At 52.7% G+C, this 70,399-nt stretch overlaps 1 protein-coding gene across 1 annotated transcript; it reads right to left on the bottom strand.

Moving 5' to 3' along the window:
* Positions 1–30,995: 30,995 nt before the first annotated feature.
* On the bottom strand, positions 30,996–69,365 carry ANGPT4 (angiopoietin 4). Its single transcript, XM_039499550.1, has 9 exons — positions 68,733–69,365; positions 43,574–43,729; positions 42,559–42,680; positions 40,534–40,766; positions 38,121–38,236; positions 37,641–37,742; positions 36,534–36,700; positions 33,743–33,873; positions 30,996–31,445 (listed from the first exon to the last, which is right to left on the bottom strand). Exons 1-9 carry the CDS (start codon positions 69,045–69,047, stop codon positions 31,285–31,287), a joined length of 1,503 nt encoding a protein of 500 aa, XP_039355484.1. The 5' UTR covers positions 69,048–69,365; the 3' UTR covers positions 30,996–31,284.
* Positions 69,366–70,399: the final 1,034 nt, after the last annotated feature.

Below are 70,399 nucleotides of genomic sequence, written 5' to 3'. Positions count from 1 at the left end.
CATCTGTGGTTAACATGGGACGTGCTCTGCTCTCTCTCACATCTCTGCCCCCAAAAAAGAGGAATCAGATTTACTATTGCTACAGTGCAGGGTGCTGTACAGACAAGTCTGTCCTGAAGGGGAAGGCATGATGTGTTATGGGACTGTAATGACCACGGGCCTGACCCCATAACGCCCTGTCGGGGGAGTTGAGGTGAAGGCTGTGCCCCAAAGGGCCGGGGTAAGAGTGAGCTGAGTGGCCGCTGTGCTCTTAGAAGCAATAGCAGCCAGAGGATCTGACATTGGTTCCTTAGCCAAGCACTTGCCGTTCAGATCAGGCCATCACGTCTGCTTCTGAGGGGCAGGGTGTCCAGGAGGCTGTGGGGCGCAGCTGCATTCGAGGGTGGGTTCCTTCTCAAGTCCTTGCTGCAAAGGGTTAAGTGTGTCCACACAGCAGCACCATCCCTGGGAGAACCGTGTGAGTGCGTCCAAACAACATGCCTTCCAGCCGCCAGCGCGTTGTGGGGTGCAGGGGGCCTAGCCCATAGGCTCGGCCCAGTGCATTACTGGAAGCAGGAACTCTTCGGTAATGTGCACGTGCAAAGGTTGTGCATAGTGGGATACGGACAGGCGGATCCGCTGAGCCAAGGCAGGTGCAAAACTTCTGGCTCCCCGTCCACACTGGACTCTCAGGTGGCGCACCCAGTGCTTGGGAGGTGCCTGGGAGGCGGGCGTGTGGACACATGGTTGTTGCAAAGCTCCAGGCCTTCCAGTCCATGGCATCTTTCGACACTTTTTTGCTTACTTTAAACAGGGCCCAGCTGGGTCCAACCCCTGAGGATTGAAAGGAAGATAACCCCCAGCTCACCCCCTAAAGCACCATGCTCTGTGGGGGGGAGGGAGAGGGGAATTCTGCCCTGAGCTCTGCGATCATCTTCCAGTTTGGAGCAAGGGATTGGATGGCCCTTATTTTAGCCCAGGACTGCCACATTGCTCATGACGTGTGCCCAAGCTCCTGGTGAATTCCACAGGCCGACTGCACGGGAGGTGGGGGGAGGGAGGGAGAGGAGGAATACTGCCTAGGCGTGGGCTAAATTTACCTGTCAGTCCAGCCATTGAGAGGCCTGCACTGATACTAGGCTTGGGGGATAAATGGGCAAATTAATCTCAGCGGCATCTTGCGAGTAAAGGTGCTGTCACAAGTACATGGGGGACTGGAATGGTGTGGGGGATTTTCCCCACACTGGCCCAGGCAGATCTGATGGAGGGAAACAGGCCAGAGTCCTGTACACCTCTGCATCCTTCCTGGCTATTGTCACTTGCACTCTGAAATCTGGGGCCCTGTACCAGATCCAGAGCATCCCGCACACCTGCAGCTTTGGCTGGTGCTTGGAGCGCGCCCTGCTTAGCCGCCAGGCACCTGTGGCTCAGCTCCCTGATGGCTCGTCCACTCGGATGTGTGTTTATAACCGAGACAGATGCAAGCGGGAGCTGGGCACACGTGCCAGGTATCTGGCGGTGAGTTGCTGGTGCACCAGTGGGCAGATGGGAGGGAGAGCAGCACCAGACATGTCCCCAAGTTGCACTAGGAATGGGGAGAGCTTTGCAGTGGGAGGGAGCATCCATGCTTGTAGCTGTCGTGTCACCATTTGGCCCGGGAAGGCCTGGACCTACAGCCCAGTGCCAGAGCCACCCTGCCACGTTCCACACCCCGTCCCCAGGGCCTGCACCAGGGAGACTGAAAACCTTTCCATCCGGCAAGTCCGAACGTTTGACTGTAATAAACAGAATTCCTCCTCCTCCCCGGCAGCCTGCCCTCCCTGCCCCGGTGGAAGTAATGGGCTCGCACTCTCTCTTTCCTTGGCACCTGTCTTTCCTCAGGGTTGGGTTTCGGTTTGGAGTCGCAGCTGAGCAAGCCTGTTATTTATAGTGCAGGGAAGTGGCAGAATGTCTCTTTCCTTGCAATCCTTAATTTAAATGGGTGGAAGCCTGTTTGTTTGACTGCATCTTTTAAAGGTCATTTCTTCCCACCCTTGGGGAGATACGGCCCAAACTCTGCGGAAGTTCACCTCCAGAGCTGGACCTGAGCTTTGTGGTTGGACACTGGGTCACTTTCGGCCGGGTCCAGGATCCAGCAGGGCCAGGGACCAGCCCTCCAAACAGGAGCTAGGAGAAGAGAACAGCTCTCTTGAAGTTGTGGGAAACTTGTGGCACTGTACAGGTCACCGCTCCAGAAAGGCCTACTGGTGCAAAGAGCACTGAGCTACAGGAGAGGTGGATTCGACTCCTGGCTCTGCCTTGCATGGCCATGAGCTAGTCACGTCACTGCTCCATGACTCAGTTTCCCCTCTCACCCATTGCCTGTCTTGTATATTTAGACCACAAGCTTTTGGGGGCGGGGACTGTCTCTTGCCATATGTTTGTACAGCACCTGGCACACTGGGGCCCAGATCTCAAATGGGACATTAGGCCGACAGTATTAATACAATAATAATAATAATAATTAATGGCATTAAACAGCAAGGGAAAGGGAAAGGTAAGAAGAGACCCAGAGCATCTCCTAGCTGAGGTGTGGAAAAGGAGGCTAAGGGCCATTGCCTGCAGTGCTCTCTTTACGAGAACACCCTTCCCCAGATATTCTTCCCAACAAGGGTGGTGCTAAGGGCCCTGCCTTTAATGTTGATTCCATTTGCTAAGTATGTGTGAATTTACTGATGAGCCTGGTTCCTGGCATGCCAAGTACTTCATGTGCTTTGCTCACTGTTAATTAGCTAATGTCTTTAGGGTGCTTTGAAGGTTTAAAGTGTAAATGCAAAGTATTATTATTACTGGGTGTGTGTAGCCAGGTTTGCATACTTTGTGAGGGCCCCCCAGGGGACTGGAATATTTCCTAGCATAGCTATGGACTTGTTATATTTTCGAGGGGTTCCTTCCCAACCCAACCTTAATTAAAAAGAACCTGCTTTAGCAGTCGAATTCTGCTAGGGTGACCAGACAGCAAATGTGAAAAATCGGGACAGGCGGTGGTAGGACCCTATATAAGAAAAAGACCCATAATCGGGACATCTAGTCACCCTAAATTCTGCCCATATTTGTCTAATTTGCACATGCAATTACCCCAATTGCATGTGGAATCAGAGACAATGTAAATGTCTCTGAACCAGATCTGCAAATCCACTCCAACTGCTTCTGAAATGGTTACTATGTGATATGTGAATTTGGTTAATAAGGTGTATGGTTTTTATCACTCTCCTTTGTATCTGGCCTATGTTCTGAATTAGCAAAAAAAGCTAAGCATGACTTCCCCTTTACAACCCTGACTCCTCGTGAGGAAGAACTACCCTGGATGTGTGCTAGCTACTGAACAGAGGCAACTGCTGGAGGATTCTCTGCACCTTGAAGTCTTTAATCCACGATTTGAGGTCTTCAGCAGCTCAGACATAGGTTAGGGGTTTGATACAGGAGTGGGTGGGTGAGATTCTGTGGCCTGCGTTGTGCAGGAGGTCAGAGTAGACCATCATAATGGTCCCTTCTGACCTTAAAGTCTACGACTCTATGACATTGAGAGTAAGTGCCCCATCAGACATCCAACCAGCCACTTTCTGCAACTGCAAATGGGGCATGCAAATGTGCACCAGCACATACTTTTTGCATAAGTAATTGTGAAGCTCTGGGACGTGCTGTGTTCTAAGGCTGGATCCCTATGGCAGGGGGGAGGAACACAGTTGAATATTTACAGGTATCTGCCACACAGGTGAATAAAGCCTGTCAGCAAACAGCTAGAGATCTGTGCGGGGACACTGGTCGTGACAGAGACTATGTACACAGCACACAGGACCATACGGAGCCTGGCTCTGCATATTATCCCTGGGTGCCAGTTCACTGGCATCTGCCTGTCCCTCCATTCTCCCTCAGCGCCCATGCCATGTTGCATCTCCATACATCCTGTCATGGGTCTACCCTCACTTGAAGCTGGGGGGTTTCAAAGTGAGGACCAGCATGTCTTCCCCCGCCCCAAAATCCTTAGGGTAGGTCTCCTTCAGGCTGCCACCACTATATTCCTTTCCAGAGACGTTCCTGGGGAAATACAGATCCACTCATCGGAGAAACCTCCCCCTCTCTCTCTCCTAGCCACTGGAAAGAGATACCTGATTCAACTGTTTGAATCAAACCCAGGAGGAACCCTCTCCCCCCTCCCTTCTCTGCCCGGAGATAAGCCTGTCTCACCACCGAGAGAGTGTCTTCTCCCCTCCCCCTATCCACAGTGGAAGGGATTTAATCAAGTCTTTATAGAAAGAATTTATTAAAAGAAAAACAAGAAAATACAGAATCTCTATGAGCCCAAGCTGGACACTCATAGGGTATAACCTTGCTAAGTTCTGGAGAGAATCCTCTCTCTTTCTCAGTACAACAACACAGCAGAATAAGAATAATCAATAACAAACACACAGAATTGCAAGCATAGGATTATTAGGTGAGGACACAACGTATCTTTCTAATACTCACTATCTTGACTAGAAGAACTTAGTTCAGAAAGGTGGAAACTTGTAGACTTGATTAAAACATCTGGACTCTTGTAACTCCAGACGGCTAAAGACAAAGACCCCCCCAAACAGAGGGAAAAGTTCCTCCTAGGAGTTTCAAATTCTCTTCCTGATTGGTCCTCAGGTCAGGTGCCCACCAGGTATTATACTTTAACCCTTTACTAACTATTCATGACACGCCCCAAATCGTCACAGTGGGATCCACTGATTTCCTCCTAGAACTGTAAAACAACCAGAGTAATAAAACACATGCACTATTACATCGACTACTAAGCATGAAAACATTTTAAGAAAAGTTTTTAGCCACTTGATTCTGGGAAACTTTCACGAGAGAGTGCATCAGCAACTTTGTTGGAAGCTCCTGAAATGTGTTGAATGTCAAAGTCAAAGTCTTGGAGAGCTAAGCTCCAGTTTCTTGTTGTTTCCCTTGTTGGTGTGAAGCCACTTTAGCGCAGCATGGTCAGTTTGTAGCTGGAACTGAGGGCATATACAATGGCGTAACATTCTTTTTCACTGATGGACCAGTGGCTTTCCCTCTCAGACAGTTTCTTGCTGAGAAATACGACAGGATGGAAGTTGTGATCCGGTCCTTCCTGCATGAGTCCCGCTCCTACCCCACGTTCAGATGCATCGGTGGTAACTAGGAAGGGTTTGTCAAAGTCTGGGGCCCTTAAGACAGGGTCCGACATGAGCTGGGTAAAGGCTTTCTGACACTCATCAGTCCACTTAACTGCATTTGGCTGGGTTTTCCTGGTCAGATCAGTTAGTGGGGCAGCGATTTGGCTGTAGTGTGGTACAAATCGCCTGTAATATCCGGCCAAACCTAAGAAGGATTGGACCTGCTTCTTTGACCTTGGGACAGGCCACTGTTGGATAGCCTCAACCTTGGCCTGTAGGGGGTTGATGGTTCCTTGACCCACCTGGTGTCCTAGGTAAGTCACTCTGTTTTGGCCTATTTGACACTTTTTGGCCTTGACAGTAAGTCCTGCCTGCTTGATGTGCTCAAAAACCATTTTCAAATGTTCTAGGTGTTCGTGCCATGAATCAGAAAAATGGCCACATCATCGAGGTATGCAACTGCACAGTCTCCCAATCCCGCTAGTAGACCATCCACCAGCCTTTGAAGGTGGCAGGTGCATTCCGAATGGAAGCACATTAAACTCATACACCCCTGCATGGGTGATGAAGGCAGATTTTTCCTGGCGGGTTCATCTAGTGGTACTTGCCAGTACCGTTAAGTCAATGGTAGAGATGAACTGGGCACGCCCCAACTTTTCCAATAGCTCATCAGTGCGTGGCATTGGATAGTTGTCTGGACGAGTTACAGCATTTAGCTTACGGTAGTCAAAGCGTATTTCCCATCTGGTTTGGGAACCAGAACCACTGGAGATGCCCATGCACTGGTAGAAGGGCGGATGATACCCATCTCCAACATGTTGTCAATCTCCTGTTTAATAGCAACTTTGGCATGAGGTGACACCCGGTAGGGTGGGGTCCTAATCGGGTGAGCATTACCTGTGTCAATGGAGTGGCAGGTTTGCTCAGTCCGTCCTGGGTTGGCTGAGAACAAGGGCGCGAAGAGAGTGCACAGCTCCTTGATCTGTTGCCGCTGCAGACGTTGCAGGGTTGAGGAGAGGGTCACCTCTTCCACACCACCATTTCTTTTACCTTCGTAGTAGACACCTTCAGGCCACTCGGTGTCATCTCCTTCCTGAACTGTAAAGTGACAGACCTGTAATTCTCTGGGATAAAAGGGCTTTAGAGAGTTAACATGAAACACTTTAGGCTTTAAAGAGGAATCAGGGAATGTTATGAGGTAGTTAACAGCTCCCAGGCGCTCCTGGACCACGATGGTCCTTCCCAGGATGCTTCCATCTTATGGGCCTGTTGCGCCTTCAAGACCATGACCTGGTCTCCTACCTTGAAGGAACGCTCTCTGGTGTGTCTATCATACCAGACCTTTGCATCCTTTAAGCTCTCTCGAGCAAGGGCCCAAGAGTCTCGGAGGGTGTTTTGAAGGTTGTTTACAAAGTCCAGAATGTTAGTCCCTGGGGAAGGTGTAAACCCCTCCCATTGCTGCTTTACCAGCTGTAATGGCCCCTTAACCTCATGGCCATACACCAGCTCGAATGGTGAGAATCCTAAACTGGGATGTGGAACAGCCCTGTAGGCAAACAGCAACTGTTGTAACACTAGATCCCAATTATTGGAGTGTTCATTGAGATCATGGCCCCCAATGTTCCATTAAACCTTTCCACTAGGCCATTAGTTTGGTGATGTGGCAACCAAGTGATGCACCCCATGAGTTTCCCACAGGTCTTTCATGGTCCCTGATAGGAAATTTGTTCCCGAATCTGTAAGAATTTCAGAGGGCCAACCCACCCTGGTAAAAATGTCAGTTAAGGCCTGGCACACAGTGTTAGCCCTGGTGTTGCCTAGAGCTACTGCTTCCGGCCATCTGGTAGCAAAGTCCACAAAAGTCAGTATGTACTGCTTTCCTCTGGGGTCTTTTTGGGAAAGGACCCATAATATCCACAGCTACTCGCTGAAATGGGACCTCAATTATGGGAAGTGGCTGGAGAGGGCCTTGACCTGGTCTTGAGGTTTCCCTACCTTTTGGCATACCTCACAAGACCGGACATACTTGGCAATGTCCTTGCCCATCCCCTCCCAGTCGAAGGACCTTCCCAACCTGTCTTTGCTTCGGTTCACCCCAGCATGGCCACTGGGATGATCATGGGCTAAGCAGAGCTTTGGAACTAGCTTTTGAGGATGCCAGCCCTCCTGGTGTCCACCATAAAGACTTTCCTTGTATAAAAGTCCTTGGTCCACCACAAACCGGGATCGGTTAGTGGAGCTGAGAGGCGGTGGGTTGCTGCGTGCCGCCCATGCTTTCTTGAGGCTGTCATCGGCTTCCTGCTCTGCTTGGAACTGTTCCCTTGAGGCGGAGACACCAGTTCCTGTGGCGATGTAGGTGATGAGGTTGTTTCCGTTGACTGTGAACCGCGCCCCGCTGGTGCACAAAGTGTCATTTCAGGCTCCGGCTGAGCCTCTTGGGTAGGGTTGTCTGCTGCTTCTGCCAGTTTTGGCCGGTGCTGGCGCTGGTACTGCCGCTGGTTGCTCTTCCAGTTCCGGTTCTGGGACTGGATGTAGTATGGCTGCTGTAGGTGTTGTCATGGGATCCGGTTCCACCACCTCTGTCTGGGTCCCTGTTAACACAGACGGGGTCTTGGTGGATGGCTCAGGGACAGGGATGGCTGCAGCAGCTCGTCTGGCTTGGCTGCGTGTAACCACTCCCTCTGTTTCTGGCGGCTCAACGTGATGGGCTAAGTGGTTGCCCAGAATCATGGGGACAGAATAATTGTCATAGACAGCAAAGTCCACGTCCTGACCAGCCCTTGTACTGGACAGGTAACTGCGCGGAAGGTAATGTCACAGGTTTTGACATGAAGGGTCGAACAGTCACTGTGCTTTTCGGGTTGATGAATTTGGGGTCCACGAAGGTTCGGTGGATAGCTGACATATGTGCTGCAGTGTCTCTCCATGCGATAACTTCCTTTCCGTCCACTCTCAAAGTTTCCCTAAAGCATACGGGTATTTGAGATATATCTAATTCCGGGTTTCCTTGGTGTGCAGGTGCAAGGAGTTGGACCCGGTTCAGGTTCTTCGGGCATTTGGCTTTGATATGCCCCAGTTCATTGCATCCAAAACATCGCCCACTTGATGGGTCACGGGGTTGTGTTGGTTTACTGGAAACTGGTGAGGTAGAAGAAGAAGTAGGGTGTGACTGTGCTTGGGTTGTAGGTGTGGGCTTGATTGGCCCTCGATGGTAAGGTTTAGTCTCGGTGGCTACCTTGTGTGATGTTGTCTACCGATGCCATCCATCTGGCTCCAATCTCCCTGCCTCAGTGAGAGATTTTGGTTTACCATCTTGTATGTAGCGCCTAATGTTCTCCGAACACCATCCAAGAACTGCTCCATCATCATCAGGAGGGTTAGCTCGTCCATGGTTTGAACATTGGCTCCTGCTAACCAGGAAGAAAAATGCTTTTCAATGTAGGAGGCGTGTTTTGGAAATGACTCTCCGGTGTCCATTTCTGGTTTCTGGCGTGATCAGGGTGATGCCCATTCTGAGTCTGGCCTTGGTTAGGAATAGTTGAAAGTCGTTCATTTGGCCCAGAGGCATTTCAGCTGCCACCAGGGATAATTGTCCGCTGAGCTGTGACCTCAGCTCCAGCATGTATTGATCTTTAGGAAGATGGTATCCAATACAGGCCCTCTCAAAGTTTTCTAAAAAGGCCTCAACATCATCCCCTGCCCTGTAGGCGGGAAATTTTCTCCGAGAAGGTTGATCAGTAGGTTGAAGAGGGATTGGATTGGGTGGAGTTTGCTGTTTAGCTTTTTCTAATTCCAAAGCCTGTGTCTGGATTCGTAGCTCTAACTCTTTGGTTGCCCGGTCAGCCTCTTTGGCTGCCATTGCCCGCCTGTGTTCTGCCTCTTTGGCTTTCTGGTTAGCTTCTAGTTTTTCCATCTCTCTCTGATGGGCAGCTTCCTCCTTCTCTTTTTGTGCCTGTAGGATTTTTAAATTTACTTGAGCAATTTCCAGTTCGGTCTTTGAGTCAGTCATGTCTGTGCCTTCAGGTGCTTCTGCAGTCAGTGAACTGTTTGTGTTGCTTGACAGTCCCTACCCCTGCCTATGATAACTTGAGTAAAGAAAGAGAAATCAATCCTTTGTATAGCAAATTGTGGTTTGTGTAATGTTACTGGTTTGTACTGAGAAAGAGGGAAAGAGTAAAAAAAAATTCTCTGTCCCACTCTGCTCTGAGTAGCTGTACTCAGCAGCCCAGCTGAAAGGCTGCTGCTAACAATACCCCTGAGAAAAATCTGGTCTATTTCCTCAGAGATCTGTGTTCTCAACACAGGGAGAAAAAAAAACCTGGCTGGAGGGTTTATCTCTCCCCCCCCCCAAACCTGTTTTTCCTGTTGGATGGGAATGTACTTTGTTGAGCACTTCCCCCCACCTCAGGAATCCTGAGTGATATCTCCTCTCACAATGGACGAAAACAGCACTCCACAGGGGCTTTGTAACAGAAAGCCCTGGAAGAAACTGAAAATCTTCTAACCCTGAACCTGCTTCAAAACCACCTTTTCCTCAAGCTGCCTGTCCAAGCAACAAGAAAGAAAAGAGCTCCCTTCAGCGTAGCCCAGCTGAAAAAACTCCTTCTAACAATGGGTTCGAACTCCGCTGCCACCATGTCATGGGTCTACCCTCACTTGAAGCTGGGGGGTTTCAAAGTGAGGACCAGCATGTCTTCCCCCACCCCAAAATCCTTAGGGTAGGTCTCCTTCAGGCTGCCACCACTGGTCGATTACGTGGGCCGAGACACTATATTCCCCTCCCCTTTCCAGAGACGGTCCTGGGGAAATACAGATCCACTCATCGGAGGGAAACCTCCCCCCCTCTCTCTCTCCTAGCCACTGGAAAGAGATACCTGATTCAACTGTTTGAATCAAACCCAGGAGGAACCCTCTCCCCCCTCCCTTCTCTGCCCGGAGATAAGCCTGTCTCACCACCGAGAGTGTCTTCGCCCCTCCCCCTATCCACAGTGGAAGGGATTTAATCAAGTCTTTATAGAAAGAATTTATTAAAAGAAAAACAAGAAAATACAGAATCTCTATGAGCCCAAGCTGGACACTCATAGGGTATAACCTTGCTAAGTTCTGGAGAGAATCCTCTCTCTTTCTCAGTACAACAACACAGCAGAATAAGAATAATCAATAACAAACACACAGAATTGCAAGCATAGGATTATTAGGTGAGGACACAACGTATCTTTCTAATACTCACTATCTTGACTAGAAGAACTTAGTTCAGAAAGGTGGAAACTTGTAGACTTGATTAAAACATCTGGACTCTTGTAACTCCAGACGGCTAAAGACAAAAACAGAGGGAAAAGTTCCCTCCTAGGAGTTTCAAATTCTCTTCCCTGATTGGTCCTCAGGTCAGGTGCCCACCAGGTATTATACTTTAACCCTTTACTAACTATTCATGACACATCCCCTATAATGTCCATCCACCAGATCTACCCCCTCTCTCCTCTAACCAGACCAACCTGCGGTGAGCCAGGAATTGGCGGCTGCACTGCTTGCAGGAGTTTGCTAGTTCCCTTATTATAGATCTCAAGCTGAATCCACATGTTCTCCTGCCATTCTCGAATGTTCGCTCCCTGCCTCCCCAGGGCTGCGGGCTCCCCACTTTGTCTGAGCATGTGTCTGCCCCAGTCCCTTCCATCCCTGCCAGCCCACCGCTCCTGGATCTCTGTCTTGAACATCTACTCACCCTGCTTCTGACTCAGTGGCGGGCGCAGCAGGACGATGGACTGGAGTGAATGTAAATATGATCCACATGCCTTACAGACTCATAATAGCCACAGCCCAGCTGTTGGGGTTAGCAACCCCTTTGCTCCGCTCGCTTGCTCGCCTGGGGCGTGTTCATGTGTGCATGCAAAATGTGTTGGGACTGACGGGAGGGACGGACCATAGCAACCCTCTCAGGAGTGTTATCAGTCCAGGGCCTGGACACCATCCCTGCCGGTGTCTAGAGAGCATCTAGATGCTTAAGGCTTAACAGGCAGCCGAGCTCTGAATCAGACTCCACGAAGGTGTCGGGGGAAGCACAGCTGCTAGGTGGCTCTCAGAGAATCAGAGGCCAGAGGGGACCAACTCGGCTGACTTCCTGCACAGCACAGGCCATTCAGCTTCACCCGCCACCCTGTACGGAGTTTGGCTGAAGCATCGCCCAGGAAAGGCCTCCGGCTCCGGCCCAGATCAGAAGCCAGCAAGAGATGGAGAAGCCACCACTGCCCTGGGGAAGTTGTGCCAATGATTAACCACCCGCTCGGGGCCCGGCCTGGGCCTTATTTCTACCTGGACCATTCCTGGCTTCAGCTTCCAGCCATTGGCTCTTGTTCTGCCTGTCTCGGCAGGGAAGATTTTCTCGGGTGGAGATTCTCACCTCTCAGTCCTTCCGAGCAGCTAAGGCGAGGGAGCTCGGGCAGTCTCACTGTTGGGCTTTTTCTCCAGCTCCCGGATAATGTTTGTGGTTCTTTTCTGTGTCCTGTCTCCCTGGGACCAGGGATGGGGTGGGGGGTGGTGGGGGCTGCTGCCCCCACAATGGAAATGTTACAGGGGCTGATCAGTGTTTCCACCCTCACATCTTTGCTTCTGGCCCCGCTCGGCTTCCCTCCCCCTCGGATTCTGCCCCAAGCCAGCCCCACTTGCTGCCCCCGTTGGCTGGTTGTTGGGAGCTGAGAGCCAAGCAGGTTCTGGCCAGGCACCCCCACCAGTGGGAGGGGGCAGGGCACACCTCTGCCGATGGGGAGGCAGTAACTGCACTCACATGGCTAGAGCGGGACCCAGAGGGGCTGGAGCAGCTGCCGTGGCGTCTCGGATCCGCCCGGGGAACAGATAGGGGCTGGGGTGACTGCTGTCTGCCCTCCCCCTCCCCCACTCAAAGTCCACTTCCGCCACCTCTGCCTTCTGCCGTTTGCTAACACCCTTTAAAAATGCACCCACCAGAGCTGGTCGCAGCGTTCCAGTATTGGTCTTACCAGGGCTGTCCACACAGGGAAAATCTCCCCCTGCTCCTACTCACCTGTCCAAGGATCACTTTCACCCTTTTCGCCACTGCATTGCCCTGGGAGCTCTGTTCAGCTGCTGCCAGCTCTGGCCCCTACATCCTCCTGGCCCGCGTCACTGCTGCCCAGGACACAGTCCCGCAGGCTGCAGGCATGGCCTGTGTTCCTTTCTTGTGAGTATGGGGGGCGCAAGGATGGATTAAGGCAGAATCACTACATCACAGGCCTGTATGCCCCAAAGTTTAGCACAAGGCTCTGGGGTGGATCAGGGTTCGGCCAGAGAGCTGCTGGGTTTGCTTGGGGGCTGGAGGAGGGACATCAGATGAGACAGTGCTTTTTGCAGAGGGTGGTGGGAGGGGGACTTTCAGTGCATTGGCTTTGGAGGAGCGATGCCTGCCCTCTGGTGGCAGCCGGCTCGTGGGTCTGGGTTCCCGTGGAGCAGGAAGCTCTCTCAACGCCCTGCTGTAAGTGGGCGAGGAAGGAGTTAACAGGAGGAAGAAGCTGTACATCACTCCCGCCATGCTGAGGCATGTCGTGTTCTGGGCCTGAGCCTGGCACAGAATGCGAATGCCGTGGCCTCCCCGGCCCACGTGACATCGCGTGGTGCATGAGGCCATGTGCGCCCCAGGCACGGGGCTAGCGGAAGGGCAGGGTGTCTCATTGCTACCCAGCCATTTATCCGGGAGTCTCACGCCTCTTGGCATTTGGGCATCGCCAGTAAACAGGTGACGATTTCCTCACCACCCCGGAGCATTCGCGGGTGCCCTCCGCCGCTCCTCCCCAGGGCTCACCATTCCGAACGTGGCCATTCTGCTTGGGCACAAGCCACGTGCTCTGTGTGTGCCGTGATTGGCTGAGCACAGCTCTGACACAGCTTTTGGGCACGAGTATCTGTGATGATGAATTTGAAATTGGCGTGAGGGGAATATTCGACAACAGTGGCCTGGCCCCAGGAGCCTGCTGGCCACCCGCGAAAGCCCTGGTGAGACGCGCCCACAACGGGGGCTCAGAGACTGGCTGGTGCAGCCAATTGGTTCGAGCATTCGAAGCACAGTTCCCGGGACCGTTCTGCACTAGCCCCCCAGCTCTAGCCAGCAGTCCAGTGCTGAGAACCGGTTCCCAGAGGGAATCACCCCTTCTCATCCCACGTCATGGCCCCAGCCCGCGTGACTCTTCCTCACTACACAAGACGGACCTAATCCTGGAGGCCCCTGTCTGCGAGCCAAGAATACAGAGGCTATCCCAGCCCGCCCAGGCAGAGAACAGATGCTTTTATTTCCCAGATGAGACGTTGCCGGGCAGGGTGCTGGCACCGTGGGCTGCAGGGAGCGCCTGCTGAATGCTGGAGATGCTTGGACTCCCTAATAGCAATCGTTACAATTTTAGCCCGTTTTTCGGTTAGTGTCTCACTGCCCAGCCTTCTAAAAGCCAAGTGGCCTCTTCAGGAGAATGGAACCAGCCATGCCCCTGCCCATCTTTAAAGGCCAACCCATCTTAATGTAAACAGCTTCCCTGCCCCCAGTCTGCACCCCACATTTTGGGGACAAATGATGCAGCTTTTCAGAGTCTAGAGCCTCCATGTCCTTTCCTACAATGTTGACATTAAAAGTATCAGCATTGGCACCTGAGTTAGCCCCCACTGAAAAGATGGGGGCAGTTTGCTCCTCAGAGAGTATTTTTATAGGCTCTCTTCAAACTCAGGCAGCCATTGGTTACACCCGTCTCATATTTTGAAGGGTTCTTGGCAACCCAAGCAGCTAGAGCCTTCCTAAAAAAAGAAGCTGAGACTCTGCAGAAGAATTCAGATGTCTGTCTGTGCCCCCGGTTATTTTGCACCCCTATGGGGCATGTCCCACTTTGGGAAACACCGGGCTAGAGACTCAATCCTGAATCCCTATCAGTGGATTTGTTACTCCTAAGTATTCAGCAGGGAGCCTGAACGAATAGTTTTCAGCTACAGGTTGTAATGCAATCGCTTTGGCTATTCGCTAGTAATGGTGTGTGATTTGGCCACATGGTGTGGGCTGCTGCTTCCTGTCTGGATGACTGAGCCATTTGAAATGGGAAGAGGATGGAAAATCCAGCAAAGGGCTTCTGTGATGAACCTTCTGGAGAATAATCCTCAGGATCAAATTGGGGAAACTTTCAGGATTCACAGAGTTGAAATTTTCCGAATTTTGACAGATTTCAAACGCCAGCGAAAGGCAAAGCAAACCCTGCTGGAAGCCGTGTGCCTGGGATGTTCCCTGTTCTCCATCAAGCTAGAACCCTTCACAGTTAGAACTTTTCTGTGACCAATACAGCCGAATCTGGACTCCTGCTAATAGCAGCATGGCCGTGTGAGCAGTTCTACACACTTGGCTTGGGGCGGGCCCCAGGGTTCTAGCAAGCGCACATGCTGAGGAGCAGCCGGGAAGGACCCAGCTGTCCTGTGCTTGGTGTTCTGCCATGGCCCCGTGGAGACATCACGTTGGGCCCAGGGGGGGCTGGACCAGCCTGGGAGGGGGGGCTTTATGCGCTGCATAAGGATGGGTAGCCTGATCCCAGCCCTGCATCCCAGCTCCAACTGCAGAGCCCGTCAGACCACATTGCTGAGGTCACAGGAGCTGCCTGGAGGGCCCCAGTTTATCAGCTAATCTGCAATTGGCAGAACAAGGGACAAGGGGAAATCCCAAGGCTCCTGGCTCCCTGGCTCATTTTGTTGACTTGCAACTTCTGTGCTCTCCCAGGCCTGTGTTGTTCCCCCCCGCACCAAGCTCAGCTATCACACCCACCCCTGCTAGGTCCCTGCCATTCCAGACCCAGCCCACAGTGCCCCTCTGGGTGGACGTAACCCAGGAGGTTTCATCACATGCCAGTCTTTAATTAAAGCTTAATCGTTAATCCCTGGAGACTCCTGGGTGGGCAGCAACTTCACACAGTGCTGCCCACGCTCCTCTGGCCTGGCTGCACCCTCCAGGCCTGTCCTGGTGCTCTCTCCTCCGTCGTACGCACCCCTGTGCTCAATACACGTCACTTCCGGCTGGCAGTGTCCCGGGCCACTGTGTTCCCCTGGGCCTCTGCCAGGCTGCACGAGAACTCGGCGGTGAGAGTTGCAGGCCTGTGGGTGCCCAGTGCAGGGAAGGGGCGGGGAATGGCAGAGATCCAGACTGAGCCCGTGTCTGTCTCTGATCCTCCCCGTGCATCACTCCAATGAGATGGGGCAGTAGCGTTATTACGTGCAGCATGGGAGGCACAGAACCCCCTGCTCCCAGCTGGGTCCCAGCAGCCCACAGACCCTACAGCGAGTTCTCAGGGTTGTTACGTTTCAGTCCCAAGGGCTGACAGCAGGGAGATGAACTGGTAAAACTCGATCGCTGGAGAGATGGCTTCCCACTGCAGCAGCGCCGTTTCTCACAGGGTGTTGGGCATTGCCACAAGGGGTCAGACCAGTGGGGCCACCTCGCCCGCCCTGCTGTCCTGTCTCCAGCAGTGGCCAGCACCAGCTGCTTCAGAGGAAGGCGTAAAACACTTGTAATGGGCAATTATGCGATAGCATGTGCCCGAGGGCACGCGGTTCCTGCCCCCAGACAGCCAGTGCTTGGCGTAGGGCCTGCAGGGAGAGCTGTGGCCCTCATGGATTTTTATCAGCTCCCCTGGCTTTTCAGGCCTTATTGAGACCTGATCATGAACGAAGCCACCCAGCCGTAGTGATGCAGACACGTCTGCTGGGGTGGGAGTCCACACTGCACTTTGCAGCTAGAGGTGGCCTGAGAGCTGCATCCATTCATCCAAATGTCCCTAAACTACGGATCAAACGGGACACAGGTCAGGATCATCCTGGGGGCTTGGGTGGGTCTTTTTTTCTTTTTGCAAAACTGACACACCAGCAATGAGATTTCCAGAGCCCCAAACCAGCCCATGTTGCCATTTCCTGAATGTCGAGGTGATGATGAGCCTCAGATTCCCAAATCCTCAGCCGGTGGATCCCAACCTCCTGCAGGCTGAGATTTAGCCCTGCCCCGTGAGTCTCATGGAACTCAGAGCCCAAAGAGAGAGAAATCCCCTTCTGATTTCACCCCGCGATGCAACCACTGCTCATCATGCTGTTCACAACAGCGACAGTGTTACCTTGTGCTCCCCTGTGTCTGGCTAGCTACACTTGTTCCCTCTTGTCTTAACTTAGGTGTAAACCCTTCCGGGCAGAGGCTGGTGTATGGGTGTGGATAGCACCTAGCACAACAGGGCGCTGATCCCTGCATGGTGCCCCCAGGTGCTCCCACAATGCAAACAACAATAATACAGATTTAAAAATGTTATTAAAGTGAATGTTAAAATGATATAATACACAGGTTGAGAAAAGCGTGTCTGTACATCGGGGTAGAGTGCTTAGATTATTCACAAATACAGGGTTTGTTTTTAAAAGTCATATGATACATATAGTGCATAATCAGCAATAACCCAGATTTAGGTCAATACATTTAAGAATACAGTTTAGATATTAGCATCCAAGTATTCGAGTCCATGACTCATGAGAAGTTGTACAGAGATTTGGTTGTGGAAAGTGAAATATATCAGTGAGTGAAGATTGTCCCTCAGTAACTGAGAATTTCGGGTAGGTTGGCCATTTGGAAAATACAGTCTATCAAGGAAGTATTTCAGTTAAATTATCTGTAAGTCCCACAGGCATCACAACGCTGAAACTTTCTGCTGGGCCTCTGGGGGCCTCTAGTGGCAAGAGTTCAACCTTCCCGTTTATAACAATGGTCTGAACATAACCCAGTGTGAAACCCTGCGATCCAGTGCTCAGACAGGTTCATTGCATCTGCTCAAGTATGTTCTTTAGCACTAACGTTTCAACGCATGTCAAAGGTGGCACACGAGCCGATTTTCAGTGGCACTCACCCTGCCTGGGTCCTGGCCACCGGTCCGGGGGGCTCTGCATTTTAATTTAATTTTAAATGAAGCTTCTTCAACATTTAAAAAACCTATTTACTTTACATACAATAGTTTAGTTAGATATTATAGACTTATAGAAAGAGACCTTCTACAAACGTTAAAATGTATTACTGGCACGCGAAACCTTAAATTAGAGTGAATAAATGAAGACGGCACAGCACTGCTGAAAAGTTGCCGACCCCTGTATTATTATATTGTTCTTTTGTAGGGTTACCCATTGTTTTGGCATGGCATTAATCCATGAACCTACAGATGGACAGGTGTGCGCGCGCACACACACACACACACACTCTTAAAACCCACAGCAACTCAGATTACTTTTTAATCTTTTAAGGGAGTAAAACCAACGTATGGCAGCAGAGGGCATCTTGGTCTATTCACTGTAGGCAGCAAAAGCTCCACCACTGAGATTGTGCCTGGTTAACATAATGTGTAGGCTCCTGTGGTTTCTGAGCACCTCCCAGGTATTAGGAACAAAAATAGCAATCTCTCCCCCTTCTTTCCTTCCCAGCCTGCAGGACAGCATTTCAGTCATTTCAGTCATAGGCTGGTTAGTTGCTGTATGGGGGGGGGGGGAGTGGGTGTGGAGGTGAAGGGATTATTGATGGAAGCTAATGAGTTTTGTCCTGAGTTCTAAGTTCAGTGAGGCTGTGATCTCTTATATCCAGTAGCAGTGAGTTCCAGAGTCTAGACCATGTTGAAATTTTGTCTCCCACACTCAAGATCCTCCCCTATCATGGGAGGTTGTGTTCACAGAGGGAGAGGAGTCTCAGGTACTGGGGCTGATCCTGAGGAGGGATATCAGGACACAGCTCTTGAACAGGACTCTTTTCTTTGGGAATCCAGTGCAGAGAGTGGCGCACCAGAAGATGAGCTCCCAGCTGTCTGTGTTGCTAAGCAGCTGGGCAGCTGCTTTTTGCATCAGCTAGAGCTTGTTCAGGTCCCGTGGCTTCGTTCCTACATACAATGAGTTGCAGTGAGGAAGTGTGGGACTCACGTACGTGTGATCACCGTGGCCAGGCCTGTACTGATGGCACAAGGCAGAGCCGACTGGCCAGGTCCAGCTGGAAGTGGTGCATTTTGCTACTGTGGCTCCTTGGCAGCGAGGAGTCTGAAAAGGGCCCCAGACGGCAGGTCAACATTGCAGTTCCGGGGATGAGAAGCAACAAAGAGTCCTGTGGCACCTTATAGACTAGCAGATGTACTGGAGCATGAGCTTTCGTGGGTGAATACCCACTTCGTCAGACGCATGCGTATTCACCCACGAAAGCTCATGCTCCAATAGGTCTGTTAGTCTATAAGGTGCCACAGGACTCTTTGCTGCTTTTACAGATCCAGACTAACACGGCTCCCCCTCTGGTACATTACAGAGAGAGTGAGTTTTGCAAAGAGGGAGGGGGACTGATTGCCAGGGCACAACCAGCAACGGGCGTGGGTAAGGGATCAGCACAAGCGTCCCCACCCCCATCCCCGCCCCTGAGAGTGAAGCCCTTGGAAGCCCCTGGGTCAGAGAATGATTAACAGGCAACTCCCTGTATCTGCTGTGCTGATCTCCAGCCATTCTGGGAGCGGCTGGGGCCTGGCTGCCGTTAGAGACAGGCTGTGTGGGCCGTGCAGGGCGTTCTCTTTTCCTTGGGCAAAGGGCCGTAGGAATTGTCAGCCCCTCTTTGCACCCTGGCCTGGCTCCCTCTTCTCAATGGTATCAAACATAAACATCACTCGCCAGGCCCTCTCCCCATCTCCCTCTCATTCAGTACAAAGGTCGACTCCCATCTCCGGTCGGCCCATGATGCCGGGCTCCCTCACCCACTTCTTCCACTTTCAAAGTAGCCCCTTCGTGCTTTCTCCCTGGCTGCCTCCCACCCTTGGGAGGTGCTTCCCACAAACACCCACAAAGCCTCCTCCTCCACCCTCAAATCACCCCCTTAAAACTCTCCTTCGCTGGGATGCCTACAAACATCTCGACACTGGCCAGGCTGCTGGTACGTTAAGCACACTGCCCAGCACGCTGTCCAACATTGTGTCCTCCTCCTCCCACCGCCATCTGTTTTACACTTCGCCTGTAAGCTCCTGGAGGCAGGGGCTGGCTGGCTGTTCTGGCTGTGCAGTGCCCAGCACAAAGGGGCCTTGGTCTGTGACTGGGGCGCCAAGGTGCCATGATCATGCTGACTGCTTAGAATATTGCTGAGCTGAGCTCCGTTGGGGCCCTGTTTGATTTTCTGTGCAGCTGTCCTCGAGAACGACTCCCTGGAAAGAGCTGGCAAGAGACGTGACTGCCCGAGAGCATTCAGGACAGGAAGTCATTCGGCAGTGGACTTAGTTAGCCTCTGTTCAGGCAAACTCGAGGGGGGACAATCCCTTTTCGCTATCACCCCCCAGCGCACACAGAAATATGCTGAGTAATGATCATTCTGGGGATCAGGGTCACACCCACAGGAGCGTGATGCGTGGCTCAGCGGAAACGGAGTGAAAATGCACCTGAAACAGGCTGGCTCGTGCAGATGCCCTGTATTGCTGGTGCGTGGAATAGCCAGTGGTTTGCTTCTTTAGTCTAGACAGCTCAGAAGAGGAGACAAATGCTGCAGAGTCCTTGGTGTCAGACTGTTTCTGTAGTGTGGCTGTGTTACCGCTGGAAGACCCGCAGGGAGTCTCTCTCCCAGCAAACTTACTGGCAGAATAAGGGGCCAGCAGTCAAAAGAAATTTACTACCTGAAATTTACAACCGACTGGAAGAGGCCAGAGGGACCAAAGTCGGGAGTGCTCTGTGCTGAGACGGGGTGTGCATGGGAGACAGCTTAATCTTGGACCCCAGCCTCTGGAATGAGTCAAGAGTGAATTTATGTTTCCTGGGAAGTTCCTGGATGCTTCCCCCTGTGGACGTCTGGCTACTTTTCTTCCCCTAAAAGGATGGGGAACCCTGCAAGCCCAGGAGATGAGTTCAACACATGGTGGCTCTTCCGCTGGCACCTTCCTGCTGAGAATCTCTCTGAGCCGGATCCTGGCTTTGGAAATGAAGCATTTGGCTGAGCAGGAGCAGCAGCGCACCTGTACAGCGGCCTCCCCTTCCGGCTTTAGATCCTGTTGAGCAGCAGGACGGGTGGGAGACGCTTGCTCCCCTTTCTGGCAATAACTCTGTTTGGGGTGCAAGTGAGCTACATCCCCATGGTCACACTGCGCTCAAATGCCTGGCTGAAGCCGCACAGGGCGTTCTGAGATCAAGCCGCCTGGGCCTGCACCAGTGGGAGAAGATCACTATCCAGCACCCTTAGCCGTCTGGGGGAGTGGAAATGGGGGTAAATTGGGACCTGTCATTTCTGTAACGCATTAAAAAGCACTAGCTGGCAAATCAAAACTTTTGCAAGCAACAGCAGCCAAAAGAGGCAGCGGGGGCTAGTGGTTGGAGCAGACAGTTAGGCGCCAGACCTACGGGCTGTCCCCAGCTCTGCTACGGATTCACTCTGGGGTCTTGAAGTGAGTCACTGAACCTGTCCAGTTTCCCCATCGGTGCAGCAGGGACGATAGAACCCATCTCTTCCCACTCCCAAGTGCTTTGAGATCAAAAACTGCTGGACAAGTGAAACTATGACTGCCAGTAAGGGTGACGTAGTCTCTTGCTCAATCCCTTTTCTTACTGACGGAGCATCACTCAGCCTTACACTGGGTGTTGTGCATCTGGAGGCCTGAGCCTGCACTGGGCTGTCTGTGGCCGAGAAACAGTTACTTGGTCCTTTTGCTATTTCTGGCAGAATCTGCCTTTGTTTTTTGTCCTGGAGCAATGCCAAACCGCACAAGTCTTCTGTGTCAGGGAGTCTTGGGGAGCGGGGATGCGTCCACAGCTCTGGACCTTCACAAGGATTTTGGCTCTTAGGAGAAGAGCTTTGTTCAGACATGGAGAATGAAAAACTAAAAGGCTGATTATATAATCCACGTAGCCCATGGGACTGGGCTAGGCTGAAACGAGTTACAGACCGCTAACGACCCCTGCGCTTTTTGTAATGCTGTGTGGTTCCTTATGCAACAGCAAGGCTAGCGAGACACCAGGAAGGCAGATCCCTGCAGGGTGCAGAAACGGGCAGCATCCTTTTAGCTTGTTTGTGGTGCTCGCTGTGTTGTGTCTTTGCGACACCACCAGAACCTAATGGGGTGCACACAGCTAGGCTCTGGGGGGGTGCGTCGTTGGCTGTTTGAAACCCAGTGTGCTCATGGGGTTGCTTCACATTATTGTTGGTGCGTAAGGAGCAAAAGACACAAATTACCCCCTTGCAGTTCAATATTATCCCCTTGGCAACGCCAAGCTAGACACAAGGTGTAAGGAGGACAGCCCCTCGGCTCCCTGTCAGAGGGAGAGACCATTACCGCAGGTATCCGAGCAACCAGGGGTGGGGCTGCCCGGGGGTTAGCCCCATCTTAAGGCATTATTTACTCTTACTCCTTCCCCCTCAAACTTGGATGTCACAAACACTCCCAGGCAGCCTATAGATTTAAGCTCTTTGGAACCAACTGGCTAGTAGTGTATGTCTGTACAGCACCTAGCACATGGGGCCAGGGCCCAGGCCCAGTTGGGGTCTCTAGGCCCTACTGTAACACAAATTGTAAGAAGCACGCGGGGACTGACTGGTACATGGACTGGTGCTGTGTCTGCTCTCTCCTCCCTTTCTGCTAAAGTCAGGCACAGATTTGCCTCCTTGCAAGGCTCTGTTTTCGTTCCTGGTAACGTGAGGAAATCTTTCTCCTCGCTCTCTGAACTCGGGAGGGGGGCACGTCCCTCCATTTCAGCATTTCCCCTGTCCTACTGTTGCACAGTCGTTCCTCTCCGACTGTGTCTCTACCACAGTCCATCTCGGGTTTACAGGCACTGACTCAGAATGCAGCATACTGTGGTTTTACACAGCTCCGCTATTTGTCCACACAGCTCTTCCCATGCCCTAGTGAGCGCCGTGGTACCATGTCTGTAAGGCAATAGCCTTCTAGGCACAGAGCAATAGCAATCTCCCCTACTATTGTTCTGATTACATTGGTGTGTGTATGTGGGTAGTGGTGTGGGTCTCTTTAAGGGAAGCATAGGTAGAAGCTGCAGCTTTTTATACTTAGGTGGCTACTATGACCTTTGCCCTTAGGCTTGTGGCCTTCTGGGAGATGTAGTTTGGTAGGTGGGTAGCCTTTTTGTTGCAGGCATTGTTGTGACTGGCTAAATTAACAAGCGAAGTTTTCCTAAGTGAATTTTTGTATCAAAGACGGGGAAGCGACTGGGTCTGTCCGCAGCATGAACCAGTTCAATGGATTTTTTATTGTTAATTGAGAAGGCGATTTTAATTCTTGGGGGTGGGGCATTATGGGCAATTTCCTCCTCTTAAAAGGGCTGACCAGCCGGGGCGGGCCCCTGGGAACACAGCTGAGGTTCTGTTAGCAGTAGTGGGGGTTGCATTGGGATGTAGCAGTAGCCTTTACCATAGAGGGGGGGATTGTCCGTGATCTTCTTGTCGCTTATACTAGTGCAAAGGGGGAGGTAAAGTGCTCCCAGGGTGAGCACTGGGGCTTGGCACACTTTGTGCTAGTGTTGCTGGGGTAAATGACTACATGAGGTACAGGCTAATGGAGAGTTAGCCGTGAGGAGGGCCATTGTTTCCTGGGATGGTACATTAGAAAAGAACCCTATAGGTCTTGTCTTGGGTTATTTAGTCTCAGGCTTTGGTCACTCGCTCTCTTTTTATTTATTAAACAAAGAAAGTTGCTCTGCAGCTCTCACCTGCACTGGCTGGGTGATCTCCCCAGGGGCTGACGCCTGGGTAGCAATTGACTAGGCTGCCTGAATGCAGCTCAGATCCACTTTCCCAGCTATCTGGAAGTCTGAGTTCTTGGGGTAATTACGAGAGCTAAGCCTGCAGCCAGGTGTGTGGCTTTGCATGTTGTGTTCTGGGGGCCTTGCAGGAACCCCGCTGGGGTGCTGAGCAAACCTGGGCTGTTTTTCAGGTGCTGGGAAAGGATTGATGGTTTTGAATGGAAACCTGGTGACTTCATCCTGAAGCCAGGTTTTTCTTGTCCTAAGGGTTTTGCAAACAAGGCACCCAGCTGGGAATCAGGAGACCTGGGGTTTATTTCTGACTCTGCAACAGACTCGCTGTATGACCTTGAGCAGATCACTTGATCCCTCAGTGGCTCTGTTTCCCTAAATGTAAAACTGAAAAAATACCCACCTCCGAGGGGTCTGTGATTTTAAACTAAAATGCGTGTGGCACATATTGGCATCCTCCAGTGAAAGGTGCTTCAATGCGGAGTCACAATTCCTGCTAAGGCAGAACTCAGGCTGTGCACACTCAGTTGAACCAAAAGAAGAAGAAGTTTGTATCAGCCTCCTGCTAACTCAAACCATTATCTGGATGGGCTCATTATAACTTTATAAATTGCGAGAGTGCGAAGAGGTGAGACTGTCACTGACGGGTCTCAGGAAATAGCCTGGCTGGGGCTGGAGGGCAGAGGTTATGGGACTAACGTTTTTAATACAGAAGAAATAGAAAGTGCTGTTTATTGTGGGAAAGAGAACTGTACATCTGTGATAAATACATTTTAGCAAGACAATGAGATTGGGGTTAGGGGAGGCCCCAGGCGGGGGAAGGGGTGATCCTGGGGATGTTTTGGGTTTCATGGAACCTCAATTTAAATTTTTTTTTTTAATTTCACAAAACTTTTTCAGGTTTCACCAAACTCATTTTCCTTTAATTTCATCCATTGCTTTTCCCGGAAGGTGTAATTAACGAGTGTCCAGTCTGAACCCCCATGCCTGACCTTTGGGGAAGTTCTGGGTCTGTTCTGGATCCATACTACACAGCTTGGGCTTATTGTGTCTCTGATCCCAAACACGTGTGTGTTTCTACCGCCTGTGTTGTGCAAACGAGCAAGATGCTAGTTGGACAGTGATTCTGGCCCTGCTTCTAGAGGGACATGGGGAATTCAAATAACAATGGGAAAAGCTCAGCAGGTGGGTTTTGCTGGAGCTGAATGGACTTGAACCTCAGAAAGCACGTTTGCTTCTAAATCTAGAACCCACGTGGCTTTTGACTCTATATTTGGCAAAGCAAGTTCTCTAAAGATCATTTTTATATGCAGATCTGAAGGGCGGCGGGGGCAATATTTGACCACACCCCTAAACATGATGGACTAGCAGCCACTGTGTCAGCTGGGTTAGCATGTCTGAACTCGGCATTGCATTTGCATGGCTTCATTTCTGACAATTGGGCCCTCTCTTACCGGCCATTCATAAATATCCCCCTGCCCCGTCAGTCGGCCATGTCCCCGGTAACTGTCCCACCTCAATCAGCTAGGCCGAGTGTCCGGCTCCCACTGCTCCTTCCCGCGGGTGAGTGAGCTTCGACTTCAGTGCTGCTGCGAGTCTGACGAGAGGGGTTCAAACGGGTCTCGGGGCTGGAACAGCTGCCTGCCGTCTCCTGTCTCTGCGCTCTGACACAGCCCGTGTGGGACTCTACCTGGGGGGGGGGGCGCAGCCCGGGGGAGGGAGGAGGAATCAAAGGGCGCTGTGTGAGGGCCCAAGGAACTGTCTGCAGTAGGGGGCAGAGAGCAGAAATGCAAGGAGGGAAGAGAGATTTGGAGGTAGAACGAGAGCAAGAATCCCGTACGCTGCTTTCTCCAAAGCCTTCCGTTGCCCACTGTCTATTTCTCTTGCTTGGCTGCTGCAGGCCTGGGCTGGGGGGTCTGTCCGAGGAGAAAGTCACCGAGGGAAACCTCCCTGGTTCATGGATCGTGATGAAGTGCTGCAAAGCCCTGTGCTCTGGTCCCCTGGATTCTCCCCTCCCCACGTTCAGATTCTGATTTGTACGATATTGTGTTTGGCCCTTTCCATCCAGGCTCTGCCCCTCTCTTGCCTGGGGCGCTTGGCAGGAATGAACAAAATAACTGGCTTTGGCGTATTGTCAATGACTGTCCATCTCTGGCAGAACTTCCCTCTGCCTCCCCTGCCCGGGCGCCCTCCATCCCTGGCTCCTCCAGCCAAGTGCCTGGAGCCACAGTTTCAATGGTTTATTTTGCAAACTCCTAGTTAGATCTCCAGGTCTCATCTGGGCTGTTGTACACAATGAAGGGTGCAAGCTCTGTCAAACACAGGTCAGCAATTCTCCCCCTCCCCTCCAGCTCTCAGCAGCAGGGCTCTGGGCAAATGGAATGACTTGTGAGAGGCCGATTGGTCCTGGAGGGAAGGAAGGAAGCCTTAGTCTCCCTGTTTCTGGCTTTGTAGTTCCATTCATCAGCCCCCTGTATAACGATCCCTTGAGGTGCAGAGGAGCTGCAGTTCTCAATGCAAATTCTAGAGGAAGGATGCTCTGCAAGTTAAGCCACTGGACTGAGATTTGGGTTCAATTCCGGGCTGTGCCACAGGTTTCTTGTATGACCTTGGGCAAAGCACTCAATCTCTCTATGTCCTCAGTTCCCCGTCGGAGAAATGGGGCTGAGAATACACCCCTGCATCACCAGAGGTGTTTTCAGGATCAATTCATTAACATTTCAGCACAAAGAACAGGAGGGCTTGTGGCACCTTAGAGACTAACACATTTATTTCAGCATGAGCTTTTGTGGGCTATTGAAGTGTCTAGGCTGATGTTAAGTATCTTGTCAAACTGTCTGTATGTATATATTTCCTCACTATATGTTCCATTCTATGCGTCTGATGAAGTGGGCTGTAGCTCACAAAAGCTTATGCTCAGATAAATGTGTTAGTCTCTAAGGTGCCACAAGGACTCCTGTTCTTTTAGCGACCATGCAGGTTTCACCCACTTTTCCAGAGACCTGTTGGAGACATGGAGCCTCCTACGGAGGGATGGAGAGTAAGGGAATAAGCACGGCTTGTACTGCTGGAGGCAACGCTGATCATAGTAAAACAGGACGACCGGGACAGTGGGTAATTCACCCAAAGAAGAGCCAGAGGGTTATTGCTGGTTACTATAAAATCCTTTATGTGGTGTTCAAACATACTGTGTGCATTAGAACCCAGAGGCAAACCACCTCTCCACTCGCATGGCAGCTCTTTAAACACCACCTGCTACGACACCGTCAGTCCTTCGAATAAATCGGAATGTTACACCATGCTCTGGACTTCTCCCAACCCCCCCACCCCCGCTTTTTTTAATAACTTGTTAAACTGCTTGTTGCATAATCAAAACCTGGATGTAAAAAGCCCAGCCCAGATACACGTACCAACAGTGCACTGCAATGGGCTGGCTGAAATGTCAGACCTCTGGTCACCGGGCTGATTCAGTGGTCAGACTGCGATGGGGACAGGGCTCGGGTGCTATTAAAATGAGAAATTGATCTGAGAACGCCTGCGTGTGAACTCAAGGAATTCTGCTTGGCCAGAGCGGGAGGGCATGGGGCGGATTCATCATCCATGCAGTGGACAGGGCTCTATGCTGGCGTCATGCTCAAGAGCGGCGCAGCTTTCTGGGTTTAACACGCCGTGTGCAGAAAGCCAGGAAGCGTTTGGTGCTTGTTGAACATCAAGATGCGTGGAAGGGGAGGGAGAGATCTGGGGCTAGGAGGAGTGGGGGGCCACTGGGTCTAACAGGGAAATGGCTTCTGGCTTTCGAATGGAAGAGGTTTCCCTGAAAACAGAGGGGAACAAAACCTTAGCTCTGAAGAGCCCTGAATGCCGATGTTCAGATTCGACCCTGGCCCCGGTTGTGCAAACCCAGCTGTGCCTGAAATCTTCCACGGCCCCTCTCTACCCGAAAGGGGCAGGCCAGGTCACAGGTCTCCTGTAGCTGCTGGACAGGTAATCTAGGGATGACCTCCCTGCCTGGCTCCCTGTTAGCGCCGCAGCAGTGCTGGGAGAGCTGAGCTACTGCAGGCAGATGCAGAGACCGACCCTGCTCCATGCTGCGGCTAAGCAGCCCAGGAGTGTGGGGAGGGAGCGGGACGTGGCTGGAGGAGGATTTTGTGATGGTTTGGGGATGGGCCCTCCTGCACTCTGCGGCCGGGGGGAAGGAGTGCCGGGGGGGGCTGTCCGTCCTGGCGGTGTCGGGCCTTGGGTGGCTGTCTCACCCTGACAGAAACTCACACGGTGGGGCTTCCTAATGCCACATTTGTTAATAGACAAAGACAGCGTTTCCATTCGAACCAGGGGGAAAGATGCTTGTTAAAGAGTCGGGGTTAATGCCCCCTGCCCCCGGGAGAGCCAGTAACCACGCACAAGACAAGCCAGGCCCAGGGCAGCGTGCCAGGCCATCGGTGACCCCCTCCCCGGCCCAGCGCCCTCTGTTCCTCAGCATGGGAGGAGGGGAGTGAGGAGGGGTGGGCAGCGTCCCTGTGAGGCCAGGCCGCTGGTGTGAAATAACGCGGCAGCAAGACTTGGTGCTAAACAACGCGACGGGCCCTGTGGGCAAACTCCCAAAGGCGCCGTCAGTCATGGATGCTGAGCGTGAAACTGCTGGAGCCTGGAGAGCTGTGGGTCCAGAGCTGTGTGCCAGCTAGTGCGGGGAATGGGCGAGATGCCTCGATAAGACTTGGCTGTCTCTGATTTGGGGATCCCCCTGCATTTTGGTCTGGTTTCCTTATGCTGGGTGGCCCACTCTGTCCCATCATATTCCAGCCCTCCCGGGGAGCATGCCCCAGGTTTGACCTCTAACGTCCGAAACAAAAGAGAGCCCCTAGGAACAGCTCGCCTGTTTCACCCACCGGAGCTAGTCAGAAAACAGCAATTATTTTCCACAAAAACTTTTGAAGGAAACAAAATGAGTTTTGCTTCGTTTAAAAATGTATCATGGAATTTTTTGTTATTTTTCATCAGAACAATGTGGTGGGGTTCTGGTTTCTTTTCAGAAAGAAGAGAGAAGGGGGGTGGCGATTAAAAGGAAAATGGAAAATGTTTTGTTTCGTTTGGAACAGAACTCCGAATCTTCCTGCCAGACCCACCCGCTCCCTCTTTCCTCAATCACCTGCTCCACCCCTCCGTTCTCCCCATCACTCAGGCCCATAACTGTGGTGCCATCGGCGTCGACTGCAGGCTCTCTCTAGATCCTCACAGGCAGGTTTGCTGATTCTTTCTGCAGAGCATCTCTAGGATACGGCCTTTCCTAGCCATCCGCACAGCTGAAACCCTCGTCCAGGCTCTCGGCATCTCATCCGTCACTCACGGCAACGTCCCCCTCTCTGATCCGGGCAGATCCCAGCTAGCCCCGCTCATACCAGTTCTGACCACTTCGGCAAGGATCGCTTTCCTAGCCCTTCATTTCGCCCATGCCGTCCCTCTCCGCGAACCCCTCCGCTGGCTCCCCCTTCTCTAGTACATCAGACGCAAACTACTTGGCTTCACTTTCAAGGCTTTTCTCAGCCCAGCCCTACCCACACCCACCTGGCCTGTCTCACACACCACTGAGATGGCAGCTCCACCTCCTGGCCCACGCCGCCACCCTCCAGTGGTACGTCTCCAAACACACACCCGGGTGCTGTCTCCGATGCTGCCCCCTGGCAAGGAGCAGCTCTCATCACCACCACCAAAGCTACCTCATCGGCCGCCTTCGACTCGCTCCCTAAAACCCGCTTCTGCAACGGTGCCTGCAAATACCGGACAGCGGCTGGGCTGCTAGGGTGTGGACCCCGCCGCCTGTCACGCTGACCAGCACTGCCCCATGGTGTCTTTGGCCTTCCCCAAGCGTCTGTAGCCACCTGTCGTACCCTTCGAGGGTAAGCTCCTTGGGGGAGGGGCCGGAATTTTGTCGTGTCTACACAGCACCCAGCACAAGAGGGTCCTGGGCCATGACTAGGCGATCCAGATTCATAACAACACACTCCACTCAAACTGAACCGCATCCACTATGTTTTGATGAAAAATCAGAACGTTTCAAAGGAGGCACTAATTGGCTGTGCACGTTTTGCAGCATTGGAAAAGCCGTTTATAAAAGGCGGAACCTCTCGGTGAATCCCCCTGCAGCGTGGGCTGTCGCTCGCTGTGTGTTGTAACAAGAATGCAACAGGCCCTGAGGAAGGGGCAGATCGGAAACCACCCTAGGAAGGTGAGACAATGGATGTGCTGCCGAAAAGCTAGCTGGGCTAAGGGGAAGGGTTTAGCAGCACATAGCAACAGGGTCTTCTAAGGAAGCAATTGCAATGCTGCTCTGCAACAGTCACCTGGGACTGTCCCAGCTGGTACCAGGCGATGCGTCTCTGATCTCCTAGGCTGGCCGTCAGTGGGTAGCTGTGCACTCCACAGCATCTCAACATGCAGTGGGGCCGCCATGGTGCTGAGCGGTGCGGCATGCTGTGGGCATGCCTGTGGCCGCGAGGGCTGGATTAATGGTTGCAAGGCAGCAGTGTGGATGCATCTGCCTGGACGATAGTGCATGAAGGCGCCAGGCTGAGCCTGCGGGGATGCACCGTGAGGTCACTGTGATGACATACTGGAGCAAGCGGAGGGGGTGACCCTGGCATGGGATAAGCGATTGATCCTGCACAGCACGGCCTGGATTAGCACAGTCTCAGAAGTGCTGAGCAGAAGAGGCAGTGCAGTGGCATGGGGCCTGCATTTATTGGGTGCTGCTGAAAGCTGCCAAGTTATTCCTGCCTTTAGCTGGAGCCGGGCCTAAGCGTCCCTCTGCACTGCAACTAGGGATGTGCTCCCCAGCTCGGCTAGACAGACACATGCTCACTTCCCTCAAGCTAGCTCAGGCCAGCTGCCTGGGAACAAACCCGCTGGACCCCCAGGCTACGTTCATGGGCGCCCACCCCACGTTAGTGCACTAGTGCACGCAAAGCTAGCGCGTGTCTGTCCTGCCAAGCTGGGAAGCAGCTGCAGTGCAGACGGACCCTACGAGGCGAGCACAGAGCTATGTGTTTTGTTAGCATGGAACGACTGCACGTACCTCGTCTCCCCAGCCATGTCCCTGCTCTGCCCTCACCACAGCCCCTCTATACCTTGTGCACGTGCGAGGTAGGGCGCTGGTGCACTGATGTCAGAAACGCCCAGTGCTCACCCTTAGCCACCCACTCGCTCACGCAGTAGCCAGCACACCAGGGAGTGAGTGTGTGTGCGTGTGTGCGCGCGCGTGTGTGCGTGTGTGTGCGTGTGTTTGTGAGTGTGAGTGCGTGTGTGTGTGTGTGTGCGCGCTGAATGTGGAGGCTGGTCTTTCAATGCACATCACTGAGCTCAGAAGCTGACGTTCATTCCATCCCCATGGGCGTCCGCCCCATGTTCCCGGCGCAAGGCCCGGCTCATGCTCTTCTTGCACAAACGCGCTTTGCATTTGGGTCGGGAGCCAGCTTGGCAGGTCCCCTTAGGGGAAAAACACAAGAGCGAGCCCAAAGGCAAGTCCGTCTCGCCCCTCCAGCTGGCCTGATCCGTATTATAGAATCACAGAATCTCAGGGTTGGAAGGGACCTCAGGAGGTATCTAGTCCAACCCCCTGCTCAAAGCAGGACCAATCCCCAACTAAATCATCCTGGCCAGGGCTTTGTCAAGCCTGACCTTAAAAACCTCTAAGGAAGGAGATTCCACCCCCTCCCTAGGGAACCCATTCCAGTGCTTCACCACCCGCCTAGGGAAATAGTGTTTCCTTTATCTCACCAGCCTGCTTTCTCCTCGTCAGCCAGCTTCTGCGGACAGAGCGTGGCCTTCAGGAGCTGGGTGGCCACGTGGCAGTTCAGAAGCAGGGGAAAACAAGGAAGGAAAAGGGGGGAGTGTTTCCTAGAACTATGCTAAAACCAGCCCCCACTGCAGTAACTCAGCAGGCTCCACACTATTCCTAGCTGCCGCTCGGAAGGTCCTTCTCAGCCACTGGCCCTGGCTGCAGCAGGCTCCCTTCGTGGTCTAGATGATTTCCCCAAAGATGATACAACATAGAAAAGAATCACACTGGCCCAGAACAAAAGCCCAATACTTGTAATTCACACCAATGGGACGGTTTAGTTTTTAGATTTTTTTTTCTGATTGTTCTTTCGTCTCCTCCTGGGAGGCCCAAGAGTCCAGGCCCAGAGTCATCTCTCCACTTAGCTCCAGGTCTTCCTCCTTTCCCTTGCTCTGGAGTCCCAGGCGTTGGGTTACAAGGGCCCTGCTTCTGCTAGGATGTGTCCCTGATCCTTTGCCATCTGTGGCTGGTCTAACGGTCCTGCCCGTTCCATGATGGGCTGTTGCCTGCCAGTTCGGAGGCCTGCAGCTTGGCTTGCCCTCTGCTTCACCCCGCTCTGGGGCGCTAGAAGTCTGAAGGCCTTATCATCATGCGTGTGCCTTTTAGAGAGTAGCTGGGCCCCTGGAAATAGTGCCACCTGATCCCGTTGAGCTTGCGGACATTGTGCTTGGCAGGATAATAGATGCCGTTCAGGTTCGACACACCACAGGCGTCAAACCACCAACCTGAGTGGGGGACATATAGAGGGGAAAGGTTAGAGAACTCGACAGACAGAGTCTGGACTTCGGACAGAGCATGAAACTTCTGGGCTCTGAGTTCAGATTGGTTCTAGCCAAAGGCTTCTTTCTTGGGAGTGTGCCTGGCCGTCATTTCCCCAGTAGGCCTAGACGCGAGGCATGAATAGTGTAAAGCAAAATGCACAGGCTTCCACCTGGTTAGAAATACACAACCCTGGGGACTTTTCAAATTAAATTTGTCAAAAAGAACTGGGTGATTTTAGGAAAAAAATGTTTCTTGACATTGGACAGAGAGTTTTTCAAAAATCAAACCATAAGAGAGTGAAAAAAAGAAACCCAGCCCTGAGTTCTCCTGCTTGCAGCCAAGCCAGCTTTGCTGTTCCTCAGGCCGGGTGATCGGCAACTCAACCCTGCTCCCGCTGGTGTCGGTGGAGCAGGGTGAAGCCCTGTGTGAATTACAGCCGTGCTGAGAGGCCGTGGCTGAGATCACAACACCCTGGACATAGGTGCTGGACACACACGGGGGTATCAGGAGCTACTGTACAAAAAGAAAGTCTTAGGCACTGAAAGGACAGGGTTGTCCCTGACAGTATCTTACCACTGGCAGAGTGTGGTAACCTCGCCCTGTGGATGCCAACCCCTGGGGTATCCCAGACCATGTTCCAGCCATTAAAGGGTGTAGGTATCAGCACATTTTTCCTGGCCCGGGAAGGTTATGCCTCATGGCTGTGATTATGTGTGTTCTTGCATCATAAGGGCAATGGCCTTCAGAGAACCGCCTGGCATCCGGACAGTACGATCCTGGTGGGACTATTCTGGCTTTGAGATTGTTCAGACATGGGCTCTTCTTGTGCTGTCTCTGTGCCAGGGCAAGTCTGGTTGGAGTGGGAGGTCCGGGTTCTGGCCCATCTCCATCGTCAACAGAGAATTCAGTGCCCGCACAAGAGAGCAGCAGGAGACAAAGGGCCAGATCCGCCGCTGCTGTAAGTCTAATGCAGCCAGTGGGGCTCTGCTGATTTACACCAGATCAGGATCTGGCCCCTGAGGAACATTCTGACACGTGTGGATTTTCCGTGCCCCTGCGTCCCGCCTGGTGAGGATCCCAGGCTCTGCCATTGGACGGGCACATACGTATCCATCCAAACGAATTCCTGGGGCTCATTTCAAGGACCCCAGCTCTGCTCATGTCTTTAGTAACAGCCCCAGACAAACTAACCTGGATCCGGGTAATCGACCCCCTGGCTGAAACAATCAGCGCTACTCCCCTGATCCGGGATCCCCTCCCCGTCCCAGCACAGACGGCAGGCTGGAGCCCGGCACTCATTTGCTTGAAGAGTTGCCAGTTGGCCAGAAGCATCGGGCCTCTCTCTCTCTCTCCCCATTCCTAGTCCCAGTGTCGCAGCAAGGCCCTGGCATGTGTCTGATACTCAGATCTGCTGGCCCAAGGCCACAGGGATTTGCCGCTGCAATGTGGGGGAGATCTGCTTGTACAGAGGGGGGACAGGTGGGACAGAAGGATGCAGATGAAGTTCCAGCCCTTCTGAGACAGAGCCCTGGTGATCTGCAGCAAATGATCTTTCTTCAGGCTGTTTGGCTGTTCCTCTCCCTGTCGTGTCACGCCCTCCTTGCTCGCCACCCTTCTGTCCCAGTCTCTCCCCGTTCTGATTTCTCTCCCCTCTGCTTCCTCGCCATTTCTGCTCCTGAAAGCCATCTTGGGACAGGGCTGCGCTGGCACCCGGGGGTGGGGGACGGCAGCATTTTGGAGGCTCGTTGGGGGACAGGGAGTTGGTGGGTGACATAAAGCCAGGTGGGGAATGTGAACAACTACAGCCTTCGACTGCCTGCAGAAAGCACAAGCCCAAAGCTCGGGCTCCCCTGCTGGGAGGGGAGAGAGACAGGCACTAGTCACGTCTCTTAAGGCGCCTCTGGAGGGTTCTCAGATTCTACGGGGATGGGCCTAGAACAGAGAGTGACAACAATTCGACCCGCGGCTGCAGCAGGTGATCAGACTCTTGGGCTCTGTGCATGTCTAGGAAAATTGGGTGAAGAGCGACGAGGGAGAGCTCTTGCTCAGACGTCCGTCTGTCTGTCTACATCCCTCCCTCCCTCCCTCATCACTATGGGGTATTTCTGAGACACTGAACAAAGAGATTCAATAAGAATGGCGCATTCCCAAGAACCCAGCCTCAGTTGCTCCATACACGCTGCCCCCATCAGTCCGCCCCAGCAAACAGGGCACGTGGGGAAGGCTGGTCCCAGCCCTCCTGCACCCAGGGCCCGCTCACCTCCCGACAGCATCTGGGCGCACTTGCAGAGGCAGTTGTCGTTATCCGAGTCGCGGGTGCTGAAGTTCGTTCCCTGGAGGACAATGCCACTCTGCTGCCCAGCAGTTCCACTGTAGCCCTTCAGGGAGATCCTGGAGGACCAAAGCAGAGAGAGGCACAACGAGGAGAGGAGAAAACGAGGCAGAGGACGAGAATTACTTTTCAAACTCCTGTCAACGTTTCCTGGAATTTATTTAAGAAAACGTTCCCCTGTGTCTTTGCAAATACAAACAAGCAGAGGCAGATAAGGCAGCAATCCCATCGCAGAGTTTATCAGCAGTGCCGAGTGAAACCCCCGCAGGCTCCAGCCAGCCACCAGATCTGGGGGGGTGGGGGGGGCTCTCAGAGCTCCCAAGCTAAGCAGGGGCGGCTGGCTGGAACTTAAGGCAAGGGTGCTGTCTGCAGCAGCACTGAGGACTTGGTACCCAGCACTCGCCTTAGTGGGCGTTGTGCCTCTGGAGGGGCTGGCACAGAGAGGGCCTCCCCACGTGTCGTCCTTCTGTCCTATATAGAGTCCCATGAGTTCTTCAGGGCTCAGTCCCACAAGGTATTACATGAACTGGCCCCACTGAAGCACAGGAGAGGCTCCAACGGGACCATGCGCTTTTTAAAGTGCAGCGTGTATTTTAGTGTCTTGCTGGGGCAGGGCCAGAGAGCCGAGCGCCTGGCAGGACTGAGGCCTGAAGATACTGGGATACTTTTAATCGTGCTTTTAATACTGGTCTCCTGGCCGAGTTTCAGCCTAAATGGTTGTGCTCTGCCTTGTGACTCCCTGCTCCTGCTCCTGCAGCTTCAGCCGGCTAGTTTTTACCTGTGATGTTAATTAGCCATTGGAGCACTTGACCGAGGGTGTGTGTGTGTTTGTGTGGGATTCTCTGTCCCTGGCAAATTGGATGTTTTTCTGCAAGCTCTGCTCTGGGAGCGATTGTGGGGACGTTGCCTGGCCTGTGTTACGCAGGAGGGCAGAGGAGATGATCACAGCGTCCCCTTCTGGCCTTGGAATTTAGGAATAGTCGCCTTCACTCCCGGTCCTAACCTGCAGCGCAGGGTTCCAGGGGGTGGGGTTTGATGGTGGGCGAAGCATCCTACATCGCTCAGCTGCCTTGCCACCAGGCATTTGACCCCGCTCTGGCGACAGGCGTTCTAGAATCGCAACGTACTGCGTTCTAATGGGCAAGCTCCGGCGATTATCCTCTGCTGCTGATGTTTGCAGAAGTGGAGACAGTGTCAGTCACAAAGGAAGAGAGCCGATGGGCACGTACAATCCCCTCGAGCTGCACCCCCTCCATTCTGTATCTTTAGTCAATTGTGTTTGGAATGTGCCTGCGCGATGACCCCTGTATCCTGATGGAACCACCCATGACCAGAGCTGCATAGCCTGGGGCAACCCCTATCCCTCATTGCAGCTGGATATTATTGGGACAATTAAAGGCTTAGCCACCTGACTAGGAGTTACGCTAGGTAAGGTCAAATTTTGAGGGAGGTTAGGATCCAGTCAGGGCTCAGCTCTGAAGCAGGGATCCCCAGAAACAAACCATAGACCTGGAGGCCCTCTTCAGCAGGGTCTGGGCTAGCTGGATTTGTGTCTTATCATCACACTTTTAATCTAAAACTTTACTGTTCTGCTGGGGCCATTTTCATAATAGGGGTTTGGAGAGAGGCAGCCAGGGGCTTGTCCTCAGTTTCCCCTAGATGGGGAGGGAAGAATGAGACTCCCAGAGTTGGTCAGCTCCCCACCAGGACCTTCAAAGACACCTGCTCTTTCTCACTTTGCTTTTCCCACAACGCTTCAGTGAAAACCCACAAAGCCTCGGCACTGTATTGATTTATAAGCTGAGCTTTAAAGGTTGCCGTTGTTTCATGACTTGATAGTGGTTCTGGAGCAGCACGCCAGTTGTATTTCACAGCAAGTAGTGGAGCTTGCTTTCTTGCTTTCATTAGATTTTCTTGCAGTGAGGCCTCTTATTTTCACATGCATTTGTTCTCTTTTGCAAGCACAGTTACAACAATTGCATCCACAAAACTGGCAGCTGCTTATGCAAACAGTCGCTTATTGCTTGATCCTGTGAGGTGCTCTGAGCACTTTGACTTCTGTTGAAGGCCATGGGAGTTTCAGGTACTCAGCACCTCACAGGAGTGCTCAGCACCTTGCAGGATCGAACTCTAAAACGCAGCTGTGCAAGTAGTGACCACAATTACACCTGGAAAAGTACATGTGCAACTAACTGCACACCCAGCTCAGGCCTTGGTGTATGCAAAAGTGGCTTTTTGCAAAAAAGCAAGAAAAAGAAATTTTTTCCTAATGCAATTTTATGCTTTTTTTTTCCTTCAAGAAAATTTATTTTGATTTTCAAGAGGAGAAAAAAGGACAATGTAGCAACATTTCTGACCACAAAGTTCCCACAGAAAAATCACTGCAGAATTGCCCCAATTTGTCAAAATAACAGTGAATGCACAACATTTCATTCTGCAGCCACTTGGATTAAGAGGCTGCAGAGATGAACAGCTTGGTAAAGTGGGTGGAATGTAAAACCCTAGAAACATCACTCCCAATTTACTGGTTCCTTGCCCAGCTGTGCTCTCTAGCCCAGCCTCTTCCACAAACGTTGGGGGACCACCAGCTGGTGCTGTGATTTCGGCTTGAGCAGGATTCACCTCGATCCCTGGATGGCACTGGGGGAGTTTCCTTGTCTAAGTGGGGTTTGAAGAAAGACCCAAGGGAACGTTTCATTGGTCAAGGTCCATATCCCACCTGTAAAGATGCCGCTCGCTGCCCAGCTGGAACGTCTCATAATGGGCGTAGGCCTGGTTTCCCTCCCAGTCCAGGAGCTCCACTCTCAGCGAGTAGGACGCCTGGCTTGTCAGGAGATGCACAGCTTCGTTCCCCAGCCAGTACTCCCCGGCAGGGTCTCCAAAGCCCTGGGGAAGAGCAGAGCCAGCAGTGGGGAGGAGTTAGACTGTGTCCCTGGCCTATGCAATGTCCGTTGTGGTCAGCAAAGGGAGGAGGCAGAACTCCATCGGCTTTAGAAATACCGGAGCAAATTCTGCCCTCAGTTCCAGCGCTGCGTCCCCAGTGACGTCACAGGACTGCATGGGAGTCATTGGCCCGTTTATCGCCCCCTGCTAATCCAGGATGGAGCTGGTAGAAATGTTTCAAATTTCAACCTTTTGATGAAATTTCCCAATTCAGGGGGGGAATTTTGACATGTTTGCGAAATTCCCCTCTGTCCTCCTGTCTAGAGCCAGAGTCTCCTCTCTCCTTTTACCCTGGCAGCCAGCTCCTTCCATTCACCTCTGCCCACCAGCTCTTCTGTGCCTGGCCCTGGGACTCCTATCTCCGCCCCGCCCCACCGAGCTCCTGCTATAGCTCTATGGACTCTAGCTGGCAGATCCGTGAGACCTGACGTGGCTCATGGCGCTTGTCCCCCTGCAATCTGCAGAACGATGCCCTGCAACATCAGTCTCAACTACTGTCTAGTGGCCTCTTTTTCTGCATGTGCTCAGTGGTGAGTAGGGTGACCAGATGTCCCGATTTTTGGGTCTTTTTCTTATATAGGCTCCTATTACCCCCCACCCCCGTCCTGATTTTTCACATTTGCTGTCTGGCCACCCTAGTGGTGAGGCCGCCTTCCTGGGAATTTCTGGCATTGCCTAATTGGTTACACCGTTAGGTTTTCTTCCCACTGGGTCTTTTCTTGCCTAAACGGAAGGGAGCTCTTTAGTTCCACCAAGTGCATGCCTGACATCCAAGTGTCCCGTCGCTGCACGACCCCCACCCCATCCTCCCCCTGCTCCCAGGGTTGTCAGTGGGTCAGTGATTGAACAAGTCGGGGAGTGAAGGGGCAGGATGAGGTCAGACCTGTTTGTATTCTTTCCACTTCCTCTGGAAATTCACGCTGCCATTGGTTCGGCGCTGTATCACCGTCCACCCGCCTCTGTCTGTCTCCATATCGCAGAACACCTGCAGAGGATGCAAACAGCCAGTGCTGCAGGGGAGGGAGCCTGGGGTGGAGCGGCACAGACGGGTTGTACTGCCCAGGGAGGAAGTCAGGTCAACACAGGTCTTGTGGCTACGGCGTGGTGGGGCCAGGCTCCCATTGACAGGGTGTTTTGCAAGTCAGGACTGAGATGCATTGAGCAGACGTCGCGAGGCCCAAGAAGTGGCATTGCTTTGGAGAGCCCCAGTACTGACACACGAGGGCTGGCATGGGAGAGGACTGAGGAGCATTGGCATGGCAGCAGGTAGGGAAGATTGGCAGAGTTGCCTTTGACTTGCCCATCTCGCTCGTTCTTGGGCGCTAAAGTCCATTTCAGTGCAAGGCCTGAGCCCGTCACTCACCTTCCTGGGTTCCGTCATGTTGGCGACGCGGAGGGTGTAAATCCCGCTGGCGTTAAACCCGGCTCGGCGGTTCTGAGCACAGTCCTGGGGCACCTGCTCTTCCTGCACGAGGGGAGCTGGCAGGACAAACAAGAGCAGCAGTGAGTGAGCTGCAGGCATCTGTGATGGGTTCTGCTCTCCTGGACTTAGGGTAAGAAACAGAGCGAGAGGGATTCTCCGTCTATTTCATGCCCTGAGCACAAGCCCGGAAGCCAGGAACACCCCAGATTGCTGTTTTATTTGTGTGTTAATAATTTGTCATCAATATTCTCTATTAATTGCCTCTTCAAAGCCTCCAGGGCCCCTCACAGTTACAACCCAAAGCTTCTTAGTCACCAAATAGCTGCTACAAGAGTAAAAACACCTTTAAAAAGAACCAAGGGGCAAGATCCCATACAGGGAAGGACAGGGGTTAGGAGGGTGTCTGTACAATACACAAGGAGCCGATGGCTTCATCCCCCACAGCATTGTACCCTGTGGGCCATTAGCACCAGGGGAAAGATGCTTCCAAATCCCACTGGCGGCATTGGCCATTCCAGGTCACATCTGTGTGCGTGACAGCGCAAGGGGCAATGGGGAATCGGGCCTCAGCCAGGTGCAGACTGAAACCCAGCTTCAGGAAGAGCCATTCAAAGGTGCTGTCTACATGCAGGGAGGTTGAAGGTCAAGAGAATGAACCTCCGCCCTGAGTTCCATTGCAGCTAAGGTGCTATCCCCTGCTGCCCTCCGATGCATCAGTGGGGTCTGCCTGGGTGGCACCTGAGCTACAAGCAGATGCTGCCTTCCTAGCGTCTGTCTCTGTGCCTGCAGCAGGCAGACTCCGAGCTGCGTTCCTCTGCTGCCTTGACTCCCCGGCCAAGACAAAGGCTGGAGTCAGACTCGGTTCACTTAGAGTGTTAGGAGCCAACGATCCCTCCCAGGGGAGCTGAGATAACATGGAGCTATTTTTCTTGTAATGACTGGAAAATAGAAAGTGTCGTTTGATTGCCTGGCTCCATCTCAGGAAAAGCCAGCGTGCTTCAAAAATAAATAGGACGAAATCTTAACAGCCCTTTCCCCGTAAAACCATCTTATTTACAATGATGGCATTGGCGTCTTGGCTGTGACTCCGTCAAAACACTGAAACCCATTGGTGCAATTTTTACTGACTCGCTGCAAAGGGAGCAGGAGCTACAAGCGTCGATCCTGCAAGATGCAGAGTGCTCCTGCCGAGGGCAACGGGTGCTGAGTGTGTGCAGGATCTGCCCGGGGTGCTGAGCATAGTGGAGGAGCAGGCTCTTGGAGATCAGATAAAAGGAGCGTGAAAGCAAGCGTGTTAGAAGGAACATTCATGGCCTTAAAGTGAGCATGGTTCCTTGAATGCCCCTCTGCACTGCCGGAGTTAGGGACAGGGCCCTAGTGTAAGGGAGAATTGGGCCCCCTGTAGCCCTGTGGATTTGCTCTGGTTGGGCCATGCATCTCTGTTGCTCTGCTCTTCTCTTCTTGGGTTAGATGTTTGTGGGTCTAATTGACTTTCTTTCTTTCTACATCTGTGTGAGCACAATGTCTGTGCCACCTTGGGGTCACAGATCCCCAGACTAAACCTGGAGGATTTAATGTGGGTGTGGAAAGGGACTACACAGAACAACGTGGATTAGTGCAAAACCTTTTCGCTGTTGGACTCTTGGGCACTGGATTGCTCTGTGCCACTTGTGGACATTTTTAAAGCAAACCCTGATGGTTCAGAGCAGTTTTCTGTCTGATCGATTGATTGAAATCTATGGCACTTCTAAAATAACCCTACAATAGTAATTATTAGAGAGGGCCCCTAACTCCGGGGAAGTTGGGATCTAGATTCAGGTTTAAATCTGAGCATCTCAGCTTGCTTGCCCTGCTGCCATGGGATGAGCCAAAACCTTGGTCCCCGGCTTTTCCATCAGCCGCTGCCTGGGGTGCATTGTTCTGAGACCAGGCGGAAGGTGGTGCTGGACAGACGGAATATCGAGCAAGGCAGGAGCAGGGGTAGCAGAGAGAGGACATTTTCCTGGTTTCTATCCCAGCTTCTCTGAACACCTACTGTCACTAAGCAGTTTGAATCGAGAGGTCTATCCCTCAGTTCTACTGGCACTGCTGCATGAACGGGGCGCTGGTCAGAGGAACATCACAGGGCGGGGTCCCAGCTCACACAGGACGCTAGTGTGGGGAAGTTTGCACTCTGTGTTGTAGCTCCTACTGACCAGAAATGGGGCCGTTATCAGCGGGGAGTTCCAAGGAGCATTCGTTGCCCACAGAATCTGGGCTGTGCTTTCTTCTCCAGTCAGTGAAACCCTGGCTGAAGGCCAGGAGGTCTATGCAGCTCTGGCAAGCCCAGGGCTCTCCTGTGGGATGAGCTCACCTTTGCCCTGGGAGACCAGCTGGACCAGGCTCTGGACTGACTCGAGGAGCTGCAGCTGCTGCTGCTGGAGCAAGCTGGTGTTGCTGTTGGCAGCGTGGAGGGACTTCTCCAGGTCCTCAATCGTGTGGCTCTGGCGGCTCACTAGGCGCTGCAGCTTCTCCTTCTCCGTGCGGATCCCTTCCAGCTCTGTCTGGTGCTTGGTCTCCATCTCCAGCACCCGCTTCTCTAGGACACTGCAAAGGGACAGGCCAAGAGAGGAAGGGTGAGGTGCTTGCCTGGGGGAATCTTCTCCCCTTGGGGGAGTGCACGAGCCACACAACACCGCGGTTAATAGTCAGACAGCTGCTAGGGCCTGAGACAAAGCCCACTGGCATTCACAGGAGGCTTTTCATTAACTTCAAACGGTTTTGGCTCAAAATCTGGTAGATGAGTGAGTGTCCAGCTAGCTAATATGCATGGCTAAAGGTCCACTTGTGTGTGTGTTTATTGCTGGTCATGTCAAAATAGGTGTCTCTAATCCTTGCTCATTAGTCTGTGCAGAGAACGATCACATATCATCCGATCTCACATCATGTTACCTGACCTGAGCCTTGGAAAGGCACAAAGCGGCTGCAGGAAGTGAGCAGCCTTGAAAATGCCATCGAGTGAAGGGGCTGATATTTGACATGGGAGTTGCTGTTGTAGCCCCAAATCATGGTCTTATTCCCGGAGCTCCTGCCCAGAAATCTCTGCCTCCTGCTTTGACCATGGAAATGTGCCACCGAGGAGCAGTGAACAGGCTAGCTCACCTGTATTCATCAGTCTTGGTGACTTATTTCATTGATCTGGATTCAAACTATTCAGATCAACTGCCAGAGGTGATGAACAAAGTACAAAACCTGGCCTGCTAGGTCATTTTCCATAGGCTGTAATTTCCTGCAGGGTTTAAAATGGACAGCACTACACCGAGGGAGCTGGCCAGCCTGTGGCTTGTTTGATAACATGCGCAGTGGGTGCATTTAAAAAGTTAATTCCGGTTTTAAAGCTATTCCTCATTCCAGTGGTATTTGCTGTCTTTAAAGCTGGGAATATGGCTAGAACCCACTCAGTCTGCCTCTGGGAAGCTGTAGGAAGCTTCTGCCCGGCTTCTCCCTGCCCGCTCTGGGATAGCTGTTCTGCTCGGGGCAGGTTTTCAAAGGCCCGAAGGGCAGTGGGGCCCGACTCCCATTGGAAGTGCCTGGGAAATGGGTGCCTAATGCTCACATATCTTGCAAATCTCCCCTCTAGTGGTCTTGTTAGTGCCACCAGCTCCCACATCTCATCCTTGTTCATTGATGATTCGGGCTGGGGGGACGATAGACCCACCTACCCACGGCTCCAGGACAGGGATAGAGGCCTGACAGCAGCTGGGCCTTCCTCACACGGAAAGGAGACAGCAGTGACCCCCAGCTCCATTAGCATGAACCTGGAGCTCGGTGGTTCTGGCAGGACTCGGCGGCAGCAGCAGCAGACGAAGATGAGACAGCTCCACCAGCGACTGCAAATGCTGAGCACCCCCCTTCAGCAGCAGCCCTGGCGCCGAGCCCACCCCGGGAGACTGGCCGGGAGCGAGCCGAGAGCAAACATTCCAAAGCAGAGAGAAGGGAGTGAGGCACATAACCCGGGTAATCATTGCATCAGCTGGGCAGTCAGAGCCCCGGGGAAGCAAAGAAGCATTGACATCAAACGGGAGTCAGAACCTGGGAGCATGTGGAGCACACAAGGTGCCATGGTGGGGCGCAGGGGAAGAGAGATACAAACCAACCGGAACTGCAGGAGGTACTGGGGCACGGTAGCCGCCTGGGGCAGGTTCCCACATGGTCCTGAAAATAATTGTACCCTGACAGAGGCCACCATAAAAAGTCAGCGTTTACCCCCGGGGCCAGGAGAGCTGCTGCTGATTAAAAGACCCTCCTTCCTCACCGTCCTTTTCAACATCTTAAAGAGACAAGAGTCGGGCAAGTGAACCAAAGTGACACCTCAGCGGGGCCGAGGCTGAGAACATACTTGTTCATGTTCTGCAGCTGGTGAATTTCAGTCGTCTGCAGCAGCAGCTGCTTCTCCAGCTTGTTGGTGGACAAGGAATTCTCTAGCAGCTGGATCTCGATTCGTGCGGTTTGGTTCAGAATCTGTCCGAGGAGCAGTTGGGAAGAAGAATTAGCAGGATCCCTCTTCTGTCTCCCAAATGCTCCCTCCTTCCCCCCACTTTAACCTGCCCCGATTTTTCAGCAGCGTTACCAGCCCCGCTATGATATTTCACCACTGATGCGCTACACCAGCTCCAAGGGTTAGATGGAGCAGCTATTCAAGCCAATAGAATGTCCTACCAATACCATGCATATTGGCAGGGTTGGAGGAGAGCGTATCCTGGTCTTCCCAACACAACGGGCCATAGGAGTAATAGGGAGCAGAGACTGATTGGACGAATTATGCGATCCCTGTTGGTCACACTAGCCTAAAAACTTCTGCACTCAAAATCCATGGTCTCTGCTTCTTTTACATGGATCACATCAACTCCATGAGTGGGACTGTCAGAGCCCTGTGGGGGGCGTTGGGTGTCCCCTTCTCATTAATTTTCATGCGGATTGAGCAGCCAAATCCCTTCAGAAATCTCAGCCCACCCCTAAGGCACGTGAGCCATGAGTTCTTTGTGACTGATCTGCCCTGTTGGCCATCTGAATCCTGCACACTGCAGACGGGAGCTACGCGAAAGTCATGGAAGCCACATGTAATGGCTTGCACTTCACCCCCACCCTTTATCTAAGCAGCCCAAAGCTCTTTACAAATGTGACCGAACTAAGCCTCGCAACTCCTTTGGAAGATGGGGGAAATAACATCCCCCTTTTACAGGTAGGGAAACTGAGGCAAGAGGTGACATGATCTTCCCAAGGACAATCACGCAGGGCGTCAGTGGGAGAGCTGGATTAGAACCCAGGCCTCCTGGCTCCCAGCCCTGTGTCTCCCTCAGGGCAGCCACGTGTGTATCTATTATGAGCCGTTTCCCAGAAGGCTCCTGCTGTACCTGCGCTTCCACAACCGTCAGTTTCCTGCTCTGCTCCGCCGTTTGGTTCAAGAGGCTGGTACCAATCTCCAGCATGGTGGCTGTTTGGTTCTGAGCGACGTTCTGCTGGATCCGGACCATCTCCGACTTCACGTTCATCTGCACGTACCTCTCCAGCTAGATTGGGGGCGGGGAGTCTGTTATTATTACATGGTATCAGAGCTCTCCTTATCCCCAGCCCAGCTTGACACAGACACTCCCTCTCTTCATTCCATGGCAGCAACGTTCCCCTCCCTCTGGTGAAATCACTCCCAGCCCATCTCCCGTGAAACACCTTCCACTCCCTGCCATCCAGCTGGTGTTAAGCCAGCCCTGGTGCTACTCGTCAGAATGGTGGCTGGGGGAGGAGAGAACATGGGGCTGTTGCAAGCATTTCAACCTGGCTTTGCCCTGCGATGTTTATCGGGAGGACAGTGTGTCCTGGCTGCAGCCTGGCCTACTGGCATGAGGAGGTCCCCTTGGAAAAATTAATCTCACCAAGATTCTTTGGCTCAGGAATTGTTGGAGACTCGCTGTGTCCTTAAGATATCTCTCTCCCCCGCTCCCCTCACTACTCTGCGTGATGAAGAAGGGCCCCTTCTCTGTGTAAGGAGGGAATGTGCACTTGTGATCACAGATCTACCCTCCCCTGTGCTTGCACTCTGCAATAGCCAGGTGACACACTGGAAGTCTCGGCTCTTCCATGACTTTGGAACATTGGTAATGGGTTTTGATGGATGCAGGATCAGAAGTGCTGAGGGTCTGGGGCTGTCCTCGGCTTCATCTGGCACGGTGGGCACTCAGCATGGTGAGCACTCGGCTCAGGCTCCCACAAACCAGTGTCATGCATGTGAAACTCACATGGGCAGACCCTCTGCAGCACAGCTCCACTGAAATCATGCAGCTTACGCTGATTTACACTAGCTGCGGGCCCGGCCCAGTGCCGACAAGCCTGCGGAAAACTGGAAGCACAAGAGCGATGGCATCCTCCGGGAGATGGCAGATTCCCTGTGCTCACCCTTGCCCCATCCTGGGATCGCGTGATGGTGGTACAGAGTCCTGCCACTACTGCAGCCTCACGCCACGTCATCCCTGCTCCTCGGAGCAGCTGGTGCCAGAGGCTCCCCATCTCGAGTTGGGCAATACGGAAACGGGAGTTGAAAACAAAAGTCCACTTATGCAAATGCGTCCCCAGGGATTCTTGGAAAGAGAGCTGGAAACACGTTCACAAGGCGTTTAGACCGAGGCCTGGGTAGCCACCTGCAGTGATTCCAGGCTCTCCGAAGCGGCTCATATTTGGCCTCCATGGAAACGATAGGCTTGCTTGGCCCTGCTGGAACCCGGAGAGAGAAGCTGGAAAACAGGAACCCTGGCGCCACAAAGGCCAGAAGACAGACACAGCTCGCCACATGGATCATGAGTGGGGGCGGGGGGTGGGAGCTGACTCATGATATTTGAATATTTGGGGTTGGCAATACGGAGCTACCACTTCACCAGCCCTGCCAAGGAAGGGCCGCTGTCTCTTTAGGGCTGGGCGGGGATTTCAGCCCGCAAAGCTCCCACGCTGCTCCACCAGCAGTCTCCACACCTGGATCGTTCAACACCGTGAATGTATGGCCTGACCCTCCACATGTCTTGTTTGTTTCATTATTTTATCTTTTCAACACGGTCACTGGGAGAAGGCTTTATTTCCAGGTTGTCTAATGATATTTCAGTGATTCCCCTTCCTCTCCCACCACCAAGTTTTTTAAAAAAATTCAGCCTGGGGGTGTGTATGTGTGAGAGCGAGAGAGAGAGGAAAAAAAAGAGATCCAATTTTAAAGCATTGCATCCTGCTGCATGGGAATGGGGCTGGCTCACAGCAGGACTGCACTGCTCACTCGGGAATAGCATGGACTGGCTCCGGCATGCCTCTGCGTGTGTGTGTGTGTGTGTGTGTGTGTGTGGAGAGAGGGTTCCTGAAGAGAGCTGGAAAAACAGGGGGTCGCCCAGCATACAAATAAAAGGCAGGTTTCCCAGGGCACAGATGAGCAGAAGCTCTGGAATTTCACCTCCCACCTTTTGTTTTTGTCCTTTGCAGACTGTGCCCAGCTCCGACAGGAACAGCTCTGCTGGCTTAGTTCTGCGGCGATGCCCCCACTGGTGTTCACGTGTGGGGACAGAGGAGCAGCGCGGCCTAGTGGCTCCAGCACTGGCGTGGGACTCAGATCCCACGGGTCAATCCTGGCTGACCTTGGACAAGTCTCTTCCCCCTGTAGGCAGGTCTACGCAGCCAGCAGTAAGCTGGGTCGACAGGCTCGGGCAAGTGCAGGAAAGACGGCCGTGTAGATGTTGCAGCTTGGGGCCTGGAGCCCCTCTCCCTCCCCGGGCTTCAGAGCCGTAACATTTACACAGCTGGTTGTAGTGCGGGAGCCCAGTCTGTCGACCCAGCTGCCAGGGGCTGCCACTTGCTGTGCAGACGTACTGAATGGGTCTCCGCTGCACCACCCACGCTTTGTCCATCTCGTGTATGCGGGTCTGAGCTCTTTGCCGGCGAGGGCTTGTCTCTTACTCTGTGTATGGACAGCACCAGGGCTTAAATTCTCACCGAGCATTTCCTGGAGTGTCGGGACTTCAGCCCCGCGGGAGGCGCCAGGGCTCAGGCCTTCAGCCCCGTGGGAGGTGCCAGGGCTCAGGCCTTCAGCCCCGCGGGAGGCGCCAGGGCTCAGGCCTTCAGCCCCGCGGGAGGCGCCAGGGCTCAGGCCTTCAGCCCCGTGGGAGGCGCCAGGGTTTGGGGTTTCAGCCCCGCGGGAGGCGCCAGGGCTCCGGCCTTCAGCCCCGTGGGAGGCGCCAGGGCTCCGGCCTTCAGCCCCGTGGGAGGCGCCAGGGCTCAGGCCTTCAGCCCCGTGGGAGGTGCCAGGGCTCAGGCCTTCAGCCCCGTGGGAGGTGCCAGGGCTCAGGCCTTCAGCCCGCGGGAGGCGCCAGGGTTTGGGGTTTCAGCCCCGTGGGAGGTGCCAGGGCTCAGGCCTTCAGCCCCGTGGGAGGCGCCAGGGTTTGGGGTTTCAGCCCCGTGGGAGGTGCCAGGGCTCAGGCCTTCAGCCCCGTGGGAGGCGCCAGGGTTTGGGGTTTCAGCCCCGGGGGAGGCCCCGAGGCTCTGGGCTTCTGCCCCACAGGGCACGATACGGGATCCACAGGCTTGAAAACATTTCCCGGGGCTCTGCTCCGCACAGCTCGGGCTGAATTTCACCCTATACAGCACCTAGCCAAGTGGGGCCAGATCTTGGCTGGGGCTGCTGGCCGCGCCCGTGATGCAAACGCTAACAGCAATAATAACGGGGCGGGGCGGTGAGAAACCAGCCTAAGGGCTCGCTGTGGCTAACCCGGCACCCAAGGGCCTCGCTGGCCTTTGCTGAAACCCGGCGCCTGGTAGACGTGTGGAAGAGACGGGCTTACTAAGACATCGGCTTTTGCCCCCGCTCAGAGCTCTGCTCCCTGGATCACCCCTGTTGAAATGAGCAGCAAACCAGGGCTGGACACACACTTTATTTACTTGGGGCGAGGAGGTTGGTATATTTTATTTTTGTCTCCCTGCCAACGGAGCGTGGAAAGTTTTGTTTACATTGCTCGTTCTCCTCCACTGACGATCTGAGAACAAGAGAAGACAATTGTACAGCTGGAGCTTGGAGATGCAGTTCAGACTGTTCCCTCTGCCGCTCACCCTTTCGTTTCCAGTTTGAGCGGAAGTGCTGGATTATGCCTTAAATTACCAAGGAGATTTGGGGGCTTTTTTCAAGGAGATTCTCTGTAGGTGTTTGGAGGTGAGATGGAGCCACCCAGCCGGGCCACCTTACACTTATTTATATTTTGGAAGCGTGTAAGAAATGGGATTGACCCTCGGCTTTCCCATCTTCACAGCGCAAGGTACCAGCCGCCTCTGCCCTGATCACTCTGCCCTGGGCGACGAAGAAGACAGGAGGAGACGTGGAAATGAGAAAAGGACACCTATGAAATCAAAGTACTGGGAGCTGAGCTGACAGGCAGGGGATGGTAGAATCTCTCCCTGTCCAGCGTTTAGTGATTCTTGGCTCTTAGACACCTGTGACAGGGTGGTGTTGGCAGCTATAAATAGACCCCTCTTGGGATCCCGCAGCCTCGTCCTTATAACATGCAGAGCACTGGGTCTGGCTAGAGTTGAAGGGAGCTGGGCAGTCTGATTGGGGTGGAAGCACAGTGGGAGTGTAAGGAGTTAACGAGGTAATCAGCTCACCAGCCGGCTAGCCAGGGAGCACGGGGGAGGCCCCTTACCATTGCACTGTGCTTGGATCATCAGGCAGGACATAATGGTAAAGATACTTAGTGAGGGTGCCCTGGCGGAGTGTGTGCTGTGAAATCACCGGGGGACTGACCAAGCAGGGTTTCCAGGGCTGCAGGGGAGTACTACACCCAGGGATGCATTCGAAATGCCTGTCACTGGGGGGTTCAAAGTAGACTAAGGGGATTAGGTACCCACGTTCCATTGAAATTCAATGAGATTTGGGGACCCAACTCCCTTCGGTTCCTTTAAAAATCTCACCCATGTAGATACAGCAGATGTGGGAGGTCAAGAGATAATTCACTGTTAGAACTGATCTGGGCTGTCAAGAGATAACGCACCATTAGAACCAGCTGCTATGCAACAAGCGCCATCGCTAGGAGTAATGATTTGTTATTTGTATTACGGTAGCATCTAGAGCCCTGAGTCCGGATCAGGGCCCCATTTTGCTGGGCGCTGTTAAGTCTAATGAGAAAAGCCAGACAAACCGACATTTACAGGCCCCTAGAAATGACCAGGCATAATCTGTGCTACATCTCAACGTTTCCCCAGCCCGCTTGTCCTGTTCTTTAATCAAGCCAGCCCCATTCTCCTCCTCCCTCCTCCCGGAGCATGTGCCCCAAGCAGGCCCAAGCGCCCTCCATTCACCCGGCCCCCCTCAGGCTGGAGTTTTTCTGTCCCCGCTCTGTCGGTTAAGCAGATGCAGAGTGGCAGAGTCTCACTATTGCACTCGGATCCAGTGACACGCCATAGCGAGCTAGACTGAGCCAAGTCCCTGATGGTTTCGCTGTTTTGCAGCGTGCACACTGCAGCCCTGGTTCTGGTGCGGGGGAACAGCGACTCTCATAAGAACGGCCGTACTGGGTCAAACCAAGGGTCCATCCAGCCCAGTATCCTGTCTACTGACAGTGGCCAATGCCAGGTGCCCCAGAGGGAGTGAACCTAACAGGCAATGATCAAGTGATCTCTCTCCTGCCATCCATCTCCATCCTCTGACAAACAGGCTAGGGACACCATTCCTTACCCATCCTGGCTAATAGCCATTAATGGACTTAACCACCATGAATTTATCCAGTTCTCTTTTAAACCCTGTTATAGTCCTAGCCTTCACAACCTCCTCAGGCAAGGAGTTCCACAGGTTGACTGTGGCTGTGTGAAGAACTTCCCTTTATTTGTTTTAAACCTGCTGCCTATTAATTTCATTTGGTGGCCCCTAGTTCTTGTATTATGGGAATAAGTAAATAACTTTTCCTTATCTGCTTTCTCCACATCACTCATGATTTTAATATCTCTATCATATCCCCCCTTAGTCTCCTCTTTTCCAAGCTGAAAAGTCCTAGCCTCTTTAATCCCTCCTCAGATGGGACCCGTTCCAAACCCCTAATCATTTTAGTTACCCTTCTCTGAACCTTTTCTAGTGCCAGGAGGGGAGCCACTGTGCTTGCATCTCACTTGTGACTGATTTATTTGGGGAAAATAAAACAAACGGACATCACTCTGGGAACAGCTGGGAAATGTCTCTTTTTAGCCACTCAAGATCAGGTGACACCAACCCCGCAGGCATTGGATGGTCTTTGCCAATGTAAAATAAATATGTCGGTTCTCGAAAGTGACCCCTTGGCCTCACTGGACAGAAGATACTAAACACTTGCAGTGAAATCCTGGCCCCACTGAAGTCAATGGCAACCCTCCCACTGAAGCAATGGGGTCAGGGTTTCATGCGGGATATTTTGCCTTGTGTCTCAGTGAGGTGGGAGCAGTGGCAGGATTCATTGCTGGCAGGGGGCTGGGAACATGGAAGGCAGAAATGGAAAAGCCCTGATTGGGCCAACGTCCTCGCCAAACAATGGCAGCTGGACAGAGAGACACAGAACTGAGCGTGCGGCCGTGAGTTGTAGACCTGGCTTTGCTACAGATTTCCCGTGTGACCCCGGGCGGGTCACTTAGCCATTTTGCTAGAATGGGGAAATAATATTTACCTGCTGCAGAAGGGAAAGGGGTGAAGCTCATTCAATACATAACCACAAGCCTCTTTGGGAAGACAAGTTCATTTATTATCTGCATATGCAAATCAAGCAGCCAGCCACCTCACACTCTATTTTGGAACCGCAAACTCCGGGCTGTTTTGTCAGCTATCTCACCTCCTGATAGTGCGGGACGTTCCCTACAGAATGTCTCCTCTTGCTCTTTCAAATCAACTTCCACCCCCTTCCCTTCCCTGGGAGGCCATTCTACGAGCCAAGGGCTTGTCTGGACCAGGGAAATTGGCACCGCTGTTACATTTGGGGAGACACTGCCCTGGGGCGATTGGCGCGTTTGCTGGTGTGACTTGTAACTAGATTGGTGTCCCTAGCCCAGTGTGAATAAACCCAAGCTAGACAGGGCTAATGCACCTCGTTCCAGTTCATTTCACTCTAGTTCAGTCATGTATAAACCACTGGAGCTCGTCATGCTCAGCACACATGTGTCATCCTGTGAATGGATGAAATACACACGTCTCCATGCGTGTTTGATGTGTTTCCATACATGTTCATCTCCATGTGAGTTTCAGAGTCATTCTCAGCTCTCTAGCTGGCTATGGGCCGAGGAAGGGAGTGTGGAAAGTTCATATGTAGAATATTTGACCTGCTGGCTGTCTGTTGGCCAGCGCTGTCACAGATCTCTTAATCCCCTTGTAAAGAAGCTCATTTACACTGAACAGCTGTACACGATCCAGCCAGGAAGAGGGTGCAGCCACATCTCTGATGCCTGCACAACTCCTTTGTGGTGATCTTTTTAAAGCTGGGAAGAAGCGAGGAGTTTGTGCTACAAATAAAAATCAGATGTTACTTCCTCTTTCCTAATCCATTGGGGAAAATGCCTCTCCCGAATGCTTTCTATTCTTAGGAGGATTTCACATGAGGTTTCCATTCAAATGAATTCCAGGGTGTGCGTTTTGAGCAGGGACGTGATCAGAAACAACACATCAAACATAAAGTTGGTAGGCCAAAGGGAAGGAGAAATCGGAAATGTGTTCGACCCAGCTGTGGTCACAGAGCTGGGAATTTTACCCTGGTGTGGAAGGAATCCAAGCTCATGAAAAAGGCAAAGGGAATTCTCTTGGGAGAGAGCCAGATTTGCAAAGTCACACAGACAGACAGGACAGCCTGGGGGACTAGCAGGCTACAGGTATTGTGAAGGAATCTCCCATTGGTTCTGCAGAGCAGAGCTGCTGAGGGCAGTCAAGGCTCTGGAAGGTGGACTAGCCCTTTAGCTATCCTGAGCCCAGTCCCTGGATGGCTTTGAAAATCAGGCCCGAGCACTGAAACCTGACTTGGAATTTAATAGGGAACCAGCCGAGTGAGCACCCTCCAAGGGTGAGACAAGTTCGGGAGCCCAGTCGTATTGTCAAGGATGCGACCAGCTGCCACATTGTGCAGCAGATGCAGATCTTTCCAGGCAGGTGCTTTCAACCAAGTTGCACAGCATTGCAACCTAAGCCTGGCAGTAATGAACATGTGTATGACTGAGACCCCGTCATCATCCCAGCATGCAATCTCCCAGCTAGCCACAGACGGCAGAAGACGGCAGCCAATGCTATGGGAGAGTCCTGAGCCTAAAGGGACCCCTACGCTGCAGGATTCTTTGAAAACCTGGGGACAGATGACCTAGGCTGGAGGAGATCTGGTGGCAGCAAACTCTTCTAAATATTCCCCTCTGCCTATTAGCATAAGCCTCCATCATGCTTGGGTTTAGCTTCATCCAGCTCCTCCTCCTCCTCCTCATCTATGGGGGATGTCCGCTGGACATGGGGAAAACCGGGTGCTGGTGGATCAGCCCCACTTCCTCCTGTTCACGCTTCTCGTGGCAGAGCAATGGTAGAGATAAATTGAAAGTCGATGGGATTTATTTCGATCCTCAGCCCTTTGGGGCAGGGGCTGTGTTTGTGCAGCGCCTGGCGCCACGGGGCCCGGAGCACTATGGCAATGCAAACAATACAGAATAATAATCCTGGGAGTTAGGTGTCAAACTCCCATCTATGCTTTAGAAAATTCCCCCCGGACTCGTTGAATGGGAGTTTCCCTGGGGCTCTGATCCTGCCTGTGCGGGTGCAGTTTGATGGGTGAAGCACAACCTGTTTGGACCACAAGCCCTGCAGCGTAGTCAGCAGTCCCCTCCATCCTGGCGGAGTCTGGGCCAGGTTTTAGAACCGCTCCTCCCTGCTGACTCTGGGAGGCAGAGGCTATGTTCATTAGTTTTCCAGCCGGATAGCTAGGAAGAATAAAAGTAAAAACTATTTCCCCAAGCTAATTTCCCCCTACTGTTACTCACACCTTCTTGTCAACTGTTGGAAACAGGCCATCCCGATTATCACTACAAATCTTTTTTTTTCTCCTGCTGATAATAGCCCACCTCAACTGATTAGTCTTGTTATAGCTGGTAAGGCAACACCCATTTTTTCTTGTTCTCTGTGTATATATCTCTTCCTACTGTATTTTCCACTGCATGCATCTGATGAAGTGGGTTTTAGCCCACGAAAGCTTATGCCCAAATAAACGTGTTAGTCTTTAAGGTGCCACAAGGACTCCTCATTCTTTTTGCTGATACTGACTAACACGGCTGCCGCCAGAAGAATACATGGTGCATCATAACCCAGATCTGTCCTTTCTCTGCTGGGAGAGACTCCCTATGGTAGGCAGAGTTCAGGTGCACAAATAAACTCTCTGGACTTCCTGAGTCCTCAAAACTGGCCTGGGAATGACCATGAGAATGGGCCCTGGTGAGTTGCCCAGGGCCAGCGAGAGCGTATCCTTGCTCACAGTATTTCAACACTTCCGCCTCTAGCCCTGGCTGCAACCTGGGAGTGAAATGCCAGAACTCTAATAGAGCAGGGTTGTTTCTAGTTCAGGTCTGGAAATGGCCAAAAGCTGGGTGGGAGAAGAGGGGTCTTATTCTCCCACAATCAGCCCTCCTGTCCATACCACTGACTCACTGTGTGATCTTGGGCAAAGGCACCCGGCCATCTCCTGTCTCTGTCCACTCAGTGGGAAAAGGGAGTGAACTCAGCTCTACTGGGGAAGGATTACCCCAAAGGAATAGATGGGACGGGTAGGGAGCTGGTAACAGGCGCTACACTGGCGCTTGCTGGAATGGAGAGGACAGGGCAGCTGCAGTGAGGGGAATATTCCTCTGGTTTGAGCCCTCTGCACTTGTTTTCACATGAAGAAATATTGCTGGCAGCTGCTCCAGCTCTCTGCTTTGTTGAGCTGAAATATCTCTCGGCAGATATTCATGGCAGGGGGCTTTGGGATCCCGGGGCGGGGTCACGAGCCAGGGGGTGTTTTGTTTTTGCAAAGGCTACTGAAATCCCAGAGCGATGTTAACTCGGGCCACTGGGACGCCCTCTCGGCTCCCTGCTTTTGGACAGGCTGCCCCAGGCTGCATACGTGCTAAGGGGGAAGAAGCTTCCTATAGCCAGGAAGCAAAGAGAGGCCGGAGAGCCGTGTCTGGAAACCATTTCATGAAGCTGAATGATTTCTGGAGAGAGTCCCTGCAACCACATCGTTAATCTTGTTGCTTCACAGGGCTAGGGAGTTTTTGGTTTGGGGTTTTGAATAAACAGCTCTCTTAGCTGAAGTACAATGGGAAAAGCCAGTGGGGCAGAAACAGTGGCCGATTTCAGAGTGGGGAGTTGCGGGAGGCACTTGGCATCTGCCCCGGCGCGATTTTGGGGGAGATGGCAGCACACGTACTGGCTGGTGTCTATTTCAGGAATCTGGGGAACACCCACTCAGTGAAGGGCCAACCGCCCATAAGGATGAACTCTGACCCTGGGCACAGTTTGAAGCTTCACTCCAGGGAGGAGCTGGGGAACCAGAAATAGGTGTATGCCACCACTCCAGGGATGAACGCCAAATTGCAGAACCAGCTCAGATGCTGTGGCAGAGGATGGAAGCGACTCCTTGCTCTAAGCAGGCAGCTGTAGGAGTAACCGGCTAACACAGTACGAGGCTTGACTCAGTCTCATTCAGCTCTGGCTCAGCTGCAGTTTTTCCCGTACAAAGAAATCTCGAGTAAAACCACAGAAGCAAAATGTTCCTGTCTGCACCCACTTTGCTGCTGAGTGCCTGCTGCAAGGGGTGTGGGTGGGTATTCAGGGTATTCAGGAACTGCATGGTGCAGTGCATTAAAAGGCTCCTTCGTGCACATGCCAGAGGCGAGAAGACAGTACAGAAACTGAGCGTGGAGAGTGAATGTCCATCCTACCCTCGCAGGCTGAGATCCCTGCCTTTGAAAGCAGCTGGGCCATACTGGCGGGTCCATGCACCAAAGCACAGGATTTTACACTGAATTCCTCTCTCCCCCAGTGGGAGGAGCTGGGCCCTTGAGCTCAGGGCTGAGGTCTGCCGGGGAGATGGTATTAAGAAGGTGCGGACCAGGGTTCCCACAGTAACCAAACACTAGTGTGATTTTTGTAAAGCAGTCTCGCCTGGAAGCAGAAAAACGAGCAAGAACGTGGAACAGAGGGATGAAGCTGGGGGCTTCTCAGTATTTTCTCAGCATGAACCTGGAACCTGACACAGGTGGGCAGTGTAATTCCTTCCTGAGAGAGATGGAACGTCTGCCCTTGAGCACGCCAAGCACTTCCCAAGCCACCAGAGCAGGAGAGGCTCAGCTGCATCAGAATTTCAGCCCCTCTCACTGATTTACAGCTGGCTGGAAAGAAGCCAGGGAGAGTGCAAAAGTGTAGGAGAGCGTTATCAGAACCTCCTTGGAGGCTTTGTCCACTCGAGCCAAAAAGATCAACTGTGCTTTGCCTGGATGTCAGGCACTGTTTGTGCTGAGCTGGGCAGCAAGAAAGTCTCACCAAAATACTCTTTGATAAGTAGGGGAGACACGAACCCCTTCCCATAATGCTGCCTGTCAACGGTGTAGCTGCTTAAGAAGCAAGGCAGTGGCACAGGAATTCATTTCAAAGCAATTACTTGTGGGGTAAGATGCAATTCAGTGTAAGAGGAGCTAGATCTGGCCTATAGATGGTTTGGTACCAGTTCTGTTGGTCCTGGAAGAGGCCAGACGATGCATGACTGGTTGCCTACATTTCTATCACTTTCCACTCTGGGATAAGAAGTAATCTGTGGTCTCTAAGGTCCTTACTGCTAGTGGGACAGTCAAATTGCAAGAGTAGATTATAATGCACCTCTGTCCAAATGGTTGGACTTAGCATGTGTGCATAAATCCCACCGACCGGGAAAGCCTATCTGAAACCGCCCCCCCAAGACAAGCCAATGGAGTTTGTGTTCTAGTCATGTAGTCTCACCTTCTGATTGCATCAGAGCTTTCTCTGCTCTGCTCTTCTCTTGCTCCAGCCTGACTTTGATTAGGCTGCGGTGAGTTAACGCGCAGTGTCGTTGCCAATCAAAGCCAGCTGAGGTGGGTGGCCACCAGCTGAAGGGTGCAGAAAAGTCTCATGTGGCGAAGCTTCAGTCTATTTTCAGCAAGCTGCTCTGATGTGAGTAATGGCAGCTCTGCTGTCATCAGTGCTTCATGTGGCCTGGTTCCTGGCGCAGAGGAAATATTTCCATCCCTTTCCATAGATTCCCTGTAAGAAAATCTTTCATAGAAAATTCCCTTTCCCTGCAAAGGGCTCCCTGCCGTCCCGTAACACACCACAGATGGATCATGTGTTGTCATGTCCAACTGCTTTCCCTCTGCATGTGAGAAGGGTCACAGGCAAGCTCAGTGACCAAGGGGCCAGCAGTGATGGAGAAAGGAGCAGATAAGGAAAAATAGTGAATGAATCCAAGAGTCTCATGTGCATGACAGCAGGATCTTTGTGTCTTAGGTCATCTGCTCCTATTGGTCCTTCCCAAGTGAGGTCATCACAGGCAGTTATGGTCGGAATAAGTTTGATGTCACAAGCCCAGGGTTATGAATGTAGGATCTCAAGCAGATTCTGGAACATCACTATCACTCCCGGTGAAAGAGTAGAGCAAAGGGTGTAAGGGAACTGACTTGGGCGGAAGGAAACAACTTGTGCAGCAAATGGTCTAGATTGGAAAGGGAAGTAGCATCCCAGACAAGCTTAATGGCGTAGCTGCCTCTGATGCGATACCAAGTGTGGGGGGCAAAGGGAATGATACAATGGGCTGTTTTTACCCAACCCAGGGTAAAAATCAGCACGGAACTGCCACGATATAACAATGAAACACACTAATCACAATGAGTTAGAAAAGCCCAAGGATGGAGCCAAAAGTGCAAAGACCATCAGAAGGCAGGTCTGAGCATTACGATACTGCAGGGCTTATGGTGCAAGGCAAACAACATGGGGGTCACCCAGCCCAGGAAGGCTTCACAGAGGAAGTGGTCTTGCAGGTGGGGAGTGGAAGGGGAACAGAGATGGGTGCTTGGCAGGTAGGGAGTGGAAGAGAAAGTTAGAGGAAACTGGCTTTTGATTATCATGATTACTACTTAGCAATGCTATGAATTAGGTCCATGGAGGGTAGGTCCATCAATAGCTATTAGCCAAGATGGTCAGGGATGAACCCTACACTCTGGGTATCCCTAAACCTCCAAACGCCAGAAGCTGGGACTGGACAACAGGGGATGGCTCACTTGAGATTCTCCTGGTCTGTTCATTCCCTCTGAAGCATTTGGCACTGGTCTACTGGGCTAGGTGGACCATTGGTCCGCCCCAGTAAGGCTGCTCTTATGTTTTTATGTTCTTGGGAATGTGCTTGGTGCTTAATTTTCCAGACTGCAACTTAGAAGGATACTTCAGAAGTTGTGCCTGTGGCACCCAAAGAGTTACAGGAGCCGGGTACATGTAGCTGAACCAAACAATCCCCACCACGAGGAGGTGTGACTCAGAGTTACTTGCACGCTGGCAGGTTGCTGCGTGTGCACTGGGGCGTGAGACCTAGAAGATGTTGTTTACTCTTTTTCGAGCTCGGGTTGGTGCCATGGTTGCGGAACCCGAGCTTCCTGTGTAAATCTGGAGTCACTCTTCCCGATGTCCATGGGGATACAGGACACCAGAATCTGCCCTTAGGCCTGTGGGTTGGGCTGCAGTCAAGGCAGACTTTGGAGTCCAAGCACAAGCTCTGCCAAGATTCAGAACCTCAGAGAGAATTGCTGCTGGCCAGCCAAGAAACCAGACAATAAGCAGGGAAGGCCAGGCGGGAATGTGGGACAAGGAAGTTCTCCACCAGGATTCAGCGGAGCTGAAAGGGCTGAGGCAGCTGCAGGGTCAGAGACAGGGCGCGGCCGAACTGGAAATGCACAAAAGCTGCAAAGATGGGACAGGATGGCGCCGAGTGAGTTCCCTTGCTTGGCGTCTCTTGGGCCCCATTCTCCAGCCTGTTGCCCGAGTGGAGAACCAGGAGCGGTTTGTCTTTCACTTGCCTTGAAGCAGCAAACTAGGCTGAGATGTCGTGGCTGGTGCCTCTGCAAATGCTCCCATGTCCTTTGCTGAAATGTGCTGGGTCATTAGGTACAGCAAAGTGACTGGACCCCAGAGGAGCAGGGTGCTTCCCCTCCGCCAGGGTGGAATGACATTCGGGCTGTATTGGCACTAAGGAGCCCAGTACTCAAGGCCGAACTGTGAGCTAGCGGGGGCGGGGGAAGAGCAGCCAGTGCTGTAGTCTGGACCCTGAGTCTGAGCCCGGGACTGTTCACAGTACAAGTGTGGGGCGGGGCGGGGCAGACCGGACTCTTCTGCACTGATGGACAGAGCTGGGGTAGGAAGAGGGAAGGAGGTGCTGGGAATCTCTGGCCTCTTGATTATTAAACTAGGCTGTCCCCCCCCCCCACTTCCTTTTCTTGTTCACTAAATTGATCCAGTTCCTAGCAGAGAAATGGAAGAGGCAGAGGCTGAGCTGGAGCGGTGCAGAGAGGGCAAAAAGCTCCATAGGACCGTCAGTGTGTGTCCCGCAGGGCAGGGCAAGGACTCGCCGTAGGAATTTCTGTCTTTCTTTCACTTCAATTGCCCTTACACGGTGGCTGTTTCTCTCGGTCCTCTAAGAAGCAGCTGGAAATAGATCCTGGTGCCAAGTCCCTTCTGTGAAGACACCAGATGTACCTGGGCCCAGCACCTGTAAACGTTCTGCTGCATCTTCCTCCCGGCGTGCCTGGGAGCTCCTGCCTGCTCCGGGCACCAGGCCAGGTGTTAGCCCCCAGGCTGCAAGGATCCCGGTTCGAATCGCCACCGTGGTATGACCCAGCACGCTCACACAAGTCCAGCCACCAGATGGGGGAAGTCAGCTAATTGGTGACATCTGCTCCAGTGTCTGGCCACCAACTGACAGACGCAGCAGGTGGTGACCAGGATGGGAGCAGCTCCCACGTGCTGTTCCCAGAAGGGGAGGAAATGGGAAGTAAGCAAAGTGTGGCTCACGGCTGAGCCAGGCCCAGTGCTGCTCCGCCAGGCCTAGCCAGCTCTGCGGCGACCGGGAAGCAGCCCTGTGCCTCTGGCCATCACTCGACGGGTTGTGCTGAGGGGAGGACACAGCCCTCCACTGGCCAGTAGGTGACACCCAACAGCCAGGACATGGCTCTGGGCGGGGAGCTTTGCTTCTGAGTGTTGTTCTGAGTCGGGTCTCAGTTCAGTGTCACGCCCACCCCAGGCCTAGCAGCCGAGAGGCCTGCTCTGAGCGCCCTGGAGCCCAGCACTCTCCCACTAAAGCTAGTTATGCACCTGCGAAGCTCATTCTGGCCGAGTCCTCTCCCATCTACTCTGGGTGATGGACGCTGCGCAGGAACTGCACGCACCCAAGCTGGGCAAGCTACAGGGTTTTCTCCCTGTCCCTGCAGTGCCCCGATAGCCATTAATCACTCAGCCTCCTGTTGGGGAGCACCCCCGTCCTAGCCCCAATCCCCCCACTCGTTCCACTCACAGGCTCCACTACATGTTTTTGTTTGAACTAAAATTAATTTCTCCCATGCTGAAAATAGCCAGATAGGAAGGAGGGCCCAGCTGCTCCAACTGCAGATAAAGCAAGAATAACAATCCCAGCACGTCCAGCACCGCTGAGAGAGCAGTGTTGTGTTATCCCTGGGGATCTCAGAGCTGGGCCGGGACCCAGTGAAGTTAACCTTGCAGGAGAAGGTACGGTTGTTCAAAGGAGATGCTGTAGCTAAATGCCTAAGAAGAAGGATGCAGAGGCCCTCATGAGGAGACAGAGTCAGCCTCTACGGACTCTATAGAGATCTGGAGTTTGATTCAAAAGGGAGAAGGTAAATCCAGCAGTGGAAGAGAGGAAGGGGGATGGGCTTTCTCTTAGCCATCCATTCATTCATTCCCAGCACCTCCTCCTCTCACCTGTTTTTGTCTCTTCCTATTTCCCCTTATTGTGGGCACCTGCACCATCCCTTTTCTCCTCCGTTAGTAGCAGCTGTGGGACCTGACAACTTTCAGATGTGGCAAGAAGCACCCTTGCTAATCCTGAAGATCCCCTGGGGCACTCTTTGTAAGAGCTGAGGTTTGCCCCAGTGTCCTTTGCCAAAATGGCCTTTTTCTGTGCTGTGGTGCTGTGTGCTAGCTGGCAATCTCCACCCCAGAGGTGGTCGCATGGCACTTAAGCATCTATGTAAAAAGGCCAAGAAAGATTATCAAAAATGTTAGGCTGCTGGGTCCTTATTTAGGCATCTAAGTAGGTGCCCTAATTTGCAAGAGTGCTGAGCGCACCCAGTAGCACCGCAGGACTCAGCACTTATGAAAATTACGCCTCAGTATGGATGGAGGAGTCTAAAGTTAGACATTTATTTTGGAAAATCCTGCTCAGAATGTGAGGCACACACTTATGTGCCTAGGCTGAGATCTGCAAGGCTGACCAGAGTCACACAAAACCTATCGATGTCTATGGGAGCTGTATGGCTGAAACTCTTAGTGTTGAAAATCTCCCCCTTGGTCCCACTACGTGCAAGTGTTGTATTTGTGCACACCATCAGGAAGTTGCACACGCGTGTTTAATTAGGAATCTATTTGTGTGCAATTCCCCAGTTGGTGCATACAGTCCCAGTAACTGCGCATGTGCAGATAGGTCATGTGCATGCATTTTGCACCTGCATGCCTGAAGTTTTTGAGAATCTGCACTTAAAATACAAAGAGCTCTGAAATCTCATTTTGCATTTAGAAAATGTTGTGTCTTTGGCTTTTTACACAACAGCACCACCACAAAGGTACCTCAAGGAGCCCCAATAACGGTGTTTACTAAATTCACACAACACACAACTGCATAGACACTCTGCTGCGCTAGCTGGTCTTTGGCCCGCAGAACACAGTGAGTGCCACCAGAGGGTTCACACACTATTTAAAAGAACACAACTCTATTCCTACACACTGTAAAAACAAGCAATAAATAAAGTGGCCCTTCTTCCCATGCCGTGCACAGTTAAATCTCATGGTCTGGGCACTCCCTCATCCACACTAAGGGTGTCCCTCACTAGTGCCTTTGCACACAGCTGCAGGCGCAGAACGCCAGCTCTCCCCTCCTGAGAACTGAGCCCTCATGACAACAGCTGAAGGGACTTACGAGCCAAAGCACGCCGTGAACTTTCTGGATAACTGGCAGATGCAGTGTGTGTTTTGTTTTCAAAACCCAGTGCCGCCTTCTACCCCCAGTTTGTTTATTCAGGCCTGGAATCCAATCAAAACAGGTTCCAGTTAAATTAGAGGGGGAAAAAACCAACCCAAACCAGTCCCTTTCCGGGAATTGCTGTGCTGGGACGAGGTTATACGGGCACCCTTTGGAGTTTCTCTCTCAGGGCCTGCCACTCTCCCCTCCGTGGCTGGGCCATTTCTGCAAAGTGACCTGGGAGGTCACGGGGATCTGCAGGCTCCTTTCCTCCATCCCCCACTGCTATTAGCAGTTCTTAGCATTACACGAGCAGCCTGAGACCCCGGCTAAGATCGAGGCTCGCTGTGCTAGACACCACTCAGCCACGTAATGAGAGAGAATCCCCTGCCCCAAAGCCCTCACAAAGACCGTTGTCTTATCTGTCCGGAGGATACTGAGGCCCAGACTGCATTCACTGCAAGCTCAGCTTTCTCCTTGCACGGGGATGGGCAGCCTCTGATCCAGCAGCTAACGTCTCAAGGAAGAGGGGAGGGTCTCTCCCTTTATCCTGTTGGGTTAGTGCCGCCCCTCATCCTTCCACCAATTACATCAGGGTTCCCAGATGGGGTGCTTCCCCGCTGCCCAACAGCTGCCCAGATGTGCAGCTGCACCGCCCCCCGCCGGGAATCTTCACCAAGGCGAATATTTTGGCCCTGCTCGAGGGCCAGATTCCAGCTGCACTGCCCTGCCTGCCCCCATGCTCCGGCTGCCCTGAGCTCTCCTAGCGCTTTCGTTTTAGCTCTGCTGGGAGGAGCCCTGACTGATCCTCTCACGCGCGGTCAGGCACATGAGCGGTGCAGGCAGCAATCCAGGGCCGGGCATGGAGAAGTGACTCCACCGGAGGGCAGGGAGTTGCAGGGCCTGTCACACAGGCCAGCGTGCAGAAACCCCCGTGAGGTGGAGTGGAGTGGCTGGGACATCCAGTGATAATTGGACAATGGTCTGTATCCATGGTACCCGTCTGTGTCAGCAAGGCTTTCCATGTGGCCACGCCAGCAGCCGCTGTGTGGATACACGAAGAGCAGGGCTAGAAACAAGGGGAGAGAGGTGTGCCTGCCTGCATCTCCCCAGAGGAAGAAGGGATTTCAGTTCCCAGCTAGGACGGTGGGTACCCTTCCAAGGATGGCTCTGAACAGGTTTGCAGCAGGAAGGGGTTGTGGGGCGTGTGGGGCAGGGGAGAATTGTTCACAGACCCCCTTCGGTTCAGAATAGCTCAGGTTCGAACCACAGCTGGGGGACCCACATCCCAACCTCTGGGATGCCCCCAAGCCCGAGAGTTTGGTTTGGCTAAGCCTAGAGCCAGGGGTCAGAGGCGACGCTTGGCTTGTGGTGACGGAAGAACAGGGGACGGCACAGAAGCTGGGCCATGCTCACAGAGCAGCTGTGTCCTGAGCATCGAAGCAGCGTGATAACCTAGCCTCAGTGCTGCAGCTGTGCTAAAGGGTCAGCGTGATCGGAGCTACCCACATGCTAAGGGCCTCTCTGCCTCTGATCAATGGGAAACTTTCAGGCAAGGCCAGAAATTCAGAGACAAGCCATGGCCTGGAATATTCTGGGGCATCTATAGGGCTTCTTGTCCTGGTCCAGTGGTGCCACTTCACACTCAATAGGTAGCAGCATCGCTTCCTACTCTGGGAGGGAAGGTGAAGCCAAAAGAAAGCGGGAGACGCGGCACCTGGGAACCAGGATCTCAGTAAGAACCGTGTCCCCCAAGAACCCAACACGATCTCACTGGAGTACTTTAGATCGTGCTTTGCCTGCAGCAAAGATGCGGCTGTGGGAATAACAGCCCCCAACAAACGTCAGCCATCTCACCTCATGGCAATGAGCAAACATCATGCGGCGCCAATGTAAACGGGAAAGGAAGGCCAGTCTCTGCTCCTTCCCAAGATCCCTTGCAAGCTAGCAGTGTGCCAGGATGTTCGGTGTCCCAAGAGTCTCTGACCATGCGCAGGGGGAAGGAAAGGTCTGAAAAAGCCTTTTAATAACACAACTCAGAAACTGTGCTTCCTAATTTCCCCGGATGTGGCATCACGTTAGGACACCCAAATTAGGGTGCAGCAGTCAGAGCTGGGGGCTGGGATCCAGGACTCCTGGGTTCCATCCCTGCCACAGCTGCACTCCATTGTCCTGAGCAAGTTGCTTAACCTCTTTCTGACTCAGGCTTCTTCATGCGAAGGGTGCTGGGAGGATTGGTTAAGCGATAGGAAAAGGAAAAGGGCTTTCAAATGCAGGGCTGGAAAGAGCTGGAGAAAGGCCAAACCTTTGGAAGCCTGAAGGAATTTCACAGGTGATTGGAAGGAAGTTTAGTAAAAGCCCCCTCTGCTTGACACCTGCCATGGGTGGGTGCTATTGAAATCTCAGCCCCAGGTCTCTTCCTGGATTGGGCATAGACCAGAACACGAACTCTGAGTCCCAGTACCGTGATCCCTGTACAGTAGCAAATGTAGAATCCCATTGTATGGTGGTTCTCCAGAGCTTTTCATTTGCCTTCGATGACAGTAGCATGTAAACAGGCTAACGCCTACCTCATTTACCTAGATACTAATTATAAAGAATACCTAGGGAATCCTGGAAGTGCTGAGGCACTGATACCTAGTTATCCACCTACATTTTTCAAAGAGATGATCACCTAACATGCACCTAATATTGGACTGTCTGGCTCCAACTGTCCAATGCACAGTGCTTCAGGGAGAGTAGTGCACCTCACCCTGCTGAATGATCACCATTCCCTTCATCATCTGTTTCCAGAATTCCGAATCAGTTGCCTCAGTGAGAAATTCCTAGCTGAGGGTGCATATGGTGCTACACGCTAACTAGTGCCAAGCCTGAATCAAAATCCTACGTCCACACGCCCACGAATGCTGGGAAATGTCAGACCCGGGTCCAAACTGTGCAGCTCAAGAAAACGCCAAGCAAAGGAATCGCTCCACTCAGAGTGCATATTCTGTTCCGGTTTAGCACTCTGGAGTATTTTCTCTGCCCCGGGTTCTTAGAATCCGTCCCGTAGTTTTGTCTGGGCTGGGTAACTGCTTGGGGAACGTCTTCCAGGAAAATACGAAAATAAATGTGCCACATCTTGAAAGGATGCTCCACAATTCAGCAACTCAAGTAAATACATAGATCACGGGGCCCACGAGGCTTTCAGAGGCAAATCTTTTTTTTTCCCCAGAAAAATTATTAATAACTTTCCAACCTTTGGAATGAAGGGCCAGGTTTGCTGTTTAGTTGGCTTGCTTTAATGGGGGTGGGAGGGAAGGTTGGGAACTCTGGCTTTAAGACACGGGGAGGAAAACAAGTGAATTTTGTGAACAGTCTTAAAGTGTTAGAAGATCAAAGCTCTGGCTGTGTTGTCTGGAAGCAGAACTTTCCCTCTGACTGTGCAGTCTGGCAGAGGCAAATGCAGAGGATGTGCAGGTATTTTTATTGAACCTGACTGGAGCACTCCCGGCAGTCATTTCAGATTTGGCTGGAGAAAGGCTCTGGACGCAGAGACGGCCTCGGTCCCCTCTTCCTTTTCTCACCAGAAGATCCCCCACCTTGTTCGCTCTTCCCTTGCTGCAGCTCAATATTTACAGCTGTTTAGGGACCCTGTCCCTCGTCCCCGGGCCGAAAAGGGACGGAGCTATTTTCGGGTCTGACGCAGGCAGCTGTTTGCACTGCTGACAGATGTGGGGGTCAGATGGCACTTTGGAGAAACCGTTGAAAGGAAAAGTCTCTTCTTTGCTGGGCTGCTCTTTCCTGTCACCCACTTTCGGGTCTCTTTGGGATCCGAGCTGCAAAATTCAGATCCACGCACAGATTTCACCCCCTCCCCAGCCGCCTGGAGTGGAGATTTTGGTTTGACCCATGATAGGAACCAGGCTTGAAACTCAGATGTGGAAGGATCCGAGGCTGGATTCTCATGCCCCCAGCCAGAGTCTGAGGGTGTCCAGATCTGGAGAGGTGGGGTGGTGGTGAAGGCCCATCCCTAGCTGTGGGGAGGGGGAGCTGTAATTTAATCTCTGGGGTTGCAGTTCCTATCTCACCTTCCTCCTCTTATTCCCTCCCTCCATCCACACGCGTCTGTGCTGAGTACACCCAGACTGCGTCCAAATGACAGAGGCAAGCAGCACTGCAAGATGGGAACTCAAGAGAGACCACGGGCCTGATCTCCCCCACGTCCATGTGAATCTAGAGTAGCAGAGCTGCCTGTTTCCTGGGGTACAGGATCAGACCAATGGTTCATCGAACTCCGTAGCCTGTCTCTGAGACTGGCTAGTGCCAGGTGCTTCAGAGGGAATGAACACAAGAGGGCAATCATCAAGTGATCCAGCCCCTGTCAGCCAGTCCCAGCTTCTGGCCATTGGAGGCTTAGGGATACCCAGAGCATGGGGCTGCATCCCTGTCCATCTTGTCTAATAGCCAGTGGTGGATCTATCCTCCAGGAATGTAGCTAATTCTTTTCTGAACCCATTTATACTTTTGGCCTTCACTAGATCCCCTGGGAATTAGTTCTGCAGGTTGTCTGTGCATTGTGTGAAGAAATACTCCCTTATGTTTGTTTTAAACCCGCTGCCTTTTAATTTCATCAGGTGACCCTGGGCCTTGTGTTATGGGAAGGGTAAATATCACTGGCCCACTCACTTTCTCCACACAAGTCGTGGTTTTATAGATTTCTATCATATCCCCCCTTAGTCGTCTCTTCTCTGAACAGTCCCAGTCTTTTTAACCTTTCCTTGTATGGACACTGTTCCACACCCTTCGTCATTTTAGTTGCCCTTCTCTGCACCTTTTCCAATTCTAATATATCTTTTTTAAGATAAGGTGACCAGAGCTACGCACAGTATTCAAGGTGTGAGCATAGCATAGATTTATATAATGGCATTGTGATATTTTCTGTCGTCTTATCTATCCCTTTCCTAACGGTTCCTGACATTCTGTTCGCATTTTGACGACCACTGCACATTGAGTGGATATTTTCAGAGAACTATCCACGAGGACTCCAAGATCTCTGTCCTGAGTGGTAACAGCTAATTTAGACCCCATCGTTTTGGATGTATCATTGGGATTATGTGTTCCAATGTGGATCACTTTTATCAACACTGAATTTCAACTATCATTTTGTCACCCAGTTTAGTGAGATCCCTTTGTAACTCTTTGCAGTCAGCTTTGCACTTAACGATCTTTAAGTAATTTTGTATCTTTAAATGTTGCCACCTTACTGTTCACTCCTTTTTTCAGATAATTGATGAATATGTTGAACAGCACAGATCCCAGTACAGATCCTGGGAGGTCCCTGCGATTTACCTCTCTCCATTGTGAAAAATGATATTTATTCCTACCCTTTGTTTCCTATCTTTTAACCAGTTACTGATCTATCCCATGTCTGCTTACTAAGAGCCTTTGGTGAGGGATCTTGTCAAAGGCTTTCTGAAAGTCCATGCATATTATATCTACAGGATCACCCTTGTCCACATGCTTGTTGACTTCCCAAAGAATTCTAATAGATTGGTGAGGCGTGATTTCTCTTTACAAAAGCCACATTGACTCTTCCCCGACGTATTGTGTTTATCTTCGTGTCTGATAATTTTATTCTTTACTATTGTTTCAACCAGTTTGCCTGGGGCTGGAGCTAGATTCACCGGCCTGTAAATTGCCAGGATCAGCTCTGGAGCCTGGCGCCATGAGGGAGCCTGTCTCAGCCATATGAAGGGCTGCAGTGACTCAGAGTTGGGGTTTGCTACGTTGGAGACTCTACTGACAGCTCTGCTTAGACAAACCGAGTCCTGACAGGGTCAAGGGAACCGTCCCTGTCTGACGGCTGGGGAAAGGGCATCAAACAAGTGAGCGTCTTGAACCTCTGCCAATTTCCCAGGCAGCATTCCCACGTGACGAGGCATGTGGATTTCACAGCAGTCTCCGATGCTATTCCAAGGACGGATCCTCCCACCCCAAGGGTCAGAGTCAACATGAAACTGCAGCACGTTTCCTGTGGACAGATTTTGTTGTGTGCCAGGGCTAATCCTGGGCCCATGGAGATCAACGCGAGCTTTGGCATTGGCTTGGATGGGAGGAGGAGGAGGAAACCGGAGTCAGCTTTCTGGTGTGAGGGTGGCTCAGAGCTCTCCTTTGCTAACCAGGGGGGATCTTGTTCCGGGCTTGGCTTTTGCTCTGGGATTCCAGCCATCTTGCCACCCACATTGTGCTTGAGCCTCCAGCCCCCTCACGTCACCCTGGGGGGTTAAGCGGTAACGGGCCGATAGAGGCTCCCACCACAGAGCTCTCCTCTGGAGCCAGGTCTCAAACACCCAGAAGTTTGCTGTTTTTACACCTTGGGTTTGGGTTTGACCCAGTATAAAGATTTGGGGCCATTTGGATCCAGTTCTGTTTTCAAATACCCTCCCCATTGAAGCTGAGATCTGGAGTTAAGTGTCCAGTTGCTGTCCGCCATCCCCTGGAGATCCTGTCCTGCTCTGAATGGGCAGGAGGGTTTGAGGGATCCCATGGCACGCACCTCTTCTCTGATGTGCAGTGACACACCGGGGGCTGATCCGGCACAGAGCAGGGGTGGAGTACTGGCCACCCTGGGCACAGAGAGGAGGGTTCATTGAGTGTCCCATCAGCATGAGGTGGGCACGTGTCTCCATGGACACACCCGCACTCAGTCACGTCTTTCCCCTGCCTGCTTGTGAGTACGGCAGCGGGGCTATGGGGACAGGAGGCACCCTGCCCCTACAGGCCGAGGACCAAGCCTCCAGTTTAGCCTTAGTCATGTCACCTCCTCTTGCACTTTCTCTGGAGCCCAGTACACCCACACCACACACAGCTGCACTTGCAGTATCCACGCCAGAGTGTGAGCATTTCCCACCCTGCCTGTCTTCGGTCACGCTGCTCCCACGCGAGCCAGAGTCCACTTTGTGACAGGCTCTCCGCTCACCCCCCAGCGGTTGTCTGGACTAATTGGAGTGGGGAGCTCCCCGGGGCTGAGTGACAGCGGTGTGAGGAGGGGAAGCCCTAACCTGAGATCAGGAGCACTTCACCCCCCGGAATCACGCAGAACCGGGTTTTTCGCTCCTCTGAGCTAAGAGTTGGTGGGTGGGGAAAAAAATCTTGTTCTACCAAATTCTGACCCCACTCCAAACCCTGGGGTTCTAGAGATCCGGAAAGAGCTCCAGCCTCTAGAGGTTCTAGTTTTCTAGTTCCATTCGTCTCTGGCAAAACACGGGTTCTGGACGGGTCGATGTCATTCCCCAGGCAGGAGGGACTGGCAAGCACAACCCTTGGGCTGTGATTTGCAATGCCTCTTCGGGGCTGCGGCTGCCTCATGTCCAGGAATGTTAGTGGGAATTTGGTGTCCACGTTGACTAGGTGGCTTTGACAGTCGCAGCCTTTATTGTTTGCCTGACACAAGCATCTGTTGGGCTAGACACGCGTTTATTGCAGTGGCTGTTCTCACAAAAAGCAAACGCTGTGCAAAGCTTCACGGAGCTCCACAACGTTTTGCAAAACCCGGCGTTTAAAAAAAACGAGACGTTCCAGAGGTCTGACCCAGCCCCCGTCCCTCGCTCTGCCAGAACTCCCCAGGTGTTTTACCATAAACCAAAGAGACTCAGTGGCAGATCCTGCATGAAATCACTAGGTGAGCCGAGGGTACGCGGAACGCATGGCAGGGCTACAGGCGACTGAAAGCATGTGAGAATACAGCACCAATCAACATCAAGATGGAACATTAAACAAGTACCAAAGCACCAACCAAGCCTTCTGGAATCAAGGGGGCCCGATTCTGATCGGCGTTCTCCCCCGGGAGACCCCGCTGCGCTCAGTGAAGTTGCACAAGAGATGAACCTGGCCAGAGGGATGGCAAGGGGCATAAGCCAGTGCAGAATTCAACCCAGTGTTTCCAACCTGCCTTGAAAGGAGCTAACTTGGGGTCAAACAAGGAGTTATCCCATAGCTCTGGTGGTGCCCAGGCAACGACAGTCCTATCCCACTGAGATTCAGGGGATGGGATAGAATTCATGGGAGCAGAAGCTCAGGAAGGTGCTTGGGAGCCAGATCATTAAAGGTCTTGGAAGTTGGACCCAAACCTGTGCCCACTGACTCATCCAGTGCAGTAGGAACTCCCTCTTCCCATCATCATTCCACTCCATGCCCATCACCGGGGCGTCAGGGTGCCTGCCCTGAGGGCAATGAGATGAGGGCCTGGCAGTGGTGGTGAGAACCTTCTCCCCACTGTGGCCCCTCCACCCCCTTGGCCAGGTGCGCCCCTTACCTTCAGCAGCCACTGGGTGTTGTTCTCCAGGACCCTCTCCAGCTGCTGCACGCGCTGTGCGGACCAGTTGTGGGTCTGCAGCGTGGCGGCGGGCGAGTCCCCCTGCAGCGTGTTGGCACGGAGGGTCGCCCTTGTCGGCGGGCAGGGCTGCGGATCGGCCTCGGGCAGGACGAAGGTGTAACTGCACTGCCCCTGCTGGACCCGGTGGGATCGCCGCCTGCTCCCGCCACCTGTCGCCCTCCGCTGGCCACCCTCCGCCCAGAAAGCCACCGTCACGCAGGCAAAGGCCACCAGCTTGAGATTTCCCCGGTGCATGGTGCTCCGAGACCTCTGCTCCAGATGCTCCACACGCTGCCCCAGCTAGACCCCACACGCCCTGGTCCTAGCCGAAAGCTGCAGAGGGGGAGGGGACCATGCTCTGCAGGCTGCAGTTTTCAAGCCACTGTTTGCACAGAACAAGTTATTGGGCTCTTTAAACGAAGTCTAAATAATGTAATTTTGGCACTTCCTCCGTCCTCGCCCCTCGAAGCAGCCCCAGCCCTTTTATCGCTATCCTGGCTATGCAGCAGCCCTGGCCCTCTTGCGGGGGAAAAAAAGTGTTTAAAAACAATACTTCTGTCTTTTTTCTTTCCTAGCCCACTGCAGGGAGCTCAAGTTTCACATGTAATCATAAATGTTGAGACACACACACAGACACACACACACACCCTGCCTCTGTCCCTCCCCTGGGCGGCCCCCCCCCCCGCCTGGACCCTGGCTATCTGCCTGCTCCTCCGAGGACCCGTGGAGTGACCCCAGCAAGAAATGAGAAGAGCAAATCTCCGATCCTGCAGGCAGGGATGAGGTCTCTGCTCAGCTCCAGCCCCAAATCCCATCCCAGCGGCCCCCACTTTAGATTCTCCCCCATGGTCCCAGCACAGCCACATTTCCCAGTCTGTCCCTCCCTGATCAGCACCAGCTGTGACCCTGCAGGGTGCAGGGAAGTGACATTGAGGCAAATATATTTCCCTGCCCATTTCTATTTATACTATCTGAGGCGGCTGGGGCCTGTATTTAACTGAATCCGCTGCAAGGAAAGTCCGCTGGGAATACATCCCAGCCAAAGCTCGTCCTAGAGCTTAGGGGAACACGGACTCCAGTGAGGGCACTTCATGAGTGATTTAGGGTCCCTTAGAGATGTCGTTCGGGTCATCCCCGGGGCTGCCAAATCCTCTTTAGAAGCAAAACTCCTGTCCTGGAGGAACGGACGAGAAAGGAGCAGCTTGTCCCTCTGGCATGAGCAAGAGAACCCAGAACATTCAGCCGTGCGAGTCAGGCCTGGGGCAAAACCTGGACCCGATCCCCTCCCTTTAAAAAAAAAAAGAGCTCGGAGGGGACGTTCTGGGGGGGCAGAGCAAACCCGCCCTGGACTCACCCTGCAGTGGGAGTCCTGTCCCTGCTCTGAGTATCGCGACCTGGGGCACAGGGTCACAAAGCCACACGGATTTGGTTTAACATGGAGGGGCAGCCAGGCCAAAACTGGGCGGTGCCGCAGCCCCATGCAGCAAGTCATCACACCGCTTGGTGTGTGGCCCTCCCAAACGGGGCGGGGGGGGGGAGGCAAACTACCCCTTTGCCCTGCCCCCACATGGCCCTGGATTCAGGGGGCCTAGGACTCCTCCTAGGAC

This window comes from Mauremys reevesii, linkage group 13 (assembly GCF_016161935.1).
Source record: "Mauremys reevesii isolate NIE-2019 linkage group 13, ASM1616193v1, whole genome shotgun sequence".
Taxonomy (NCBI): Eukaryota; Metazoa; Chordata; order Testudines; family Geoemydidae; genus Mauremys; species Mauremys reevesii.
This window is presented reverse-complemented; position numbering and strand designations above follow the sequence as displayed.

Coding starts and splice junctions, on each gene's coding strand:
- ANGPT4 (XM_039499550.1), bottom strand. CDS start 69,047: ATGCACCGGGGAAATCTCAAGCTGGTGGCCTTTGCCTGCGTGACGGTG. Junction 43,730..68,732: donor ACACCCAGTGGCTGCTGAAG/GTAAGGGGCGCA, acceptor CCCCCAATCTAG/CTGGAGAGGTACGTGCAGAT. Junction 40,767..42,558: donor CAGCTGCAGAACATGAACAA/GTATGTTCTCAG, acceptor GTCCCTTTGCAG/TGTCCTAGAGAAGCGGGTGC.